This window comes from Hyposmocoma kahamanoa, unplaced genomic scaffold (assembly GCF_003589595.1).
Source record: "Hyposmocoma kahamanoa isolate Upper Pololo Valley unplaced genomic scaffold, ASM358959v1 63, whole genome shotgun sequence".
Lineage (NCBI taxonomy): Eukaryota > Metazoa > Arthropoda > Insecta > Lepidoptera > Cosmopterigidae > Hyposmocoma > Hyposmocoma kahamanoa.
The window spans coordinates 11,295,197-11,367,285 of NW_020653851.1; the positions used below are offsets into that span (position 1 = coordinate 11,295,197).

Sequence of the window (72,089 nt, forward strand, 5' to 3'; positions counted from 1 at the left end):
GGTAAGGTAATTGCACGAACTACTACACCAGGAAGGGCTGGTGTAATTACCGTAACTGAATACGGATGCCTTAAAATTTTATAGATCGTAAAAAACAAGGTCGCCTGATTCACGGGTTTGCGGTTTGCTTATAAGGTGTCCATTACGATTGACGTATTGTATTATAAAGTTAATAACAGCCCATATATGTAGTAAAGACAGTAGCAGGTAATAATGCATTTTGTATGAGTACTTCTTTGCCCGTAAGTAGATTTTAGTGAACATTACGAGTATGTCAACAGAAATAAGTATCTATAGTGACTTATTTCAGAACATTTTCTTTTTTATGCTTACTCAACCCATAGCCAATGACGAGTTACTTTTATTAGGTGCTACTCCCAACGGCCCATTGCTTCGCCAGTCCACGTGCTTGTGGCCACTTTGCGAACTCCATTGCACTTTCACACAGTTTGTTTACTTAAGTATACACATACCATTACGAATATTACTATAATGAAAAGCTAGCAAGTTAGCTGTTCAGAAATGCGCGATGCTGACTGTACTTGAATGACTATTCTATAACAAGGTAATTCAGTTTGTGATTAATTTTAATAAAATATACTGTTCAGTTTTGTTTACAAAACAAAATACATCAACGAGATATACTTTGCTCATGCTTAATTATGGGATAAGTGATATGGGATAAGTATTGTTTTACTATAAAAAAGATATAAATGAGGTACGCGCGTATATTCGTGCGTATATATTCATTATATGTGGACGATGTGAGTAATTTAATTAATGTTTTGGACCACTGTAAAAAATATGGAAAACAAGAGTTTTAAATTATATTTTCGATAGGTATGCAACCAAATGCTCAGTAGTTATTTATATTTTAAAAAATCGCTTTACGTGGTTATTGCAACTTAAGATCTTATAAATAATTATAGTGTTGATTCCACTTATTTTTACTTAGGTACAGGGGTCAGTAGCACGCACTTATATTTTGGGACTTAAACACAACTCTAAGCCGATTATAATAAGAATGATGCAAAGATCGAAGTGTAAAAGCCTGATGTGCTCTGACTGTACTAATTGCATATTTAGAATCTTATAAAACATAATATTGAAGATAGAGATATAGGTATAAAAAAGATTGGTACATTAAAATGCACATTAATGCAAAATATTAAAAAGTATTAAAAGATGCGCACATAGTACCTATGGCACAACGGATATTTTCTTGCAATTTTGGAGTGGTCCCTTTAAAAATGTAATACCCCCTTCAGTTAAGTGCAAAACGGTATTAAGTTAACAAAATGCTTTTTTACTTACATACAATATACATATTTACAATATAGTTATTATATGCTAAATGTGAGTACTTTAGTTTAACAGATTATGATTTCTGAGCCACAGACAACGAAACGGAAGGATATATGTGTAATTATTCAATTAAAACGCAATAGTAAATGCCATAATGCATGTATCATTTGCAAAGAATAACGTGGAAAATTACCTCCTAACCAATTTTTCACGCAATATTTACCTAACGTATAGTAATTTGTAGGTGGCACGCGTGACGAGGTCTCGTATGGAGGAACGCGTGCACCGTTTGTCTAAAGAGCAAACTGTAACAGCCTTATATCACTTCGCCCACGCAATTTGACGTAATTGCAAATTACATGAGCGGTCGCACCGGCGGCGGCGGCGGCGCGCGGCGCGTGCGCATTGGGTAATAGTGATGTCTATAGTTAATTTTATTTCAGGTTTTAAATCGATTTGTGTAAAGTTAACATGTAATGTAAAGCGTTTTGAGTTGAAATAATATTTTTAGGTGTATTTAGAGCATTCACTATACACTTATTACATACATTTCTTTAACAAATAACGTTTTGGTGTTGATGTAAATGGCAGTTTTAGCTTTTAAGTTAGATCTTTTCCATCCTCGGTTTGAAGAGAGTATAAAAATTGACTAACAGAATGTCATTTGTCGTGACAGTACTATTTTCCAGAACCCTGGCTTTGGAGCTTTTCGAGTTTTACAGAAATTGACGATTGCATTTGCAATCTATTATAAATAACTAGCTGGTGCCCGCGACTTCATCTGCGTAGAATACTACTTACTTGAGAAATCAATGGTTTTCTATACAAACTTTCATCCTCTATTTCACCCCCTTTAAGACTTATTTCTGTAACAGAAAGTAGCCTATGTCCTTTTCCTAGGTCCCATCTATCTCTATACCAAAATTCATCAAATTTGGTTCAGAGGTTTAGGTGTGAAAACGTAACAGACAGAGTTACTTTCGAATTTATAACATCGACGGTGGAAATTTCAAATGTCGTAAGGCACATTTGTCGTAATATAAAATGTCCCTTTTCACAAAATGTGCCTTAGAACATTTCAAAATTATATACATCAGCAACATCATTACCCTTATATCGACGGTGGAAATTTGAATAGTCCTGAGAGATATTTTGTCATAAGGGACATTTCCCCTTACGACAAAATGTCCCTTGCGATATTACAGCTATGCTCGCTATTACAGCTATGTAACATTATATTGGAGTTATATGACAGATTTCTTAAAAATATGTATGTCGGTATTAGAAGATCAGAACTGCGCTTGACTTTCAGTTAGTTAAATAAATAAGTAGTAATATTTGTTTAACATTTTACTGGACTGAAGAGTTTATCTATGACAATAAATATACCTATTTCTTTAATAGAGTTAGTAAATTATCATTTTATACGAGTAATATCAAGATCTTCGCATTCGCATGTGCTACATTGTATATTTTTTAGTGTACGAAACTTCGACGCGAGCAGGAAGCGGGCACTAGAGCGTTACTATTCATGATAACCAATGAGCCGCAATTATTGTGTAATCATTTTTTTTCAATTAGTTGTACATTACAAAGTTTATAATATACTTTTAGTGTGTTCTGCTAAATAGCAATATATTTGTACCGAAATCAATTGAAAATATGATTAAAAAAGTTAGATTTGATTAAACAAGCGTGATTAGGTGAGATCATTTGGTTGTAACTAATTTGTATTAGCATTGAAATCATGATATGAATAAGTTGGTGTAAATAATTCGAATCTGCATCATGTTTAACCTTTAAGAAACTTAATTACGTATTTAACGATGTTTTGTGCCATCCTATACTCAAGATGTATACAAAAATTTTAAGCATGAGTAAAATAAATCCTGTTAAGTATTTTAGAAAAAAAAAGTATTATATTTTTTCTGATTTACTCGTGATATATAAAACTGCTGTCAATAGGTTAGTTTGAGTTTATTTGTTTTTAATTATATGACGTAACAATGTATTTGAGTTTGTATGTATTATGGGTATATTAAATCATACTACTTTTGCCACGAGGAGCTTATATGTAGAAATAGACAAAATGAATCCGTCCATAGAACAAGTGTATACGTTTTTTTTCAATAATGCGCATCAGGCGCATTATTGTAAAAATGGTAAGCGACACACCTGTCCAAATCGCAAAGATCTAAGGGGCACTGTCACTGCGCCCGACACCCGGAGACGTAAGTTGCCAAGTCCCATGTGCCTGTAATTTCACCAGGACCCTTACCCTTCGAAACTGGAACACAGTAATGCTCACACTACGGCTTGGCGGTGGAAATAGGTAAGGTGGCATTGCTTCACTGGACGAACTCTTTCACAAGGAGCTCTACTGCTACTGAAATACCCATTTACGCCAAATTTACTAGTACTTTTGGTGTCTCATATATTATATGTAATTTAAATTAATTATTTATCTATAAATGGAGGACAAGATTTTAGATTAGACCTTTTTATTTAATGCGCTTAATATTCGCGCTTATGATACTGTAGGCATAAGCTCATAGTGCACAATCGAAAGGTGTTTATTTATTTCACATTTATATATTATAGTAAATGTACTCAACTCAGTTTTGGTTTCATACAGCCCTTAAAAGGAGGTCAGGTAATAAATTAGGGCCTTATCACAGAGCATATAAACTTATATATCGCCAAGTCGACGACAATATTCGGCCCCTTAAATATTTATGTCAATAAGTATTTAGCCCACAAATAATGTTACCCATGTTTTCCTATTTCATCACGTTCTTAGAAGCCGGTAATGGTCGGCCTTCTATTATTTGTTCAACCTACGTTGATTCTAATTTAGAGATAGTTTCGCAATTTGAAGGATACGCGACTAGAATGAATCACAAAATACTTGTACTAACTTTTTCACTAAGGTCCTAATTCCACGCCTAAAGGAAGTAATCAAAGTAACCGCGTCCAAATCGGACGTCGTGAATCGTCGCCATCGGTTACTACAATGGCCGGACTGCCACGCAGAGGTCCCAGGTTCGATTCCCGGACCGTGAGAAATATTTGTATGGCGCTTAGTTCTCTCGTGAGTTTGGGTGTAATTTGTGGTTGTCTATGTGTGGAGTTTAGTAGAATAATGGCCAATTCGCAAAATGGGTTTCCGCGACACAGGGTTTCCCTAGAGCGGGGGTTTATTTGAGTGTGTGCGTTATTATTATTATTAACCAATTCACAGGCGATCTACGTAATGTCTATGTTAAATTACGTAACGAAGCAAATAATAGAACTTAATCTAGAGTTGTAGAACTTAATTTTATTGTAAATTAATTATTTGATAGAGTTCCATTGTTATTTGTTACGTATATCATAACAAACGTGTGTCAACAAATTGTTCAGAAAAGAAAAAAGAGAAACAAAGCAGAACGAATGAATTATAAGCACAAATCGTGCAAATTTCACATGATTTATACTTTAGCGACCGGGTAACTGGGTTAGTCGTTATAAATTCATTTATTCCATTTAAGCTTTTTGCCAAACACTTATGAAAGAACGCCAATATATGCATGTTTAAAAAAGTGTTTATGACAGACCAAGATTTTGTTTACCAAGAAACAAAACTGTGAAAATTATATTTCGGCTGAGATTGTTCCAAAATTTTAATTTGTATTTGGATATTTCAATTTCAATCTATTTCATTACGACAATTATAATAACAAAGAATACATTTTTAATAAATAATTGAATATTAGATATTTATTTCAAAAATATTTCGGTGTTAAAATGTGCTAATGACAACGTCAATCGAGATGGAAGCCGGTATGAACAACACTGTATTAAGAATTTTCAAGGAGACGTCGAAAAGACTATGTAATTATCGATCAACGGTGAATGAACACATAAAGATGACTATTGGCTACTGGTTGCCATTGTTCAAAATTTCCTTGAACCCTGTAACACGACGAGTATCGTGTCCATCGGCCATATCCACACGCTGGCTACACTACTCACCCTACCCCGAATGTTTGCAGTCTATAAAAGAATACTTCACCTGCTCTTTGTCATCTGTGAATCAGTGACTGCTGCAGTGTTGTGTTGTGTGCAAGTACTAACAAGGTACTTTATAGTTATTGCGTTTTCACATAAATAGTAATAAGTTAAACACCACGATTAATTTCGCGGACGAATGAATAGTAGGTAATTGCAGTTATGACCTGTGAATGAGCATTTACATAATTTAATTCAAGATTCCTAGTCATAACGTTTCTGTGTCAACATATTAGTGAACTTTACTATGGATAATGCACGTTGCCAGAATAAAGATTGGTATTATAATAATTATTGCAATAGAACTCCTTGTCGGAGATAGGTTTACCGGTTGTGAATTAGTTATCATAAGACACTATACTCACCTTGTTGGTATCGTGGTTCCTTTATTTTACGGTCTATATATAGTATTGCGATGAATTTTCTATTTAAAAGAAATAAGTACAAGTCAAGAGGTAAGGAAGTAAATGTTTTCCTCGCGCCAACCGCAACCGGATTGCAAGGAGATGGCTAGGAAATGTTGAACGAAAACCAAATAGAAATGTCTCAATTTCCGTTTCAACGTTCCCCTGCAATGCTGCAACACTTTATTGAAAATTTAGTGAAATTTTCCCTCCAAATATTTTTATCGTGTCTTGTTTATTGGTTTTAAATTGAAAGAAAAAATCGTTTGATGTCATAGCTTTCGTTTCCAATGGTTCTTATTTTACAGACCGTTGATTTTATTGTTTATTTTGCGATCCACTGACCCGGCTTTAAAGTTCTAGTTGATTTTGAAACAATATTCGTTATTATTGCAAAATCAATAGAGCGTCCAAAGCGTCCGCATTTTAGTAGACCAAAGTCAATTAAAAGGTTTAATGTGAGCTCAGTCGATTTAGGTAGGTTTGTTGTTTTCGCCCGATCACTAATTGTTTCGCTTATTGGATTTTATCGAATTGTTGCGTAAAGTTTATTAAAGGAGTATTTAGCTACGTTTACAGATTCACAACGTTCTACTTCTTTGTAATTTGTAGGCGTAATACGACCTTCAAGTAATTTACGTAATTGTTACTTTTGTAACAGAACAGAACAATGCAAACCTCTACATTGGTCGTCCTCGCCTGCCTGATCGCTACCGTAGCTGCATACACGCACTACGAGAAGTACCCTGCATTGGAGGCGGTAAACATTCCAAATGACGCAGCGTACGAATCCATTTACGACACACCTGCGCATGAGAGATCACCTAGGATGAAGAGAGGGCTACTGCTGTTAAAAAAGAAACTTCTTCTTGGTAAGATGTCATTTATATTTAAAAAAACTGTACCAAGAAAAAGGCAAAGCCTGGTAGTCGTATTATCCCATAATACAAAAGGTTACACTGAAGAAAAAAGTGTAATAAGAGGATTCTTGTAAGCAGCTTTGGTACTAAATATGTCAAGCAATGTATCTATCGCCGGGTTTCCCAATAGCTAATGGTATCTAGAAAAGAAAACAAATACACGAAATAATAAGGGTATATTTTATTGCGTTTTTACTCGAAGTTCCAAGGTCATTTATACCAAATATTTCACATGTTACCAAGGCGAGTTACTGTAGAGTTTCGTAAAGGCAATGACTTGCCATTTTTGTAAAGATGTGATATTTTGTATGTGAAGAATTGGTTCAATTTAGAATGGCATTCACACTTTTGGAAACACATATAATCTCACTCACCAAGTGTAAATGCAAGTCATGGTTATGAATAATGTTTAAAACATGGTTTTTGTCCGTGTGGCGTTGGGACAACGCAACACATGTGTTCAATTCAATACATGGACATTATGCTATGCTGTTTCTGGTGTTATTAACTATGTAATATACGAAAAACCGGAGATTCAACCAAATTCAATCTTTTTTTTTATTAATAATTTTGGCTTGGATACAAGCCCTTTGAGCCATGTCTCAGTTTAATTATGTTTCTGTAAATATGGCCGCCACAAAGAGGATAGGCAATTTGAGGCGGCATGCTTGGATTGACTCGGGATTCCTTAGAACGGGCCGGTTCGGGTATTTTAGTTCGAGATTCGTATAATTTCGCGTTATAATGTTCGATTAAGGCACAATAGCACTATCCTATTCCACTTTAAACTAGATTTCACAAAATAATTGAAAGTCAAAATAAAAACGACACTTTTCCCTCCAAAAGGCCCAGAGGGAATCTCCCAAATTCAATCTAAATGCCAAATCCGTTCAGCAATTGTCTTGATTAAATACTTATGAAATAAATGATCACATCTATTTTGAAAACAATTTTAACCGACTTTAAAAAAGGAGGAGGTTTTAATACGACGTTCTTTTTGTGTGTATGTTACGTGATTAGTCTGTCATTTCTGAATTGATTTCATTATTTCTTGTTTGTTAAAACAATGGGGTACATCGACATCATTATCATATCATTATCATTACTTCGATGGTGGTCCCATTCAAAATAGGAACTGAAACCGGTCTATAGGAATTCACCCATTTTTCGTTAACCGATTTTAATAAAACTTAAAAATAGGTGTAATTTCACAAATTTTACAGTTGGTTCTTTTTTATAAAAAAATTATAATGATGTAATTTTAGTACACAAAGCTCGTTAAAGCTTTGAAACTTTGAGGTATATGTAACATTGATTATTTCAAATATTGTAAAAACGGCTGCTTCTTATGTAGACATAAAAACGCGGAAAAGCGCCTTGTTTAACGTTTAACAACACTTTGTCTTCACTATTAAAAATAATTTAAAAAAAATGTGTGGGAAGCATTCATACAATTAAGGTCGCTCGAACGCTTCCTATACATTATTAGGAATAAGTATTGTTTGAAAAACTTTTTTTCGTACCGATGTACATATATATAATCAGTTAAAGCTCGTTCACGAAATCATTAAAGAATTGTTAGAATATTAGAACATTTCGAATTTTCTCTTCGAATTTAAAATATTGTCGAATTACTGTCTAGCTCTTAATAATAAATATACTAGTGCATTTGCTAAATAAGATGTTGAGGTAGTTTATTTATTGTTTTAAATTTACGTATACATGTTAATGTTACCACTACATTATAAGTATATGCGCATTTGACTTAAAATTTGTATGTTTTAGTAAATATGATTTCTTCAACAGGTGCCTTAGGACTGAAGGCTGCCAAGGTGGGCGCAGCTGGAGCAGGGGTAGCTGCCGCACTTGCCCTTAAGAAAAAACCACAGTCAGTCCATACAGTCCACATCCAGCCAGCTAAACATTACGGGTACAACAGGTGACTTGTTCTAACCGCGGGGTTTGCTAATCCTTTCATACCCTTATCAGCTAACGAAAAAAAAATTTTTAAACGTGCCTTTACGTTGTGGAATTAAACGGCTCGGGGCTTTCAACTTTTCCTTTTTAATTCTGTTCAAATAAAAAGAAACAGTTACCTTGAAGGTGTGAGTTAGAGGCGTTAGGTACAATTACCTAATCTAGAACAGTTAGAAATACGTTTTTGAACTTTAGTAAAATATTGTAGAAAATTCTGAATGCTACTACTGTGTTAATATAAGTTTTGTTTTGCAAAAAAGAAAATTTTGTGAATTCAAACATAGCGGCGCCGCTTAACAAAAACCGGGACGGGAGCTCGTTGTAAAGCTGGCAAACTCGTTCAAAATATCCACTCATTGCTTTGTTATTAGAGACTATTTGCTAGATTCCAAGTGTTTATGTATTACTAGAGTACGTATAGCTTACGGAATGTTTGAAAATGTTTGTAAAGGTTTGCGTAAGTTTTTGTATTACTAGCTACTATGGCGTTTCATAACCGAAACGCGTTTTATAAGGTTCATTTCTGCTTGTCCATTTTCAGCCATGGTCCATCATGGAACGTAGAAGTTCATCGGTGAGTTCATGGTGGTAATCATGTCACGCATTTCGACTTTTGTGTCATACACATTTTCGAGGGTGTGGGGTAACGTCTAAATCAAAATATTTTATCAGACATTACTTATTTTTGTAAAGTCATGGTGACAGTTACATTTACACAGTTATTCATTTCACCGGCTTATTTTGTATGCTCAATATTACCCATTCAAATAAATGTCAATAGTCGAAGGTCTTAAGTAGAATCAATCGATCGATGTAAATATTATTATAGCCTAACATAATTACGTAGTAATAATGTCGTAGTAATTAACATATGCTACTTGTGAGTAAAAATACACGGGTCCTACCTACTTTACGAGCTTATATCTTTTTATAAATCATGTACAGATTATTTATCATTATAACTGGGAAGTAAAACACGGTGAGCAAAACCAAGATCTTGGAGAAGGTTGGAGACCCTAAACGCTTAGATTATAAGCTCTTAACGCAAAAAAAAGTTCCGAGTCCTGATTTTAATTCAAATCGGAAGCGATCCGATCGACTATTGTCGAAATCGGATTGGTTTCTGAGCGAGAAAATGAACCTGATTCCTACTATATCTTTCTAATTAATTATTGTTCCGATTAGAAATGTCAAATGTTTCAGATCGGTCAGTTGTGAATCGCAATTATGCGCCTCGACTCGGAAAAGACGCTGTTTCCGATCGGGAGAGCCAATCAAAATCAAGCTGCTGAAGTGAGGCAGAAATAAAACTGTACTGCACTGATCATTGTAATGAACCGTGGGTCGATAGTTGTTAGGTTTTTTAATTTTGGTTGGTTTACTTGATTATTTAATGTCGGTAATTTTCTACGTCACTTCATGCATGTTGTATAATATTTCGTGCACGCATATTTCGTTAAACAATGACTCCTACCAATATAATGAATTTTGCAAATATCACTCTTATTTTTGATCCAATATATTGCTATTGTCTACGGGCTTTGAAGTAAAATTTAGTAGATAATATAGACCGGTTTTCTATTATCGAATTACATAAAACTGTACGTTACATAACAGCGAGATGATATATGAATAAATTAGACCTGTCCTTCAGAATATTCATAAATACCCGATTTTTTATCGGTCCTAACAAATCCGGATTCCTACGACGGTAACATTTATAAATAGTTAAACAGTGAAAAGGATTACATTACACCTGTTTCGTTAATTCTTGTTTTTATATTCATAACAGCGTATTTTTAATTTTTCCAGGTGGCACTAAAACATCTGCTTCGTGAGCTGTCTGATACTGGCTATGTGCTCAAGACGCTTGGATGAAGCAGTGTTTAGAGATTTACAGTAGACTGTAAGATGGGGTATGTTTAAGTATTACGAGACACTCCAAAGTAATTAAGTCATAGAGCCTTATGAATTTTAATTGAAGACTCGAGCGGTAATGAAAATTGAAATATACCACCATCGAATTGTTTTTGATTAATACATAATTAAGTATTTGCATATCATTACAGACACTGCCATATACTTTTGTATAATAATAAAGCTTTGATGTTTCATCATTATCAGTCATTGTATTTACAATATATATTTCGGGGTATTGTGCAGTAAGCTTTCGGTGTAAGTGTTGACATTTGTTATAATATTTATAACAAATCGGGTGCCACTAGATGTGGAGTGGAGTTTGTTAAATAAATAGTTGAATTATCTGACTCATTTTTATTGTATATATGTTATCTTATGAAATTCCATTCATATTCGTCTATTATGAAAGTAGAAAACACCTTTAACATAAATGTTTTAAAAAGCAGTTATCTTTTTATGAAATGATTTTTTTAATGATATCAAGTGACGGGACGAACAAGTCGTGAGTCTTGGAATTAAGCGATACGTCTGTCCATAACAGTTGCCGTTCCACTCAGAGCTTTAAATTACAGATCTGTGTGGCACTGCCACTGCGCCCGTCACTCTGAGACATAAGTTGACCAGTCCTATGTGCCTGTACTTTCACCAGTACTCTTATCCTTCAAAACCGGAAGGCAGTAGTGCTCACATTACTGCATGACGGCAGAAATAGGTAAAGTTGTAGTACTTCCCTGGATGAACTCTTTCACAAGGAGCTCTACTGCTACTCATGACCAATGTAAAGCAGCAGACGAAAACTATACGATACAAGATAGGTTTTGAACAATTTTACAAATGAAACATATAATGAAATATTAACAAAAGTTTGTAGTTGCATTAATTTACCTAAATAATAACTATGAACACCATGGCTGAGTTTTATAAAACGAAATTTGACTTGGTCTGAGCAAAAATGGCGAACTAAGCAAGTTATTTGTATGTAGAAAACGAACTTTGTCTAAATTTAAGCAAGACATTATGTAGTAAGCTCTAAGGTTTTCAGTTTCTTGCTTAAACTTAGGAAAAGTTGGTTTTATAAATTTCAGCCTAAATAATTGTTAGAACAACAGTTTGAACACCTTTTAGGTGACTTCAAATTATTGCTTGCTATGCAAACCATCAATGTACTCTGGCGACCTCGCCAACTCGGTTTGCACTATGAGCGCTGGATGAAGAGGTCCCTGGTTCGATTCCCGGTAGAACTAATATGGGAAATTTATTTTGTAAAGTCTGAATGTTCTAGGTGGCAAAATTTGGATGATTGTTTTGCATGAAATACTTGATTTTTTATTCGCGTCTAAGGGGACTAAAGTTGTGAGTATACCTAAGTATTAATATTTTTGAATATGTATATAAGTCATGATATAATTACATTTTATAATGCACGCACGGTATTGTTATTGATTGCTTCTTCATATTTTTTTATTAAATAATATTGGAAACTTTAATTGCAATTTCGATTGGCATAAGAGAAATCCCATTACGCTTGTTATCAAGTCATCTAACAGACAGGAATCAAAAGGTCAAGTTAGAAAGTTGCACCGGTGATAGTTCTAGGGTGACATATGGGGTGCCTCAAGGTAGTGTTCTTGGGCCAACACTATTCCTCATATATATTAATGATTTATGTAGTATGTTGGTCATGAATGCTAAAATTTTTTCCTATGCGGATGACACTGCTGTCGTCTTTGCTGGGAACACATGGGACTCGATCAGGATTAGTGTTGAATTAGGGCTTAAACAAATAAGCAAATGGTTACGTAATAATGTACTCTCGTTGAATACTGTAAAGACCAATTTTCTGTGTTTTACTAACTATAAAAACACACAACCTAATAAGGACTTCAGTATACAAATCCACAACTGTGACAAAGAACTTACAAATTATTACGTACCTTGTACATGCCCGCGCATACAAAGGGTTGAAAAAACAAAATATCTAGGTATCATCTTGGACCAGCGTCTCTCTTGGTACCCACATCTCGAGCGTGTATTAATGAGAATCAGGAAACTAACCTGGATCTTCAAAACACTGAGATACGTCGTACCTAATAGAGGCGCTGATATGGCAGTTAACGTGGTCTCTACTAGGGATCTTCTTAAACGGATTTATGTTTCTCTTGTAGAGTCTATTATTATATACTGTATTCCGGTCTGGGGTGGTGCAGCTAAGTCAAAATTTATTGAAATAGAACGAGCTCAACGTGGTTTGATCAAAATGATGTATTTTAAAAAAAGAATTTACTCCACAGAAAAATTGTATAAGCTGACAAAGCTGACTTCTGTTAGAAAACTCTATATACTCTACACAGTAATAAAACAACATAAAAATTTACTATATAAACCTAGGGTTACAGGTAGAAGAACATATTATAAAATTGCATTAGTACCAAAAATAAAAACTACTGCGGCTAGTAGACAGTACAAATACAGGGCCTCATATCTGTATAACACTCTTAACAAAGAACTTGATATATAAGTACAATAAAATAGTTTATGATTGCAAATTAGCCATTACAAAATGGCTCGAAACTAAGTCGTATAAGGAGATTGAGCAATTACTACTAGTTTGAAATAAATATATAAATAAATAAGTAAACATAAAAGCGAGGTATTAGTTGATATAATATTGTAATTAAATGAAATCAAAATTGAACAGAAATATGTGCGCTCACACACACACACACAAACACACACACACACACACACACACACACACACAAACACAAACACTCATTTACACACACACACACGCACACACACACACACATACACAAACACTCATTCACACACACTTCATGCATATATACACGGACATGCACTCACACAAAGTAACACATAGGTTAATTTAGTCTTAGTTTATTAAGGTTAATGTAAGAGCAATGTTTAATTATTAATTGTAAAGAAGAGCGATGTTTTCTAACACAGGCCCTATCAAGCTTAAAAGGAAACATCAGCCCCTGAATTATGCCATGTACAGTGAAGAAATAAAATATTTTGAAAATATTTTGAATTTGAATTTGAAACGATTTTGAAAACACTGAAATGCGTGAAAGCGGGAAAGGCGGCAGTTTGTGATAGAATATCGGTAGAAATGTTGGAGGAGGCTTAATAGTGAGTATGCTGCACCGCCTTTTTAATATGAGCTGGAGGCAGGGCATGGTACAAAAGATTGGTGCAAGTCCATAATAATTGTGAAAAAGAAATAATTTTCATGGTAAAGAGCCGTAAATAAAATACTGTGGAGTAAAGCAGGGAAAGGATGTGAAGATCTTCTATGCACGTGACCGAGTAGCCATTAACCTAAGTTGTCATGAGACATGATCATTTACGAAATCTGAAGTTTACCTTCTTTCTTTACACACATCATATATTGCCGCATATCGAATTTATTGAGCACGGTGACTATAAAATCCGGTAGCATACATCTGCATAGTCTAGTGTCAGTCAGATTTTGAACGCTCTGAGCCAGCCCAACTAGCACACAAGCTCTAATCACAAGCCGTAAAATAGCCAGTTATAAGTTGTTAATAACGGCATAGGCTGCATTAAGAAGTTCTATAGAAGATGTATAAGCGGCTACAGCGCCGTTGACTCCCAAATAGGGCACCGATTTATACGCTATAGGTTCTACAATGGTCGTAAATGTGTGTTAGTACGAAGATACAAAGGTGCTATGCGTGAGGTTAAGGCTTGAACAGTCAAATCAAATAAAGATAAGTTGTAAATTAGAATACAGAGGAGTCTTAAGTGTTTTTTTACAGTCTATACCTACGTTGTTGTTCCCTCAGAGACATTCGAGAATAAACCATCGTAAAAATAAACATTACATAATATTTTAGGGTCAAAATCGTAATAGCATAAATAGTGAAAGTATCCATTAACAAATAATACTACTATTTTCAACTATAAAGGAGAAGTAGAAAAGAATAGTAAAATTAAAACAAATACTTTTATTCGCTATATTTTAAATAATTTACTAATTAATTATGCGTGTGATTAATTAGTAAAAGTGACGTTTGTTAAATGCATTTAATTTATTTAATATGCATTTAATATATTTTAATGCATAATTAATTTACTAACTAATTATGCGTCTTGAAAGTATTACTTCTATGTATTATTTATTCAATTTGTTTTATACAATACGTAAATAAACACTTAGATTAATAATAATAAAAAAATAAAAGTGATTACGACCAATACGACTAATTTGGTTTTAACTGATGAAAACGCCAACAATAAGAAGTACAGTATAAAGATATGTACTTCGCGAGGTTAAATAAGTATACATTAAAATAGGTAGTTTATTAACTAAATCGTTAACATTAAAAAGCGTCAAAATTTAAATAGCGAGAACAAGTGGTTCGTCGCCGTCGTCACGAGAGCAAATATTTGCGATGTTTTCTGGACCAGTGGTTGTTTTATTTTCTTTGTTTTCTATTTTCTTGAAAACAATACTGCTGCAAGCGGCTGTGGGCGGAATATGCAATACAGTATAGTTTCATTTCTACTAAATAAAGTGGGTATGTCTTTGTGTCCCGCGGTGCAGCGCGGCGTAGCCTGACGTCAACAGTTTGTGCCACCACGGGCACTACAAAATGTGGCTAGGCTTCTCAACAATAAGGTATATTTCTTTGAAAGGCAAACATTGGCTGAGCGACATCGGACTGCTTAGGGCGAACTTGCAAATAACAATACAATATAGAACTTCGTATGTGCTAAGTAAAGTCAATATTTTTTATAATTATTAATACAAAGATCGAACACTCAGAAAAAACACTCAGAAAAAATTCCTTCGATCCGGTCGGATTCGAACCGACGTCTTCTTGCATACCGTGCCAGACGCTATACCAACTAATATTTCAATATTTCTTCTCATGGGAATCTGCTTTACGAATGGGTGGTCGTCATAGATATAGAAAAAAAGGGGTGGTCGTGTTATAAGCGGTTTGTAGATTTTACATATAAATAATATATAAGTACATATAATAGTCCAAATAAGATGATCTTGGTGGCCCAACAGTTTGCACTGTTGGCACTGCATTAGAAGGTTTCAGGTTCGATTCCCGGCAGAACCAATCAGGGAAATGAACTTTTCTAAAATGGTTTTAGCCTGGTGTTTTGGATAGTGTCGCTCAGGGAATCCGTAGCTCTTGGTTCCGGGTTCATTTCCCGGTACAATCAATTTTGTAAATGAACTTTTTTAAAGTGGTTTTGGCCTAGATGTTCTGGGCCTCGGAGTGAATTCCGTAGCTTTTGGTTCCGGGTTCGATTTCCGGTACAATCAATTTGGGAAATGTACTTTTGGCTGTTCTGTTGCCAACTACCTGGTCTCTAACTAGGGAACTCCCTGTACTCCTTATGAGTACCAGAGCAACTGAATTCAAACATGGGCACTACCGGAACACCCAGACCAGACCCAAGTTCAGAAAGTTCATTTCCCAAATTTGTTTTACCGGGAATCGAACCCGAGACCAAGGACAACGGAATTCACTCCGCGGCACTACCCATAACACCAAGGCCAAAACCATTTTAGAAAAGTTAATTTCCTAATTTGGTCCCATTGGGAATCGTACCTGGAACCATCTCATGCAGTGCCATATTATTTGCATGATAATGTACAAATTCCACGCATCACCTTAGATTTATTTTTATACCGATATATTATATCTACATATATTGTCTAGTCTTTGGTAGTTATTAAAAAAGATTTAATGTAAATATAACAATATAAGTAATTTATAAAATATAAAAACAAAGTCAAATGTATCAAAACAAACTAAATTTAACACAAATAAAAGTGAAATTAATTAAAAACAAGAACTGCATAAACCCGCTCAAGACACACGCGCAGTCTACCCGTCGCAAAGCCTGAAAGGCGACTGAGTGTAGTAGTACTGCGCAGAGCTTTGCGGGTGGAAAGGATTTTTTTTTTTCAAATAGTAACACTTAACTACTAACTGGTTTTGACTTTAACTACTAATAGGTTAACTTATGAACTATATAAGTTAAAAGAAAGTGAACAATACAAAGGGCCTAATTTATCAATTTGGCACCTGTTCCAGCCTTAATGCGTCTAAGTTTCACAAAGGTGCTATGCGAGCTGTTAATGTGCGCCAAGCTAATACAAATGTGCTATTCGAGCGGTTAATGTGCGCCTAAGTAATACAAGATGCTATGCGAGCAGTAATGTGCGCCTAAGCATCTAAAATTGGTTCTTGTAGCGCGACTATACAGCTTGAATCCTATTTAGACGAGACTGTATTTCTGAATTAGAGTTCACGGCGCTGTACTAGATATACAGCTATAGCAGCGATATTTTGGGGTATTAACAAAACATATTTTATTGTTCATAAAGACCGTGACCTTGCAACTGGAACGTGATGGAGGAGCGATTGCAAATAAAAAATGACAACAGTTTGAGAAAATAAGTTTACACGCAAAATAAAAATGCGACTATCAGTTTATTGTAAATATGTACAATATAGTTTGACTAAAATTTTTACGTACCTTCTATATATGCAGTTGTTTGTATAAAAAGTACATTTAATTAGAGTGTATGAAGATTGAATTTAGTTTAAATAAGGTATTTTAGCTTTGTTTGTTATTTCTTTAGGGTTTATATACATATTTAACATATTAAAAAAAATATATAAATAACATAAAAAATTGGTTTGATTAAAAACTGTAATAGGGTTTCGGTTACGACAGCCTTCAGACTTCAGAGTTTACTAACATCGTTCTACCGATTTAAGCCGCTAATATTCACCCGTGTAGACCTTTACATCAGCAGTTAGTATCTTCTTTTAAGAGTCCAAGGTTGTAAAGCAGAGTATTTATATTCTATTATATGGCTAATATAATAGAATATAATATTAGAATATAAAAATAGAAAATAAACCTTTCCATATAACGGATTTTCTACGCTTTTGGTTCAATAAGGCGTGTTTGTCTCACTTTATCAAGCTAGGTACCGTAAAGTCGCTGTAGAATCCTCAAATATAACGGCCTAAGCGCTAATTTAGAAATATACTATATCTCTGCTGTAGATATAGCGTTCCAAAGGCTATAGTAAAATCTATTTAACAGTTCAAGGCTTTAGAAATATACGATATGCCATCTAAAGCGTTTCAAACGAAGCTAATAACTCCATTAAAACACTTCTAACCTCAAAAGCCCTCTACAAGACCTCAAGGTGTTATGAAAGGTATTTATACCTCTGCTTTATGTCAAATGCCCATACAATAGCTATATGCTTAGTCTTTCTATCTCTGTCAGGATTACATTTAACGTTGTACGGCTATTGTACGACTTGCTTCTGTGTATAATAACTTTTGAAAACGCTACTGAAGAACTTATGTAGTAAATCCCTTAAACAGCTAATATACAACGTTCAGGTTCTATAGAAGTCATATAAGCAGCATGTCGGGAGAGTACTTTTGATCTTAATCGGTAAAAAGGTTTCACTCTTCTTATTGAGGAATGCGTACCAAACACTTCACGCTTCAAGCAACCTCAACAATGTCCAGCTGCCACGTATGAGACCAATAAAAATAACCTCCAGGTTCTAGACTGTATCTAAATAAGGAATTCACTCATAACGAGATGCAAGGTGGTTATAGTACCAGTGACAATACATTGTGTTATGGACGGGTTAACCTTTACATTAAAAGAGTCACGTCAATAAATAATGGTTTTAAGGTCCACATTGGTATTAAGGTGATTGGAAGAGAGGGAGAGATTAAAAAAATCTAAGAAATAAGTGAGGACAAAGAACGTTACCTTGAAGGACCTCGGTTAGTATACCGCACCTCGAAGAGGAAAGAATGTTCATTACGAATGCGCTGCCGACGTCCACAAAGATAGGCTGGTGTTTTTGTTAACCTATCTTTTACCCCAGCCCATCGGAATGTCGTCGTCAGTGGAGGTAGTTGTACTATGACCGCTGCGTACTCTAGACAGAAGATTGAAAAGTTTGTTCCAGTTTAAGAAATTAGTGCAGGTTCGCAAGTTTTTTGGAAAGAAGAACTGAAATAGGAGAGTAGTCCAGTAGATAGCAGGGTGTTTTGGATTTTTTTTATAATATCAAAGGGGACAATAGTTGGAGGCAGATCACGGGGAGGAACGATTGAAAAATGAATCACTATTCACTTTTAATTGATTACGTTATGTTCCTTTGAGTTCTGTTAATGATACGTCCCTGTTATACTAATGTAGTAATAGTGTAGGAATATTTATTGTATTTGTATTGAGGAGAGGGTTATTTCCATTTTAGGATGTCACTACACGCTGTCATTATAAATGTGACCTTTGGGTGATACACAGAGCGAGATTTGGCCGCGTATATCGAAAAAATCCTTGATAAAATGTTTCTTTAAACGATCCAAAATACCCACTTGATAGGTTTTAACTGCATTGGGTATTTATTACCTAAAGTTGAATAGATGTTGATTAGCTATCTTCTGGTAAGTTGGGCAGGAAAGTAGATTATAGAATACCAAAGACGCGCTACGTTCTACAGTAAAAAATCATTCAAATTTTATATTGATGAAATTATCTTTGTAGCAGTAGAGCTCCTTGTGGAAGAGTTCGTCTAGGGTAATACTGCCACCTTACCTATTTCTGCCGCCAAGCAGTAATGTGAGCATTACTGCGTTCCGGTTCAGACGGGTGGGTAAAGGTGCTGGTGAAGTTACAGGCACATGGGAGTTGTCAACTTATGTCGCTGGGTGACGGGCGCAGTGGGAGTGCCCCTCAGATCTTTGCGATGTAAAGCTCTGAATGGCTCTGCAATTAATAAGCGACACGCCTATCCATAAAGATATCAATCGCACGACTTGTTCGTTCCGTCACTTGGTATTATAAAAAAAAAACTATCATATAAAAATGAATGTATTATGTTTGCTTTACGGTTTCTGAAATATTAGAACCTATTCCTGAGCGCGAGTTTCCTCACAGGAGAGAGACAAGGTATAATCATTCAAATAAAATTGGAACGCAGTAATGCTCACATTGCTGTTTGGCGGCAGAAATAGGCAAGGTGACAGTAATTCCCTGGATGAACTCTTTCACAAGGAGCTCTACTGCTACTAGAGAGCGTTTTGGTGCGTAACAGCTTTGTAAAGCCAGCTTAAGACTATAACGAGGGAGCTTCACGTAATTGCATGTTTTTATATGAAACTATATAAAATTTTAATGATGGACGTCGAACACGTCCAACTGTGAAATATTATTATAAATATGCACGTTTTATTATCTCGTTAATAACCTCAGTAAATAGTCAAATAATAAAGGTCATGATCACGTGGAGAACTGAAGGTGAAATTACTCAGAAGGCAGGGTAAGGCAAGGCAAAGACCCCGATAAATAACTAGTTACCTCCAAGCAAGTACAGTGCGAAATTATTCATCTGCGCATTGGTGACACCTTATTATACAATTACCAGATTAGGAAAGTATTCCCTCCCTTACTTTTAAAAGATCGATCTTCTTATTAGCTCTCTCTCTCTCTTTCTTTCTCTCTCTCTCTCTCTTATTATTTTCTTTTCTCTGTTTTTAAGTATTCAATCCATAAGATGGAAAAAAGTCAGTCATATTTCTGAAAGTAGGTACAAGTTGTAATATTTAATAGTGACAGATATAAAATTTATATTAAAAGTAGCTTGTGCCAGCTAAGTTAGTTTTTATCTAGTCCAGCGGTTTAGGCGTCAAAGCTTTATCAGACAGTATTACTTTCGCATTATAAATTAGTTTGGATTAATATGAAGTATGTTTTTAGATATTGTTTCCTGGTATGATATGTTAACATTTATTAATTAGTTTTAACTTTGTATAAATGTCTGTGGACTATTGTCTTAACTACTCATGTCAATTTACATTCCGTGTAACTTACGTGTTTAGTCTGCAATATATTCGTGTACAATAAAATGAAATAAAATTTAATTAATAATATATAATAATTTAACATACGTAGATGTAGATAGGTGTTAATCAAAAAGTTAAAAGTTTAGCCTAGTTAATATAGAACAATTACAGATTAAAAATGTTGTGGTTTATGATAGTTTTACAAAATGCCAAATTCATGGCGTGTATGAACACAATATGTCACCACATATTTAAAATGACGTCATTTGAAAAAAATTATAAGCTGGTATTTTACGTCTAAATTAGTACACTTTTTTTTTATCACTATGATCGTCATTAAAAATACATTTTCCAATTTTTGAATAAACGTCAAAGATGTCCTTTTTAGTAAACGTAATTCCGAAAAGTTATTTATTTTTAAAGAGCGTGATGTATCTTACAAATTTATGAGAATTACGTTTTATTTATTCGAGTGAAAAGCAATTCAAGGCTCTCGTCAAGAAACACGGAAGACGTCCGTTTTGGGGAAATGTCTATGGAGTATTTGACCATGACCTACGACCGCATATTCTGTTTGCATGTCATGATGTCGGTTGTAAGATGTAGTTATATGTATGCTGGATTTAGAGTTTATTTTGATAAAGATGAAAACCAGAAAAAAAATGTTCTCGTATGAAGGCCAAGTGTTAAGAAAAGTGAAGCGTAGTAAAGACAATAGAGAACCGAAGATGAAAGATGTTTGGGGATCTGATACCTCACATCAGAAGACGACTGAGGCAAAGTCATTTAGTCATTAGATAAGGGAAAAGTTAGTGTCGTGTCGTATCAGGATCTCAAAGTTAGGGCATTAAACAGAGAGGGTTGGCCATTACTCCACCGACAAGAGGCTAGCTCTTAAAAAAGAAGAATAAGAAGAGAATGAATGTCAAACTCAAGGAATACCTATTAATGTCGCCTTGGAGTTGCCTGGTCTTTGTATTAATAATTATAACAAACTAGTGGAGTTATTTCACAGAGAATAAATTAATGTCATAATCAGTAAAACATCATAACATCCATTACAATCAACATTACCTACTACTTGTTCCGAAGTCAAACAGTGTTTTAACTGAATTAAAATCGTCAATTTTTCGTTGTTTTGCCATTGTAACTGTTGGAAATTCCTTTAATATCTTCGACATACTACACAGAAAAAAGATTTGCTCCAATGCTTATTAAAAGACTCCAAGATACGAATTTATTGGTCGTTATGTGAGTAATAATATATACACGGAATAAGTCTCCGGAGCCTTGTTGCAGAGAGAGGGCATTCACCTTTCAGTTCAAGAATGTGTTGAAGCGCTGTGTGATTGATGTGCGAAACATCTACATCCGTAAATATCAATCTTATAAAAACGATCCCGTTGACTGACTCAGTTTAAAAGAACATATACTTGTATTTAACAAATGTAGTATGAACCCTGATTATTGAACTAATTTTAATATAAGTGGGTAATAAATAATTATATTTTACTGTGATTGCTATACTTTTTTAATGGTATCAAGTGACGAGGTGAACAAGTTGTGCGCCTGGACACACCAATTCCTAACAGCTACAGTGTCACTCCCAGCCTTAAATCGCAAAGATCTGAGGGGCACCGCCACTGCGCACGTTAGTCTGAGACATAAGTCCCATGTGCCTGGAATTTCACCGGCATCTATGGATGCCTATATCTGCCGCCAAGGTTTTAATGGCATGGCCCTTTAAAACCTTGGCGGCAGAAATAGGTATAGTGGCTGTACTTTCTTGTACGAACTCTATCACAAGGAGCTTTACTGCTACTAAATATATATATATTGAAGTTTGTCACAAGACAAGAGTAACGTTTCGTTTTATAACACACGCAACAAAAATTCCGGTTTTTCCTTTCCATCGTCGGGGGACTAGACGTAGACTAGGGTTCCACCCCTTTGTTGTGGATATTCCAAGGACTTGCTCAAAGCGTCTCGCTTCCACATTTATGGCCATGGAGTGGAATCCTTGTCTGAAGATTTGTTTCCTGAACGGTATAACGATGTATTCCAAATAGGCATTAGTGCTTGCTCCATCGTCGACCTCATCGTCGCTTTCCATGTGAGATGGAGGTGAAATGGGCGCTTATTTTTTAATGAAAAAATACGTATATATATTGTTTGCCAAAATTATATGTACGATAGTTTTAACCACAGTTTACGAATTCTCGAGAACATACAATAAGAGATACAAAACAATAATTAAAAAATCGGTACGAATTTTACATAAGGCTATTTATTAATGCGTGTGGTTAATTATTGGATATTATTTCGGAGGAAATCACTAGTACATTTTGATTATTAAGAGGTATTTTTACGTTTTATAATATTGGGTTGTTTGTGATAATGGGGCATATCCTCCAATAATAGTATAAATACCCGTAATGATCAGGTAGTAAATATTTCATCTTTGGCATCGTAAGGAAATCAATACAACAAGTAGTAGGTAAGTACTCCGATAGTTCTGTTTGTCTAGTAAGAACAACTTAAAGGCACATTTAAATCAGACGAATTTGATCGTCCGCGTGTGTCAATTTACCTATGTCTCAGGGTAACAGGCGCAGTGGCAGTACTCCTTACATCTTTGAGATTGAAAGCCCAGAGAGGCACTGCAATTGTTATGGACAGGCGTGTAACTTACCATCAGGCGCACAACATGTTCAATGCGTCACTATCTATCTATTTAATATCAAGTGATATTATATGAAAAACATTGCCTTGTAAATATAATTTAGATTCGGCATTCTTCTTTGGCATACAGTGCGGCAGCCGCACGAAAATTTTCGATAAAATTCGTCGCGTATTTCATGCTTACCTTTTCATGGATAGGACTTAAATTGTACCGCGCACAAAAATGACAGTACTATTCTTGCCATAGTGCTTATATTGATTTAATATACCTATTCTTTAATTGCCTCTGTGGCCGAACAGTTACCGTCCCGGATTGCCACGCAGAGGTCCTCGGTTCGATTCTCGGGTCGGGAGAAATATGTGTGTGGCCTACATTTATTTCTCTTGTGAGTTTGGGTGTAATTTGTGGTTGTCTATGTGTGTGTCCATAGTACCGGCGACACAGGGTTACCCTAGTGCAGGGCTTAACAAAAAAATATATATAAAACTTTCCATGTATGTAAATCATTGACGCCAGCACATTGTTAATACTTCTCTATGGAAAAGCAACTATAGAGAAAATACTTGGAAATCTCACAGTAAAGCCCGTAGTTGGTTTTTTGATATCCATATAGCGAAATGTATCCCGTACTATCATATTCTGTTATTTAATTTTACGGTAAACTTCGTTGCTGGCAATGAACAGGTTAATAGATACGTTTCCGTAACAATAAATCGTAGGTAATTTGTCATTCGAATGGTAATTTAAATAATTTGCACTTTCTGGAATCCGAATCTGAATTTAAGACGATTTTATCAAGAAGAAAGACGCTTAGCGACTTAAACAAATCAAAATCTAAAATTTTATTACAGATATTGTCCATATCGTGTTATTTACAGAAAACCTATAGCCTAATTTAGATTAAATTTCAAGTCTCGAGAATTAATATGTGTAAAGTTCCAGTAATGTATCATAGGCAGGGTAGTCCCAGATCAACCGCATGACTTAAATATAAGTAACTATTCTCAAGCACACCGAAAACAATTTGGTATAGTCTTTTTTATACCTGCAAAGGTAGTGATGACTATGACATAGCAGACTAGTTCAATTACACTTGCAAGTATTGCCACGAGTTCGTAATTAGAGTCAAAGGTTTTTGTAAGTGTTGTTACAGGAAAGAAAAGAAGTGTCGTGATGACTTTTAACTTATAATGTTTTAGCTTAGACTTTACCTTTTACTTTGAATTAGATAACTATTGCGAACTTTGCGGGACTTTTTACTCGTAAATAACAGAGAATTAATTAAAAAAGAAATCGTAAAGTAGGAACCGTTTCAAGATTGCGTGAATTCAATTTGCAGTTCAGGAGTTTATTGACTGATGTGATTTATGTGTTTTTATGTTAAGCGTGAATTCCAGGTTCGTAGTGAAAACAGTCTAAAGAAACATTTCAGACTTAGATTATAGCCGAGTATTGAGAGACCAAAGAATTCTTGTCATCTTGCTCCGTGTGAATTTATTGATGTGTTAATTTATACACTCGATATATTATACTTATTTGTTTTCTTCTGAGACGAGCAAATTGTATAATTATGAGGAAGAAAAAGCTGCAATTGCAAATTGGATGCCACACGAAGTAATTTATATGAAGCACGGGCGTACTTTTAAATCACTTAATTTGTTTTTGACGAATACGAATATGTGATAAGTTACGGGCATAAACAAAACATTTCCTATAAAGAAATAAATGTTTTATTGGTAAGGACCAGGAATCGAAGAAGGTAGCCCTGCTAGCTGTTTGAATGGTGTTTGTCCAAATTCAATATGATACAATTTACAGCGTTTTCTTCCGGTTACGGGTATCGAAACTCTTATCTGGTATATTGCAAGTTTTATATACATTCATTTATTGCTTTTTAACCACACACTCGTAGCCCCGCACCAATGACAACCACAAATTACACCCAAACTCACGAGAGAAATGAATATAGGTTGGGATGAGAATCGAATCCGGGACCGACCAACTGCGTGGCAGACCAACGTGGTAACGGCTGATTAAAATTATGTTTTAGTTATTGTTTTATCTTTTACTGTATATTAAGTAAAGTGCCTCGGTGGCCTAAAGATTACCATATTGGTCTGCCACGCAGAGGTCCCGGGTTCGATTCCCGGGCCGGGAGAAATATTTGTATGGCCTACATTTATTTCACTCGTAAGTTTGGGTGTAATTTATGGTTATCTATGTGTACGTCCATGCCACGGTTAAAAGGTTCCTTAGTGCGAGGCTATGAGTGTGTGCATTTATTTATTACTATGGTTTTGTTCGATTTCATAGTCGTATATATTATGTGTATAGTTATGAGTAAGTATGTCATTATATTTAAAAAATAATTTTCTTTTCCTTTTTTCCAATTATATGCATTATCTGTCTCTTTTAACTTTAAATATTAAATGTGGAACATACAAATCACTTAACAGCGTCAACAAGATATTTGTTACGTCTTCAGATGTTAAACAGGAAATCAGTTTAAAATAAAGTTAGTTGTTATTACAAAATTAGCATTTAAAGTATTAACATACCAACTAGTTATGACACTATAAATAAATAGTAATCATATGGCTCGGTGACAATAATACCAAAAAATAAGACCGTAACATAAACAGGTTTCAGGGATAGTGAAATGATTTGTTTTTTATTTTATACTATAAATAATAACTAAAAGTTTTTTATTGTTGGTGTTGTAATACGTAAATAATATTAACTTATTTTAGTAACAGGTTTATAATTAGTAGGTAAAATCAATAAAATTCAATACGATAATCGAGTTTGATTTATTTTAGATTTGATTCTTAGGTTTTCGAATGTTACACATACGAAATGAAAACATTTTTTCATATCTCAATCGCTTATTTCAAACAAGCAAACGTTTCAGGCTCTTTACAGGTCCTATGGTCACGGTTGACTGAGATGGAAAAAATGGTGTCATTTCCGATGTGTAACAATCGCAAAAATCTAAGAGCTTGTTATTTCGAAATATTTTGCAAACCTGGAACTTAATTTATCAACTAAACGAAATATATTATTATATGTTATTAAGTTACCGAGCTTAATTTTGTTATATTTCTATGAATAATGATCTTTTTGATAATAATTCATTGCAATCAGTAATGAAAGGTATGTATATGGTACACACGATGTATATGGTACATGTATTACAGGGAATGTTTAACTTTGCAACATTTGCATTGTACCTTCTTTATCGATTTACATTCTTCAGATCTATCGGAGAAGGCTTCACTACTATTAAAATATTAGGAATGCCACGTAATTTACGTAACTTTCCAGGATTAGAAATTCAATTAAATTTTACAGTGGTTGATTTAACACAAATTAAACTTACATTACAGTTATGCAATCATGTTAAGCTTACGACAAAGCAATAAAGTTTAGAGCACACGAACTATATCCTTAACTATTTCATATCCATCTCTAATGAATATTGAACACCTGATCTAGTTGGCCTACTGTTGTGAGCTACCTTATTGATGTATCACTGAGGTGGGGCACTGAGATCCACGTAAGGGACTATAGGTATTTTATACATACGACATAACGTCGTACGTGTGAGTCTGAATACACAACCTATAAAAGACATCGACAGGATGTAATCCGGACAGTATTTTACCGCTTGTGTGAGTGGTCGTAGTTATTATTTTAATCAGGTTGGTTTCAATTTTCTTTAAAAGACCTCCTTGAGAGATAAAGATAATAACATTTTAATTTCTTACTTTTAATTTGCACTTTTTTAAACGTTGCTTTCATAGAGTTGAACTTCTTTTAAAACTCTAATGAGAATTTATTGAAATGGAAAACATTTGATGCTTAATAACTTTAGAGTAATTTATGACAGGAAGATTGATCGAAAGTCCCAAGAATTGTCCTTTGAGTTAGTCACTCAAGATGGTTATCCGATTACGTCTTTTGTGGGTTAAGTTTATCAATTGTAAATACTGATATCATCTCTTCAGATTCTAAAATGAAGTTGTCGGTAATAATTTTTGGCGTGATGGCGGCGTGCGCGGTATCGTACGCTGTCGAGCATGGACCCTTAATTACCGTACTGCAGCCACAATCAGAGCCAGAGTACGAACAGGTCGCCTTGGTTGACACCTACCCACACGATAGACAGAAGAGAGGATTGCTTCTTGGTAAGTCAAGAACCTATCATACATTTATCCTAATGTTCTAGTTACTAAGCTACCAACTACCAGCATTAAATAAAACTAATCTCTTTACGAATCCTGACTACAGGAATCTATTCTTAATGTGTTTGAAAAAGAAAAGATTAATACAGACAAAATTGAGTATAATGGCCGAAAAACTATACATGTAAGGACAAAAGTAACATATGTGACGTTAGACGATTGTGAAACGACGATACAACGAAATAGATTAATGCCTAACACTGTGTTTTAATCGACTTCAAAAAGAACGAGATTCTCAATACGATTGTTTTTCAGTGTGTATGTTACGCGATTACTCCGACATTTGTGAACCGATTTCAATTATTCTTTTTTGTTGGAAAGGGGGTACTTCAGCCGTGGTTCTAGTCAATTTTGAAGAAAATATTCTACTTCTAAGGGTGGTAAATTAGGGATGAATCCGGTTTATTGGACTTCACTCGCTTTCTGTTAATCGATTTCAATAAAAATTGGCAAATAGATGTAATTCCACAAAATTTTGAGGTCCGTTCTTTTTTTTAAAGTTATGTTTAGTTTCATCCTTTACTAACGATTACGAAGATATTAATTATATAAAATGTATTACGGATGTTGCGTAATACTTTGTTGTATTGATACACCATCTACAGTGGAATACAAGGCGCGATCGTTACGCACTTCCCTCGGGACCAAAGTGCGAAACTTTCTAATTAGAGATTGATGCCAACTATATAAGTATATAGGCATTGCATTGCGTTGAACACTACAAATAGCACACAAACAATTGAGTACCTACTCAATTAAGCATGTCGCTATCGTCTGGAATTAAACTTATTTTAATTATAGAATAAAAATAAATGTATTCGAAGAAATACGAAATCATCCTACTAATATTTGTATACAGGTTTATTAGTAAAATACAGACAACTTCTCAGGACTATATTAGTGACGTCATAAACATCTATTGATCCATGACTTTTGATAATTCATCACATTTTACTTTCATACAAAAATAAACAAATATTAATAGGGCGCTCTAGCTGGTGATAACTCTGCGCGATGGCAAAAGAAAGCACCTACCTTCAAAATTATTCTTATAAAGCAGGCAGTACGCGAGAGGCATTGATAAACAACTTACTACCAAATGCAGATCATACAACAAAAAATTTAAAGTTTATTTTTGATATATTTATTATGTTTTGTAGAATGTCATCATCAAGACAAGTCGTCATCAAGACACAAAAGTTGATGTTATGTAATATAATCCTGCGAGGTTATTGGTATTTTACAAATAACTCTATCTATATATTAGGTACTTCAACGGTTTCCACTATACCCGTTGGATGATGAGGATTTGGGTCCGTTTCCTGGTAGGAAAAATTTGGGGACCAAAACTTTTCGAAATTCGTTCCGGGTCGTGCAACAGAGCGAATTCCGTTGCTCTGATGCTCATAACATAGGGAATTGGTGTTTTTGTCTTGCAGATTATAAATATTATATTAATGTAAAGTTATACATATATACCTAATTTATTTCTTCTATTTATCTCCTACAGTTAGTTTTGTTTATTTTGTTTGGTTTATGATTAGTTCAAAAAAGGAGGAGGTGCTCAATTGGATTGTATTTTTTGTTTAAAGACACGTTGCATCTTTGACCGGGCGGCGGGCGTTGGGACAACGCATAACACATGCTCTCAATTTAACACATAGACATTATGCGATGCTATTTCATTTGCATTTTATTAGTGGTAAAATTACGGGCCCATGGGACTTGTCAACTCAAGTCTCAGATTGACAGGCGCCGTGTGTCTCTCAGATCATTGCGATTTAAGGCTCTGAGTGGCACTGCAACTGTTATGGACAGGCGCGTAGCTTACCACTAGGCACACGACTTGTTCGTCCCGTCACTTGATATTATAAAAAAATTACTATGTTAACATACGAATAATCGCAAATTCAATCAAATTTAACCTAAATTCCAAATCCGTTCAATCATTGTCTTGATTAATACTTATGAAATAAATGCTTATCTCTACTTTTATAAATAATTTTTGACCGACTTTGAAAAAAGGAGGAGGTTCTGAATTCGACGTATTTTTCCTCTTTTACTTCGTTATTTTTGAACCGATTTAGAATGGTTCCTGTCTGTTGGAAGAGGGTTACGTCATTAGTTCTGTCCGTTCGTTCGTTTCGTTAGTTCTCCTGTTCAAATTTGAAGAAAATATTACACCTGTAAAGGTGAAAAATTAGGGGATGAAACCAGTTTATTGGATTTCGCTCACTTTCCATTAGGTACTTAAGATTTGGCAAATATATGCTTATTCCACAATTTTTTTTAAAATTATAACTTAAAACATTTTTAATCATTTGTTTTATGTTCCTTAGAAGTACGCAAGTTCATTGGCGTTTATTGGCTATAGATTGTTATGAAAATGTCGAGACATGACCGCCGTGACAAAATGTCGCTTACTATAAATCGGCAACAAATGTCGCTTACTCTAAAAACTTGAACAGCGTTTTTATTGTAAATGATATTTAAACTTTATCGGACAAGGACGCGTCGATATTTCCCACAAAAATTACATCAAATAAGTAGAAAACTGTTGTTTTAGATTTATAGTGTCCAGACTATTCGAATCAAACAAACAATATTTGGTATTTCTTATTCCATTTGTTTTTTTTACTACTGGCAACTATTGGGACATTTTAAATTCCATTTGTCGCCAGTGGCAACAACAGATCTTTTTATCCCATTTGTCACCATCGGTAACATATGGGATTTTTTTCCCATTTGTCGCCACTAGAAATCACCACTGGTAACAACGGAGACTTTTTTATTTCGTTTGTCACCACCTGGTAACATATATATTTTTTCCCCACTTGTCGTCAGTGGGAACAAAGCCAGTGGAGACAACTGGGAATAAGCGATGTCATATTAAATGCATAGGTGCGTTTAATGTTAAAATTTTGGATATTTCTAGTTTTACTTTTAAAATGTTATTGATGTCGATTTATTCATTAGGTAACGTACTTTCGATATCAGTTAAAGCTTTCTGATAGCTCTTATATTTATGGAATAATCGCCTGGGCACACTTAACGCTTTCAAAAAAATACAGTCGAATTCAGAATCTCGTCCTTTTTGAACTATTTTAAAGTCGGTTAAAAATGTTATCTTTAGGGTAAAGTCTGATAAGTTGCTTCTTGACTCAGAGTCAGATGCCGAAAAGGAGTTTTGATAGAGGATGAAACGTCAACCGTTTCGTATTAATATGAGTACGATGGTCACAATAGTAACTTTTCCCCTATATGAACCTTCGTCCAATTATTCAGAATAAAAAGAAAATATTAAAAGAAAATATTAAAAGAAAATATTTTCCGTGTAGGTGCCGCGGCTCTCGGTGCAGCAGCACTCGGAGCTGGAGCCATCGGTGCTGGTGTCCTCGGCGCAGGCGCAATCGGCGCGGGCGCAATCGGCGCAGGTGTGCTCGGTGCTAAAGCTGGTCTGATCGGAGGAGCGCTGGCAGCCAAGGCCTTCCACGGCAAGAGCTACGGCGGTTACTACGGTAGTGGCTACAGCAGCTATGGTGGCTATGGCAGCGGTTACGGCTACTACGGCGGTGGTGGTTACCCTATTTACAGGTATAGTGTCTTGTTTTAAGTTTTTGAAAATCAAAGTAGTATGAGTATATCACAATATTGAAAATACACAAAAATAGAACACAGGTTGGTTAATTCGGATGTGTCATTATGAGTTCATTTATTGGCTTAACAAATTACGCACGCATAAGTATTAAAAACATTAGTCAACAAAAAGATCCCAATGCTTAAAGAAATAACTTCTTTTCACTACAACTATCTCCTATTCAATTCTAGATCATAGAAAAATAGCAAATAAAATTACAACAAAATGGACGAAAAATTATTTTTTATCCTTTTTTTTGGACGTGTATATTGTTATGACCTTACATAGAGTGAATTAAAAAACCTTTGCGGTGTATCTAATATATAGTACAAGGATTTTGTAATAATAGTCCTCGTGTCCTCTGACCCGAAAGAACGAATTCAAAAAGAAATTTTCGTTATAATAGTCACGTCGCGGTCCGAATGGGACGCGGTTCAAAACGGCAAGTACAACATCAAATTATTGTTAGTTGCACAAAATAGGTATAGAATGTATTGTATTATTTGAAATTAGTTAATGTTCAAAATTAGATAATACAATTGCTTTCCTTATGTAGAGTAAGGCAGGTGTTCTAATGTGTATATATGAAATGGTATGGTGTGACTGGCTGGCCCCCGCAATTCGTCGTCTAGGGCATATTTTGCTTATGGTGGGTCCAGCGTCCTACTCGTGCCACCCAAGGTACTCCAGGAATCTCGGCATCTCCCTGGGTCTACTGTAGAGTTAGGTGAGCGACCTCGACACTCCAAAGCACCGTTTCGTAGTAGGATATGCGTGGCCGTTTCCTCCTCCTCCATGCACGCTCTGCATAGAGGGCTGTCGATGATACCTAAATTGAAAAAGTATTTATTACATGAACCACGAGCCGTTATGGCGGCAGAAATTGTCGAGATAGATTGGCGTCGAGCACTGAGAGCGCTTCTCTGGCCTGTTTACAAACCGTAAAGGTTGTCCAGGAGTTATTATGAGAAGTTTTTGTACTTTTGTATAAGGTTGTTCTTCACTTATTTGTGTGTGTAGGTTCTGGTCCTACAGTGTTCGTCTCCAACCCTTTTTGGCCAATTCATTTGTTGCGTCATTGCCACGTGCGCCGCTATGTCCTTTAACCCACTGTAGATTCGAGTCTCGTGATTGTGTATATGTTACTGGAAATGTATGTAATCCGTCATTGTATACAATTCCTGGGAAATGTATGTAATTCCTAAAATCGCACGGAAATGTGTAAAATAAATTATATTAGACACATTTCCTAGGAAATCTATACATTTCCTAAATAGCAATCGGAAATGTAAAACATTTGAGATTTCAATGGGTACGCGGGGATAGCGGGGCGAGGGGAGGGTATTGCTTCGTCTGATCAGGCGATCGCGCTAGTGCCGCGTAAACTGTCAGTGCGTACGCGGGTCGCAGTCCCTCTGGGCAGAAACGAATTGGACTATTTAGGTTAAGTTAGGTTTTTTTTTATACAAACGCGGAAGTCCCTCTGGGCAGAAACGAATCGGATTATTTAGGTTAAGTTAGGTTTTTTTATACAAACGCGGAAGTCCCTCTGGGCAATGAGTGCTTTAATAAAAAATATTATTCTCATTTTAACAACGTGTTTTATTACAGAAAGCATTATTTTTATATATTTCCTAATACGATATTGGAATTGTATACAATTCCTAGGAATTGTACACATTTTCTAGGACATTTATGTAACAAATAGTTTTTGAAACAATATTTTATGCATTTCCTAGATAGCTTCGGAATTGTATACATTTCCTAGGATTTGTATACAATTCCTAGATTTCATATATTTCCGGTAACATATACATACCTCCGTGAAAGTTTGATGGCATTCATAAATAAGAAATGAGTTCATGTCATAGTTGCTTGAAGTACTGAAATGCTGTCGGAGAGTATTCGAATTGAGTGATTCTTTGCCAACTTGGTACCCATACATTCACCTGGAGTGCTGTGTTGTGGTCACTAAGCGGTGTTGATATCCTGATATTAGACTACCCCAATACCTGTTCCAGAATTTGTTTTATGAGTCGTCAGTGAAGATGTGGATCTTTCTGGGGTTCAGTTTTCAATTTCGTTGGGTTCTTCAAACAATTGTATCTTGTGTTTTTTGTCAAAAATTTATTCTTTTTAGGTCCTACTCTAAGCTGCCTCCAGTAGCGGTTCCACATAGACTTGATGTGCATACATACTATATACTATAAGAGAGTCATGTTCGTTTTTAATTTTCCCTGACTACAAAGTACTTTAATTAATTTGCTTTTTAACACTGAACTTTCTTTTCTTTTCTTAATTTCAGGAGTTACCCTACCGTGTACGTTGAGGACGAATGGTATTGAATACAGAAGCTTTAATTATTGTTACTTAATTATAAGAAATTTCCACGTTAAAAGTGAACGTTACGAACTGATTGAGGAAAACGTGTATAACAAATAAAAAGTTGTTACCAAAGGAATCTCTATGATTTTGTTTTTTTTGTTCGAAATATGGGTAATACCATTTTAACAGTATTCAGGAATAGTATATTTTACAAATTGATATTATGTATTAAAATATGATGAATTCGAAAAGATTACTAAATCACAAAAAAAATATAAATTTTTCGCTATTTCTTTTAGTTCCCTATTTATCTATATATATTTATCATCTTATGATGATAAATAAGATTACCAAATAAACAATTGGTTATTTGCTAAGCAATATTTATACCAGTATGATACTACCTTTGGATTATCATGTTAACTTTGATCTGTGTGCCTGTACTAATATTTGATAAAGCATTTAGTATCCTTACTATCCAAAGGTCACCAATGCGTTTAGATTTTAAGATATGCATATATCTTTATGCAGACTATACTTTACTAACTCGCACTATACGAACCACATACGAACGAAGTTCGATGACAGTATAGCCTTGATTAAATTTTTTATACTATATTTTTAATTAAAAAATAATTGTGCATTTGACCTCCATCTCACCTAATGGAAAGTGACGATGAAGTGGAGCATGCACACGCAAATAATGCCTTGTCACTCTCGCTTTGACAAGGCCCAAGTTATACCATCCAGGGAAAAATAAAAAACTTTCATAAAATTTTTAAATTTAGTTACAATGTACGACTTTGAATATGATAATAAGTGTTCCTACAAGGCTCTTGTTACAATACAACGCTGCTCAGAATGCAATGCGCCACTGCCCGGGGTGTTTATTCCTAGCGGATAAAACCGACTCGCGTCGAAACAGCATTAACGGAGATGGATGGCAGCGGTCCACGCCATCGCCTCTTTAATCCGCCTTACAAAGGAGATATACTGAGCTACCACTCGATATGAACAGGGCATGTAGCTTGCAGAACAGGAAATTTAACGGATACTCTAGATTAGAAAGAGCAATAACCATGAGTAAAGAAATAATCGAGGATCCGAGCACCAATAACTGAAAGTATAACATAGTTTTGATCCGATCATAAGGGGTAAAATATTTATCAAACAAAAACGCACTCTATGTAACCTGTGCTCTGTGCCTTATATTTACATTACAAAATTTTCTGTTAGCGAACAAAACGATAAGCGAAATTCTAATTAGGAGTAATTACATCGTCCCAAAATATTCACCATCATCAACGCTGATATTTTATGAAGACTTTCCGAGATAATAAATAAAGTTGTGAGGGGTTAACAAAGGGATGTCTAGGGGTCTGCGAATTACGGCAACAACGACAAAGATTAATTGCCGAACTGATAATGATGGAGCAATCTTCTTGGACGTCATCGATCGAGATTAAAGAAAATCGGTTGGTTGCCAGTTTGAATACCTTCAATAAAAAAATATACATTTTCGCGAAGATCCTGAGTCACTGGGACGTTTACGTAGAGGGTAACTGCAAATAACGTTAGGCAATACATATAAGACTAATACGCCTAATAAGAATCTCTATAGTAGTATCGAAATATGGTTGCTTCATTCAGTGATGACTTAGTACAAGCGTGCGTGATATACAAATAAAAAAAACCGTTTTGTTATGGAGCCTATGTTTTGTACTTCTCTGATAAAGCTGGACATCTAACTAGGGAGTATTACCTATACGTCGCATTGATTAAAGACTACGAAATGTTTTTTAAAGTAATAATTTATCAAGCATTTTCCAATATATTTTAATAATACTGCGCTATCTATACTAGCACTGACACTTAATTCATCCATCTTTACGGAGAGTAGGTACAAATAAATACTATCGGATTTTCTATATCAATTTCAGAAGAATGCAGGTACGTATTTTAAGAAATACGTTGAAAATGTATCCAGATTTGTTTCTTAATTTTATTCTACGAAAGAGGTCAACGCTATCACCTCTATCACTAAAAGTTTTCAAATAAAACCAATGAGCCCCTTGTTTGCGTACTTTGTTGCTTCGTCCTTTTTCTTTGTCAGAATCAAAGTTTGTACCGTTTCTTTAAGTAATTTGCGGTCATTTGCTGGAACTATTTCTTTTATTGGATTCACAAACTTTATTAAGAGTATTTGGGGACATTACAGGAACACGCGAAAATGTAATTTTCGGGGATTAAATACGAAAAACGGAGAAGTTTTATTCGTGAATTATACAATATTGATTACCTGTAATCTCATGAAATATGTTACTTTGTATTGATCCAATATAAAAGGATTTTCTTTCGAAAAAAGATTTTAGCTTAGTAGGTTCATGAATCATGAGAACATATGCATAGTTCATATTTTATTTTATTGTAAAATACGAAATATTATAATAATGCGTTTACAAAACTTGCCTTAATAATATCATGTAATATGGAGATTAATATCGCAGTTTTGTAGCAGATGATTTTTCTACCTTGTGAATAAATAGGTACCTTATAATAATATAACGAAGTCATGTTAAAAGTAACTATTTACACATACACATTATTTTAGATAGATACCCGTACCTCTCAAATATCATAAATAATTTCATGTATACATACGTCCTATACATACGTACGCAAATTACGTATAGTGTAACGACGCTCACCTGCCATATAATGTATAACCAAATCTGACATTCATATAGGAAAGTTTATTAATAATGGAGTGCTTGCAGAAATTAAAGCATTTATCGCACAGACAAACCCTTTGAAGCCTCATCTGGTAATATGAGCCTCTGAATATTCATGTAGTGTGGGCAAGTCATTACGTCGCTCCTGATATATTAGTCTGAGCAAATTTACAAGCGCTATAATTTGCTAAGTCTTAGAGCTAAGTTATAGGTGGTTACGAAGTTTATCCCAGAAATTCGAGAATTTGTCATGTTAATTAATACCTCCCAGCCTAAATAGGTAAAGTATGATCTGCTTCCTGAAAACTTTTTAGATACCACTTGGTCAACACTATTAGTATAGACATAAGTAAGATGGGTGCTTATAAACTGAATTAAAAAATTTATAATCTAACAAAAGAGAATGGCAAAAAATAAAAAGTTAAATGTATAAGTATGATGCATGTTTTATATTTTTATTACAGATTTTTATAAGTTCATTGAATAAAATTCACGTAACCAACAGTTTAGTGTAAGGAAATCTGCATATTACAGCAGAAAGCGAGATCTGAACAGTGATGCATCATATCGAAGTTTGGAAGTTTTGAATAGTGATCGCCGTTTACCAAGAACTTTGTCTGGAATGTGGAATCACATAGACGCAAGGGATAACCTCCTTATTATAACCTCGAGTTCGAACTATTGAGCCGGCAAGCGTAATGGACTGTGGAACATCACGATGATGGAGTATAACTTCGTTTTGGAAAATTTACTTTACGTAGATATCTAGAAATTTCATTTTATACGTTTACTTATAGATAAAGTATCTGTATTAGGTTAAAATATCTTTTTGTATAAGATAAACCTATACAATAATTTTTACTTTATTATAGTTTATTAAAGTGAATTTTTCGAGTTGAATAATAAATTAGTTTCATGAATGTTATGTTTACCATAGATATACTTTTGCTCTGGTGTGGGTGTTCTGGGTAGTGTTTCAGAGTGAATTCCTTTGACACGCGAGTAGTACCTACAAGGTAAATGGAAATGCCAGTAAGGTATTAGAAAACTTATTTTTATACTTGACAGGCAGATAACTCCACTCCACCTGATGTAAAACAGAAAGTGAAATCCAAACGTGAAGGAACCTAGTGAAATATTGATATAATCACTGCCCTATAGCCTCCACCCTGCACGCCTACAAGATGCTTCTTCACGACTCGTAAGACGGAGGCGAGTTCTAATTTTCGACTGAGGCAGTGCAACGGAAGAAGGTACCACCAAACCTTTTAGTTCGCGATGGAATACGGCAAGTAGTAAAATGGTGACTACGGCACGTGTGCTTCAGAGCAGGAAAGGGGAAGGGGGACAAGGTTGAGTAATTCTTCAGAGCACTCGCCATGGTACATCCGATAAACGCTAAGCGAAGCAACATCTCTACGCAATTGTAGAGGTTCAAGGTGTAATGAGATCCCTTCATCGCTGATGACTCGTGAGGCACGACGCTGCAAACTGTCCAAGGCATCGAGAAGGTACTTGGCGGAGTTATCCCAGTGGGGTGAACAATACTCAACGCAATACTTTACTCGTGTTTTGTACAACTGGTATAAACTGGTGATGCGTGAAGAAACGATGCACCTTGTTCAGGACACCGAGTTTTCCTTGGGTTTAGATCCCAGCAGATCTCCATACCATGAAAGGTAGCTTTGTCAGGGTGTGTGGCTTCATGAGCGAGTTATTTCTGCTAAGTTATTGTTAATAAATTGCTAGTAAATTGTTTGCATATTACAATCTTTTTCCTCGTATTTTTCGATTTTGTCGATGGCATACACGTCAGCTTAGTCAGTCGTAAGCTTATCGTCGTGGTTCTCGCTGATTGTTGACCAGGGTGTACGTATGTCTTGCGGTAAAGCTCCTTGCGTGCATCCCATATTATATCTAGTACATGTAGAATACACTTTACTAAACCTAGCAGTGGCGAGGCTTCCATGTAACTCGATTCCTACCGGCTTGCCAAAAATTTTCCACGTATTGTCAAAAGACTACGCTAGACGACGCGCATGCCCCACCACTAAAACTTATGTCAAAATATTCAATATAAATAAGCGCAAGGCGCCTTTTTGACTGTAAAAGAATTTTTGTTAAGGTAAGTGTGTTTTGTTTTTTTTAGGTATAATATGTAGCAGTTGTGGACCGGCTTTACTAACGATTATTTTGACGCCTTGCCACTGAAACCTAAAAAGTTATGGTATCCACTTTATTAATTCAATCGTTCAATATTTATAGATAGTCCAATATATCGATCGGAGAAGCGCAACAAATCTTCCGAATAAACTTTTCATGAATCTACTTTTTCATTTTCATTCAAATGGATTTTTCATTTTTTATTCATGAACAAGCGAATGGCAAGTTTTCTACTAGTAAGTTTTTTCTGGCTTTCAGGAGCGATCTTGAATTTTAGTGCGTATAAAATACTTTGAAGAATGACAAAGTAGGGAATTCCGTGTCTGCACGTATATGCCCCGTTGAGAGTATTTATGAGCCGTCTATAGCAGCTGACGCACTGTCGAGGCCAACGAAAATACGAATCTCATTCAAAAGAGCTTTTATTGAATGTCAATTGTAGAGCGGGGACATTTTCTGCAATTTTTGACAATCTCATTTTTGGGATTTTATAAAAAAAGCTCAATTACTATGTCCATGTTTTGTTTTATTTTTTAAAGTTTCGATTAACTGACTATGTTCATAAAGGTCAAAACAGTGTACGTACAAAGTAAATAAAATAATTTACTTCAATTTTTCACCAAAAGAAAAATGATTTAAAGTATATATATGTCTTTTAGAATATCGTAAATCAAACAATTGTGTATTCTTTCTATTACACTTGTCCTACACAGAGGTGGCATATCATTGCGTAATGTAATGTGGCATTGCTCGCGTCGCGGCTCCATGCGCTGGATAAGTTCAAGACGTATTTTATGGGAATTTGAGATCTCTACGTCGCGTATATTTAGATCCTCTAACAGGGCTTCTTTTTTATAGTGGCAATGAGTTTATGGAAAGCGGTGTTAACCCGTACCGCCACGCATCGTGAATGTATACGCTTTTGTGGGATTCAGGGTTTGATTAGTATGGTCACTTTTATCATCAGTTAATTTGCGTTGCGTCCCAGCGTTGGGCACGGGTCTCCTTTCAGGCGAGGGTTTAGGCTATAGCCCGCCACGCTGGCCTAATGCGGGTTAAGGAATTTACACGTTTTCCGAGAGTTGTGAACCTTTTTTTCAGATTTCGTCACGATGTTTTCCTTCACCGAAAAGCTCATGATAAATTTCAAATTAAATCAAATATCGCAAATAAATTCTCAAAAACTCAGACCCTTATTCGAACCCACGGCCTCTGCTTGAGATACAGTAGATCAAACCATGAGGATACCACGTTTTTTATAAGTAAAGCAAGATAAGGTAAGCTTATGAACAAAAAAGATAGCCTACAAATTCGAAATTATGTAAATATTCAGTTGAACAAAGTTTCCTAATTCTATCTTGTTATTTAGTCTGCGATAAAGCCAGTCAAATATAAAGAAGCTTTCAGCTATACGGGGTTCTTTAAACTATTTCCGGGAGCCCATAAGAGTCGTTCAGAAAACGGACTTTCGTGTCTAGTAAAACGGTTTTTGAATTATATACTGGTTAAAATAAGTTGGTGACCCAAAGGCCACCAACTTATATCTTCCTGTTTATAGCCGCGGCAGCAATAAGAGTAACTAATTACTCTTATTGCTGCCGCGGCCGTAAACAGGAAGATATCCTTTTCCTGTTGTACTCCTATCAGACGTTGCCAGAAATAATACTGTAACCCGGGTAGTGAAAAGGGCCCCCATTATCAGTTGAAGAGACGACACTTATATACTTAGTTCTCTGTGTGCTGTGAATATGTAGAAATGAAACTGTGTAGCAAATAAGCCATTATAGAGAGAGCAATCCATCATAATGGATGCATTAGTAAGAAGATATTTTATGGAGCAATAGATCAATGCTATCCAGACAAAAGACACGTCACTCATTCATTAAACGAGAGCTTGCGAGTATCACAATCGATGAATGGACAATGCCTATCGCACGGGGTTGAATCGGTGAAAAAGTATGTTATAGAATTAATATGGAATTTGCGCGCTTTTCGTTGTGTTGTAAAAGACGCAGCTGCTATTTCACAAGATAAGGATGGATGGAGTAATGTGATTAGAGATTATATTTTAGATAGGCGTTTAATGGTTTGTATAGCCGACATCTGACTAACATTTACGCTGCTACACTAGAAATAATTATTTCTAACATCTTGAATACGTTAAATAGTTATTTATAATTTTTTGATGTACAAAGTATGTGCTCTACAGTATAAGAACAAGGTAGGGTAGTCCTCTAGGGTGCGATAGCAGGCGCCATATAAACGAGTTGAGTAGGGGAAACTTTCCCGTTTTTGCTGTTTCTTAACTAGAAATATAACTAACTTCGAGCCAAGAGTTTACTACTCTAGGTGATTTCTAATAAAATTCCCTGATAGTCAAAAGTAATTCTGTACTTCATTCAATTTACTTATAAATATTAGATTTATTATCCATGCTATCGGGCAAACTACACCGATTTTGTTGCAGTGACTTACGTAATACATATTAAACTTTCTATACTTGTACTGTTAGTTTTTAGAGTGATGAAAATATCTCTTTGGATAAGTTTATTTTGAAGGAAAGTCCAATCATTTTGATGAACTCGCCACAGGCAAGAGTCAAAGGAAAATTTATAAGAAATATTAAAGAAAACGGATGAGTGGCATGAAAGTAAATTCTTTTGATATTTTAATTGCTGGTACGCGTCAGCGAATCTTTTAAAAAAAGTTGAAATGTTTCTTTGTTCTTAGAATTTCCATCCTCTTGATGAAGTTGAAAGGAAACTAAGAGATTCCGTTTTCACAAAATGGGTTCTTCCACAAATTATTTTTTTTTGTAAGTGCAGTTTCTCGTTATTTTCCTGAATAGCACACGTTGGTAAATAATTTCTTTGTTTATTTTACGCTTCTTCTTTATTTTATTTGTTTACAAAAGCGGACACAAAGTCAAGTTATGTGTTCCTAAATAGATTAAAGTTATTATATAGCTATAAGATAAATTGGTTTTTGTGATAGATTAGACAATATCTTGCCCCCTATGTGGTAGTATTGTTATAATATTTGTGAGATTGCGAGGTATTCGTGACTATTCTTCGCTTACTGAGCGAAGAAGTAGAAGCCCCATCTATCAAATCGAAGTTGATCTTTGTTCAATTTATGAAAGCGGATAGTTTGCTTTATGTGCTCCACCACGCTTGCCCGCCGCCATAATAATCTCTGTCATATTGAAAAACTTTATGAAGAATGTGCATTTTATCGATATCCTAATAAATGATTTGTGTTTACTTTGCACATTTTTATTTTATTTATCATATAGGATTTAAACGCCAAGTTGTCAGGATTCAACTTTTCTTCCTTCCGAAGTTTATACTGTAAGTAATAAAGTAAATACTTTCAACCACAGAACAATAAGTACAACAGAAATGCTTAGTTTGCGTTTGAGTTTCGCGGAGTTCCGCAAACTTGACCTCAGTCCACCACTTTCGATTTGTACGTTATGGTCGTGTCAATTATCACGCGTAAAACCTCGAAAATCGTAGAAATATGCCTTATTTCGCTAACAAGGAATACAAAAATGTTAGTCGCACTCGTAAAATTATGACGGTGTTTCGTATTATCATTCAGTCTTATTTATTTATTTTAGTAAATTTGTAGTTATATGTTTAACGTAATAATTTTTGTTACAAGAAACGAAAGTAAACCTTACACCGCTGAAATTTTAAAATAAAATCAAAACATCGTAAGTTGCATTAATAGGTATTCATTGTTATTGAACTTTCATCGATATGCCAACAGGGTAAGTTTAAATTATGTAAACTGTCCAGAATTTGTTACTTCTTTTTAAAATTTGAAACTACGACCAATCATTATCAAGATTTCATAGTGTTTCAAATTATGAATGAGTGAGTTCTGGCGCTAACGGTTCTGATAGTAATCGAGGCTCAAGTAAGGTACTTCCATTGTTTTTTCTTCCGTGCTTTCGACGATTATAATTTTCAGTTATAGACGAAAATTCGATGTCTACACAGGTGAAGTGAAGTTATCGATAGAATTGATACATATGATTATTGTTTTTGTTCCAAGTAAATAATTTTCGTCTCCAATATGATTACCACCTTGCTACCACTTAGAAATGTCAGTTTTGACATCAATCGTTTTAGTTTTGAGCTGTCATAGGTACCAACTTTAGTCAAATTATTTGATTTTTTCGTTAATTGTATAAGAAAGACAAAAATAAAAAAAATATTTAGCAACATTTTACAATAAATAATACAAAACAAACACAATCATACATTATATGTTACCAAAACGGTCACCACTCAGCTTTTTGTAATGAGATGTTGAAGAACGCCTCATTACGCTGGTTTTCAGTGGCGCCATATATGGACAAAAAGAAATCGTATCAATCGCAAATATACGAATTACCGTAATTAAGGAGTGGGCGGTACGATAATTGTATTATTTGTGATCATTTTGTGATGGAAAAGCGCTTACGACAAATAAATAAAATAAAATGACTTAGAATTCGCCGGTCAAATAATTATTGTTTTAACCTTGATGTTATCAGCAAAATTCACTCTTCCTTCTCGGTAAGCACTTATAAACTTGCACGCTTAAAATTATCCAATACCTAAATTTCATCCGCATACCAGAGCATAGCAGGCTTTTATTTTTCAAAGGAATGGGCTTGTGTCATTTGAACTGAAGATACCTCATTAACCTCCCACGATCAGTGCATAGGCCACGGTTTGGCAGGTCTCTCGTTTAAGTTTGCCCGATGAGTAGAGTCGGCGGGTAAAAGTTGGCACATCAATATGCAGGGGAGGCTGGCTCGTGGCCAACGTAGGATACGCCAATTGAATATTTTGGCCGTTCTCAGGTCCCCTCTACGACAGCAAAACAAAGTTATCACCAGTTTAATGGAGTATATGGTGCCCAAAATAACACGCCCTTTTAGTTTTCAACTCTCATAACCTTTCCATTTATGATAAGGTGTTTTTCGTATTTGAAATGTCCTGAACCCAAATAGGACTTGTACTCGTATATTAAATTGTCAATGTGACACGAGCAAGTAGCCGTGAAAGTTAGGATAAGTTTGCGAACGGCATAATTTGTTTTTGTAACCTGAAATGGGACCAGAAAACAGTGCAAACAAATTTCGATTTGAAAATTCTAATTGTAGTCGCGCGTGCAGAAACCGCATCGAAAACCTTACAGTAGCAACGAGCCGGTTGTTTCAACATTCGCAAATGGAACTAGTTTGTATGCAAGTGAAGTTTTTCATAAACTGTTTCCAGCTTAAACCGCGCCAGACCTTACAGGCAAAAACTCTAATTATAGGAATGGAAATGAAATCGTTTCTTTTGTACCGCGGTAACGACTAATTTACGCAATATTAAATTCTTGACAGCCACCATTTTTCACCGTTTTCCAGTGTAACGTGCGCTTTAGGTTTGAAAATTTTAATTTTTCTTTATTTTGTTGCAGTGACTTGTAGTAGTTTTTGTTGTATTCACATGATTGACACCGATTGACATAATACTTAGAATTACGTTGGATTGAAAGTTTAGTAGATCGATAACCTTTGCTTTACGAAGAAAACATTCTTACGTTCGTTTAAGCTGAAATGTGTCTGTTACGGTACTCGAGTGATAAATTAATTAGTCTGTCTGGGTGTCAGGATTGCTGGGTGACACGAGACTGCACTAGCTGTCTGTAATCGGATTACATTGCACTGGGCAGCTGTGCGCGAAACCTGTACGCTATTTGTCGCTATCCACCTTCACTTCGTTCATTAATGCTCACAGTCGTGAGATTGTCATTTTCGTGGAATACCTATAAATAGATTCTTCATAATAATTAATTTACTAATTGCGGATGCTGTAAAATACAACTGAGTAACGTCTATAAACCTATTAACAAGAAATTCCGCTATTTTACTGAACAGTTTGCAGGAAATCCAATTAGCTAGCAGTTTGTCGTGTCTAGCCGACGTTAGAGATGACAGTAGTAGAATCTCACATGATATCTGGGTAATTATGGAGTTTGCAACATTGTATAATTTGTATATGAAGGTAGATAACAACAATTATTTACTGCAGTGTTATGCATAGCAGTGCATTCAAAGTATATAACGAGGTTTAACTTATGAAGGACAAACAAATTATTACAAATAAAAAAAAAACTATAGCAATTCAAACAAAAATAAAGAAGAAGAACATGGCCCTAAAATCAAAGACCACAATAGGGTGCGAAATGTAGAATTTTTCCACATAATACCGTTAATAGTTGATTTTAAGGTTGAAGTTTTGTTTACATGTGGTTGGATCAGTTGCAGTTGCAGCATTTTATGAATTACTTTTTACCCGAATTAAAAGAAGGAGGAGTTTCTCAATTCGACTGCATTTCTCTGTGTGCATGTTACGCGATTACTCCGATATTTGTAAACCGATTTCAATGATTCTTTTATTGTTGGAAAGGGGGCACTTCTGGTGCCATTAAAATTTGAAGACAATATTCCTTCTCTTCCGTTTCTTTTTTATTTTATTTTTTTTAATTAGATTTTTCCCACTTTCCTTTAATTGATTTCAATAAAAGTTGGCAAATAGATGTAATTCCAATAAAAATAATATGTCATGGTGAGCTCTAGCTGATCTGATGATGGAAATGGCAGACAGATGAGAGGAACTCTTCAACAGTGCACAACAGCGACTTTGTATTTGGGCTCAAATGATTCGTTTTGACGAGGACTTTCGTATGCGTTTCAAAAAAAGCGTTAAAAGTTTTTTAATAAAAAAGTTATAATTATATTTTATACGTACCTTTACTGTGTGTTTAATTTTAAATATTGCGGCCGCAACAACAATTTGATATCTTCATCATTTCAAAGGTCGAACAACACGAAGGGAAATTTCTTCGATCTGACAGGACTCAAACCCGAGTCTATTGCCACACCGGAGTCACCGTTCTTACCATCTGAGCTACAACAGACCGAATCTCGATTCCATTGTATCAATAATAATAACGAACGAATGAACGAACTAGTGCAGTATTGTCGCAAAAATATGTGAATATCATAGTACTAAAACTTTACATTTAAATTATGTATATCAATAAATATAGTTAGTTATCGTACTTACCATAATGAATTTTTCCTGCCTTCATGTATTCTATGTAATTTTTAGAGTTCGTACGAATCTTCATCTCGATACCTCCAATGAATACTACGCCAATTTAATTTTTTGACCTGTTCTGTTTTTTTGGTAATTTTTTCGAATTTTGTTTTTTGTTTCTTTATTTTTTTTCACAAAATTCGGAGAGCATAATATTAGTAATAAGTATGGCAGTTTACAAAAATAACAGAAAATCACCAAAAAATAAAGTTAGCATAGTGTCCATTGGAGGTATCGATTTTTACTTCGTAGGATCTAACATGCATATATATCCACTCACAATACAAATCGAAAGGAGGGTAAAGAGTTTCACGTGTATCTCAACACACGTGAAACTCTTTACCCTCCTTTCGATTTGACCGTAGTCGTGCAAAAGTTTTGGTTGTATAGAGAGTAAAAAAGCATTCAGCGTCACAGGGTTCATATAAACTCTTACATTACAAAAATTCCCTCCCTCGGAACGCTTCCGCGGCCGCCTCCGCGTGGCCAGAGCATAAGGTTGAACTCGCATGAAGCGTCGCGACGCGTTATGATTTTCGCCTATAGCATATTCATCTCTATTTTCCCATTATTAAGGTACAGATTTGTGTTATACAAATATGGAGTCGACGTTTGGTTGCAGTCGAGCGGCTTCGCGCGTCGCCGCGCGTTACTTGAGTGCAGTGAGGCGTTAGACGCCGACCACACTGTGATCCGGGCGCATTAATGCGAGCGTCGTAGCCAGGCGTTCTAGTTGAAAAATAGGACGCGACGCGACGCTTCGACTCTGCGCCAGTGTGAGTTGAGCCTTAGTGTTGATAGAACTGTTGACATAATTGAAGATCGATATTTTACTGGTGACGTAAGACTTTGTTTCTGAAACTTGTCCTTTGTTTTGGGAAACTGCTACTTTTGTAGCAGTTGAGCTAAGAGAGAGTTCCTTCTGAAAGAGTTCGTCTAGGGAAGTAGTGCCAGCTCGCTTATTTTTGCCGCCAAGCAGTAATATGAGCATTATTGCGTTCCAGTTTGGAAAGGTTAAGGGTGCTAGTGAAATTACAGGGACATGGGACTTGTCAACTTATATCTCACGGTGACGGGCATAGTGGTAGTGCCTCTAAGATTTATGTGATTTAAAGCTCTTAGTGGCACTGCAATTGTTACAGATAGGCGTATCGCTTACCACCAGGCACACAACTTGTTCGTCCCGTCACTTGGTATTAAAAAAGAATTTGGAATTATGGCTCTCCCTAGTGTTATGTGACATAGTATAAAGTACATGTATGGGTTATCTATTTGTAAAAGTGTAAGTATTATAAAGTTTTCTTAGTAGACATAGAAATTAAACTCCAGTGACTGTTACAAATTATATTATAAGATCTTTTCGCTATAACCAAACAAAACAAAACCACGTTCATTCGCTTCAAATATGTTTTTCACAATGACGGCCGCCTGTCAGTCTACCATTTATACGATGATGATGATATCGATTTATTTCTTATTTCTATAGACCTAATTCTTAATGACTCAAAGTAAGTTTTCACCTCACTAGCTCGGAAAGGTTTTCTTTCTCCTTAGAAATCTGCGCGCAAAAGCGTTTTTTGCACGCTAGCGTGGAAAAGGAATCCGAACTTGACGATGGACTGTGGTGCACCCTTAGACTTTTATTTTTATCCATCCTGTAAGGGTGCACCTAACTTTTTCCTTCGATCTATGTGATTTGTCGTACATTATTTATGTAATTTAGATTCGTTGGTATATTTTATTCTTATTAATGGTTGATATTAAATTGACCACGATAACACTAATTTTGTTTTATTGGATTATTTTAATTTGTCGAAGAACTAAAATAATTTCGTTAACCACATAAAATTATAATACAAAGACGTATGTACATAAACGCATGTAAACGAAAACTAAACTTATTTTTTTTCAAATTTTCCTTTTACAGACTTCAATTTCAAACTTCAATTTCAAACTTCAATTTCAAACTTTGGATTGAATTGTACTATAATAAATTGAAAAGAAAAAAAAACATGAGCGAGTCTGAGTCTAGCGGTGATTAAAAACCGATCTGTTATAGTTCAACTGTTTATTTCATCTACCATTTTCCTCGCTATAGTGAGGTAAAAAGTTGTGTGTTTCGCTCGGGTGCAAAATTGTTTTACTACTCGTGTCTTGAAACCCTCGCTACGTACAGGGTTCAATTTTCGAACCACGAGCGAAGCGAGTGGTTCAATCTTAGAATCCTTCGCTTGCTCATGTTTCAATACAAGCACTCGCGCCAACCAACAACTTTCCAGCCTTGCATAATAAATAACTATTTCTAACAAAATAAAATAAATTAGTGTCACGATTCGCTAACAGTATAATGGTGTAATATGGATAAAATGAGAGACATAACTTTATAATTTTTTGACATATTTTTGCATCTAAGTACTCTTGTTTACCTATATGTATACAGCATGTCAGAAATGGCTAAATGTGTAAAACAGCATTCTGTGTACAGTACCATCAAGTATTGTACTTACCGCATTTAAAGCAATAAATGAATTGAATTGGTATTTTTATTTAATGTTTTATCGAATTGATATTCAATTATTTTTTGTAAAATTAGTCCACTAGTTTGTTATAATTATTAGCACAAAGATCGGGCACTTGGAAAAACAATTCCTTCGATCCGGCCGGATTCGAACCGACGTCATGTAGCAAACCGTGACAGACGCTATGCCAACTAAGCCACGGAACGAATTTTTTATTAGTATGGTATTTTTATTAAAAAATAAATATTAGACAACATCACATACGTTGCTCTGATCCCAAAGAAAGTAATAAGAGGACTTGGGTTATGGAAATCGAAAACAATGACGTTAGATACCACAAACACCCTCACCGGAAACAATGCAGGAAACTTAGTTTTCTACATTGACTCGGCTGGAGATTGATCCCAAGATCTCAGAGATGGCGACACCATGAAATCCGGTGTGCAAGCAAAAAACCACGGAGGTCGTCGAAGTGTTATAATTTCACTATAGGCAATTTAAAAAAAAAACAACTATGAACTGAATTAAAACTATTCAACAAAATGTTACGTTGTTATGTTGTTGTTCAATTTCGACAATGCTGCATTAGCCAGCTAGCCAGTCCTCTGCAGGAAATTCAAGTAGTTAGCAGAAGCCGCACTTATGTTGACATTTGATTTCACTTTAGTACAATACTGTTGCATTTAACGAATATAGCTTAGAACACTATTCAGATATTTAAAGAAAGCATATAAATCCTTTATTGTACCAAATAAATACAACAGAAATATTAGTTTAACAGAGTATGACCAAAGGTGGACTGATCTCCAAAAGAGATCTCGTCCAGTCGACTCGGGCAGTGAGAGTTAAGATTATAAGCGTGCAACAGCGTGCAAGAGAAAATGAGAAAGAAATATAATAAACTACGTAAATTTAAAAAAAAGTAAACCGTTACTTACATAAGCATTATGACGAATCATAATAAATAGCATTAATATATACACATTAACATATTTATACACATAGGTACACAGACATAAATAAATACGTAAAAAAAAACAACAAAAAATAACAACATGATTATACCAAGAGAGTTCAGCAAGAAGGTGCGCCGTGAACCTTTTCTTGAAAGAAGCGATAGACGGGCTAGACTGGATATGGGAAGGGAGTCTGTTCCACAACTGCGCTACACGAGAAGAGAAGGAGTTAAGCATTAACGTGACTATAATACATGTCTACTTGGATTTATATATAGACAATCGATTTTTGTGACGGTATGGGAATGAGGTCAACCGGGCTGTGCGTGCTTTAAGATTATTGAAATGATTACAGCTACAACATGATTTATTATATAAAGTGGGTTTAAAGCTTATTATAAACAGATTTAACTTATGAATAATCTTTTCAAAGCTTTCGTAGTACTTCACTAAATGATTATCACTAATGGTATGTGTTTGTTTTTTTTTATAAAATATAAGTACGCATTAATGCCTATTGACTCTCGCCTTGAAAAGGTCCAAGGTACAGCGTTTGGGGAATAAGTCCGCAGGTAGGGAATTCCACTTTCTAGCCGCTCGCCGTATAAATGTGGAAGCGAAACGTTTCGAGCTAATCCTGGGAATATCTACAACATACGGATTGAATCCCAGTCCACGTCTAGTCCCCCGATGATGGAAAGGGGAAGGCGGAATTAAATCGTGTAATTCCATCGCACACTCTCCGTGATATATTCTGTAGAATACTGATAAGCTGATATCTTCACGGCGGTGTTCGTCTCTACTAATTCCGAGTCACCTATAAGGCTCTGGGCACGCTTGTTGATTGAATTCAAGGTGGTATGTTACCACAGTATGAGTTCTTTTTATTTTTGAGTTATTATTATTGTGAGAGTTATTATTTTCCTGAGCTTTCAGAACGGTTACACTCTCCATGGTCACGGGTTGACTGGCCAGTGGTAGATGACAGCTTTAAAAACAATATCAGATACTAAGGATCGTATTCCAGAACTCTACTCATCACTCAAGTCACGACTTGAGTATTGCAGTGAGCACTAAAATCATACTCAAGTCCTTTCCGTTAGGGTCGTATTTCCAGTGCTTGAAATCATACTCAAGTCTGCTCAAATCCTGACTTGAGCATTGAGTAGAGTTCTGGAACACGACCCGTAGGGACTTGAGTATGATTTCGAGTGCTTTAAACCATACTCAAATCCTAACTTGTCAGGCCTTGAGTATGATTTCAAGCACTGGAAATACGACCCTATCAACTGGCCACTTTGGATTCAATTGAAAACCGTGTCAAGAGGCTTATAGGTGACTCGGAATTAGTGGAGGCGAAGCTGCAGAGCCTTGAACACCGCCGTAAAGTTGCCTGCTTATCGGTATTTTACAGGATATATCACGGAGAGTGTGCGATGGAATTACACAATTTATTTCCGCCTTCCCCTTTCCATCACTTGGGCGACTTGGCGAAGGATTGAGTTCCACCCCTATGTTGTGGATATTCCAAAAGATTCGCACGAAGCGTTACGCTTCCACATTTATATGGCGAACGTTTATGGAATAGAATTCCCTGTCTGCAGATTTGTTCCCTGAACATTATAACTCGGGTATTTTCAAGGCGTGAGTGAATAGGCATTATTTAGGTATGCATGCTCCATCGTCGACCTCATCATCACTTTCCATCAGGTGAGATAGAGGTCAAATGTGCACTTATTTTATAATAAAAAAAATAAAAAAGCCCTAATGGCAAGGACTCGAGAATGATTTCTATTGCTTTAAATCATACTCAAGTCCTGACTTGAGCATTGAGTAGAGTTCTGGAATACGACTCTTAATCTTTGGTCTGCCCAAGAGAGCGAAAGATCGCTGTCGATTACCTTCATCTCTATCTTACGCCACAAGCAATCGAGAATCAACAAATTATAATAAAATTATAAACATTTTACGTGTAAAATTCTAATAAAATTATAATAAATAAAAAACACTACTACAAATCAAACAACAATGACGGAAACAAGGCTCTAAAATCAAGTATCAAAGACTACACTTACTTTGAATGAACATTATTAAAGGGATAATCGTATTTGATCCTCAAGAAATAATTGATCTATTATAAACGTGCACTTAAAAAAAACCAATTTTTTTATGTTTGACATATGTATAATGTATATATTAATTGTTCCATCTATATTAGTCGATTTACGAATAAATATGTGATCAAACGAACTTCTTGAAGTTAAGTTCGATCACTATCATGTGAGTCGCTTCATTCGAAGATATAATATTTAACCAGGTAGTTTCCTTAACTTGCTAGGCAATATCGCACGATTTTTAGAGAAAAAAAAAATGTTTTGACGTTGACATTCCCTACCAGGCATGAACCACCATTTTCTATCCTCATTCCTTTTAGAGTGGGAAGCAAAATCTTTACTTCTGATATGACGATGTCAAGGGAGTGAGGGTGTTGATTATATCTTCGAATGAAGCGACTCAAATAATAGTGATCGAACTTCACTTCAAGAAGTTCGTTTGATCATCTATTATATTTCGTCGCTTCATTCTCGATATAATATTTAACCAGGTAGAGTTTTAGAGTATTCAGTTTTGCTTCCAGTTGATTTTATGTAAATTAAAGAGGCTTAATCGATAACTATAATATATTTTTATTAAAAATATATATAGATATGAACATGTGACGGTTTTTCTACAATAACATAACAATTTTTAAACCGTACAAATGATTGTACGGCAATAATTTTATAAATAAAGTTTATTATTATTATTGATTTAGAATAGTATAATTTGTCGTTTTATTATGTTTTAGCAAATGGTTCTTGTGAACGTGTGTTCGTCTTCAGTAAGTATTAGTCTATTATAAAATCGAGTAAAGGATGTGAGATGTCGGAGTCCAACTCGCGGCCTTGCGTATGAGCTCTATCGGCACCTCAGCCGCGCGCGCGGCCGGCGTGGAGGCGTACCGCATGCTATGCGCTCCGAAAACTACTGTGTCCACACCCGCCGCGGCGCATCCAACACCTGCTATACACATCGGCTCACGGACTGACTCGTGGCTCCTCTGTGGGGAGCTTTGTGTCAGTAAGAGCATTCCCTAACGTCCAGTTGTCTTATTTTCTGTTACCAAAATATAATGTTTGAAAACTGCGATAAGACAAATACTTATGTCCTCTCTAAAATATGGAAAATTTAATGTGGGCTGTACGCGACCAGGTGCAGACGTTTTAATTAAATCAGACAATATTGCAATTTAAATCGGAATATCTGATATTTGTATGTTTTTCAGTTTAATCAATGCCAGTTTGTACGCGGTGTGCAGTACAAAGTGCAAGTAAAACAACACGTTTTTTCGTAAGTTTTTCAAGAGGAAGTTCTGTGTTGGGAAATCATGTTGAAACTAATGCGAGAACGACTTGGGGATTCCAAGTATTGCTATACTTTGGTGCACTGGGTTTCAATCTAAATCCGCGGGAAGCGAAGGGCGCGCTGATAACGGCAGAAAGGGTAAGGCTGGCGTGCAGTCGATGACGCCGCCTGCAATAAGATTTAATAATGATTCGCTTGAGTTAAAATATATCACGTCGGAAACCGACAGGCTTTGCAGCAGGAGGAACCATGTCTGGGAAGGCCAATATGGAAAACTAAGAGTACCATTTGCTTGGTCATCAATAATTTTGCGTATGCATTTCAATAATTAAAAGAAGGGTATGCTTAAAAAAAATAGAATTTCGATTAAGTGCAAAGGCATCTACGGCAAATGCATCTAGTTCCTGAAACCGAGAGACAAAAATAGCGGATTTGGCATTGGTGCGGGATGCAAAAAGATCAATCTCGGGTTGTCCGAAAAGTCTGACAATGGTCTGGAAGGCGCAAGAGGACAACTCCCGCTCGGTGTCGGGATTAGTCTTCCTAGATTCTATATCGGCGCGATTATCTTTTGTATTTACATAATATGCACTTATGCATACAAAATTATGTTGCGCTTTTTGCACCATTGCCAAATGGTTTACTTAAATCGTTAAGGTATTGGATCCCACCATTGCGATTTATGTAACTGATCGCCGTAGTATTGCGTACTCGCAACGTTATAACACAATCAGATTATACTAATATAATATAAGAATACTGCAATTCTTAGTAATTTATATGGTGCTTTTTCTCAACAGCCTTCCGTTGGCCTACTGTGCTACTCGCGCCACATACGGATTCCCAACCAGTGCGCGGTGCATCTGTATAAATTCTAATTTAAAACTTGAGGTTCTCATATACGATGAAGTCGGCAAAATATTGTCTGTCCACCAACTCAAATCACTTAGAATTATATCAGGAAGATAAATTGTTGTTTCATAGTTACCGTCATGTTTTTGAAGACAGAAAATTAGATTATAAATTTAAATTAGAAATTTCTGAATTTCCAGTAATTTTGTATATAACCAACCGTATTTAGTGGCTGGGCAAGCTGAGATGAGGACACCAATCAATTGAGCGTACTCCCGTATTGCACATCGGGGTAACCTCATTATTTTTTAAAGTAAGAGGTAAATTTTTTGATGTTTTTCTAAAGGTAAACTTATACTTAAATTTCATGAATTAAAATTGAATCTTAGAAATTTGCAAAGTTGACATGGTTGTAACACAGACTTACCGTAATTAACGATGAAGCCTAAACATTGCAATAATTAATGGTTGCATTAACATTATTGATGCATCGTCATAATCAGCTGCTATACAACAAATATCATCTAAATATACCACGAACTTAAATCCTTGTTGTCTCAAATGTGTTACAAGTATTTTCATGATCATCAGTAAATTCATAGGTTTCAATTTCATTCGAACCACAAGGTACTGAAATCTGTGGTACTTTCGGTCTGCTTCGCAGATAGATGTCAGTGAATACACCCCTTTCAATGCGAGGTATTAATTTTGAGGCAATTCGATAGTTCTCCAGTATATACTTTACTAATTAGCATGTAAATACTAATACTATTTAAATCAAAATCGGGTCGCAGTCGCTTTCGTTATCGTAGTCAACTCGCAGTTAAGGCGATAAGGTGCCCAATGTCGCTTAAATATGGTGTTTTTGTGTAAGTTTTTAGGCGATAACATAGCACGTGGAACTTTGAAAATAGTACACCCTGTGACAGGTATCTTGAAGTGTAACTTGAAAATCCTAGAATATTGCTTATTGTCATAGATAATACAAAAACTGGATTACAGTGAGACTCTGGTGGTTATTTTTTGACATATTTTTCTCGGGCTTCCTACCAAATTTGGTGTGGTTATTTAAATGGTACTTATCTTGATCCTGACACTTTATTTGTATTAAATAAAAGACAAATAACAAATTTAGGAGTAAAAAATAACTTTCGCCTACTAAAGTACGAGCTAAATATTTGCTTGCAAATTATGGACAGACACTTAACAGTGTGGAAAAATATCATACACAAAAAAATACGCAAATAAGTGAATACATATAATGCACCAATTCGTTGAAATCAAAACAAAATATTTAAAAAGTCAAATTTAGCCATTAGGTGAGAATAAAGAAAATATTTTTTTGGTTGGATTAGAGCCTAAAACACAAAGTATTCAAAACAAAAATGAAATTATTGATTGCATCCTTGATTATTTAGTAAAATTGCAACGTTGAAAACTTCTGCTGCGTAGCTTGCGTTCGTGGGATACGTTGCCAGACCTCTGTTTTGACATGGTTTTGACAAATTAATTTATATTGTATTGTAATCGGCTGTCTACCGTCGAGCACGATTCTTACGAGATATGTAGTTGGACATAGTTATGCAAACTATAACCAACCCACAAAATGTCACTTTCGAGATAATTAGATTTTTGTAAAAACAGTGTGAAAAAATAAATAGGTAAGTTATTTGAGACTAGAGATGCGCCGAGTACTCGTTTGCTACTCGGTATTCGGTGTATTCGGCCGAATAACTCGGTTCATGAGAAGAGTACTCGGTTAAAATAAAGCATCACAGCTATAGACATGATAAAGTAAAATAATTTTTATTATAGTTTATTACTAGAAATTGTAGACAATTGTAACAATTTCTAGCAATTTAGTAATTTAAAAAGGAAGTTTACATTATTAATATTTAAAATTTAACAAAGGCAAGTTATGATGTAGAAATATTTGCAAGGCTTTCTGCGCGTTCAGGTAATAAGTCTGTTCCTTTTTTCTTCATACATATTACCCGCTTCGGCAAGTAACTGCTCGCTATACACAGTGCTTGCAGGTGCACATAATAACATTCGTGCTAACTGTGCCAGTTTTGGATATTTTGTTTTATGGTCTGCCCACCATTGGAAAGGACTCTGCTCTCGCGACAATAAACTTTCATTGATATATCGGCCTATTCTAGAGCAACGGGGGCTTTTAGGATCATCGCGTTCCGGTTGTAATGAACCGAGTAACTCGGCCGAGTACTCGGCTCGGCAAATGTTAAACCGAGTAATATTCGGTACTCGGTTACTCGGTAAAACTTGTACTCGGCGCATCTCTATTTGAGACAAACGATGTACTGTAGCAGTGAGAACGATATAAGGAAACTATTATATTATATATAGCAATAAATAGAAAACATTATGTATCTTTTTATTTAGTTAACGAGAACCATGTTCTAGTTTTCGTAATGAAGACGCCAAAGATTTACATCACTTCAGTACATGTGACATGGATCCGTTTAGCATATTTAAAAAAAATACATTATATGAAGTTAAGCAGCAAGGTTCTTATTAGCTATTAAAAAGTTACTTATTTAGGGTTGGTACCCTGAAGGACTTTTATTTTCTTAGCTTGGTATGTTGCCAGGATCTTTTGTGAGCGGGTAAAGGATACGTCTGGTGTTCTACCTAAATACATAACTCAATTTCACTCGAGGAGCGGGTTGTTTCTTGTTTGCATAACATGTCCAGTTCTTATATGCTTTGATATTTTTTGGTTTGACAGCAGTAACAAACGGCGTTGTACTTAAAATACACACATATTTTAAGTACAACGCCGTTTGTTAGCGGCAATCAATATTATGTTAAATCAAGCGGAAGGTCCAACTACCACACTCTTACCGTATCGGGGCATATGGCGCCACCTTATTGGAGAAATTATAGTAGGCACGTTATCGCTCAAGGTCATCGACGCAAGGTCATCGACGGTTGTCAGCCTCTTAACCCCGACGTAATTTTATTTAAAAAAAATTCTTACTTATTGTATAACATTAGCACGTAGGAGCTAATATTGTTCAAATTAAAATCGATTCACAGTCGATTTCGTTATCGTGGTTAACTCGCAGTTAATCCCGACGTAATTTTATTTAAAAATTCTTTACTTATTAGCATGTAAGAACTAATATTGTTTAAATTAAAATCGACTCGCAGTCTATTTCAGTATCGTGGTTAACTCGCAGTTAACCCCGACGTTATTTTATTTAAAAAATTATTTGCTTATTAGCATGTAAGAATTAATATTGTCCAAATTAAAATCGACTCGCAGTCGATTTTATTACCGTGGTAACTCGCAGTTAAAGCGATGAGGTGCCCAATGTCGCTTAAATATGGTGTTTTTGTGTTCTCCGAGGCTGTTTTATTATAAATCATGTAAAATGTAGATTAATATATCTGTTCGGATTTTCACCCACCCATGTGCGATTTGGTTGTCGAGGATAACTCGCAGTTAAATGTAGGTTAGATTCACATTTGCAATGTATGAAAGCGAAGATTTATTATAATTACGGAAGTAGCAAGTAGTGCTATAAGATAAAAATGAATATTTTCATTTTTTATTTTCATTATTTATGAGCGTAAGAAAAAATCTTACCTTGATCAATGTTCGACTCGTCCGATGATATTATAATAGGGGTTAAAGTATGAAATTGCCGATTTGTACTGAAAATCTAAATTGTTTGTTTTTTAAATTTTTAACAAATTTATTTAATCAAAATAGTTGCCATTATTATCTATACATTGCTGCCATCTAATGGGAAGGTTATTAATGCCTTTGCGATAGAACTCCGACGATCTAGACTGCACAAACTGTGTGAAAGCATTTTGTACTGCCTCCTGGGAAGAAAACTTCTTGTCACGTAGATAATTGTCCAAATCACGAAAAAAATGGTAGTCCGTTGGAGCAAGGTCTGGTGAATACGGAGGATGACGAATGGTTTCTAACTGCAGTTCCTGAAGGGTCAAAATGGTTTCTCGTGCTGTGTGAGGTCTCGCGTTGTCATGGAGCAATAATAGTGAAGATCGATTCATGAGTCGGGGCTGTTTTACTGCTAGTTTTGTCAACATGATTCGGAGTTCGGCATAATAGACATCTGCCGTTATTGCTTGACCAGATCGGAGAAAACTATAGTGAATAACACCATGCTGAGACCACCAAACAGTCACCATTACCTTTTTATTGGTAAGTTTTGCTTTAGGACACTGTTGTGGCATTTGACCTGGGGTCAGCCATTGCATTTTTCTTTTCCGGTTATCATAAAGAATCCACTTTTCATCACATGTTACAATTCGATCCAATATTCCTTCATTTCTGTACCGGTTCAACAAGGCAACACAAGTTTCAACACGCGTTTCTTTCTGCAGATCAGTCAAATCATGAGGCACCCATTTTTCGTATTTTTTTATTTTATTGATTTGACGCAAGTGAGTCAATATTGTGGGTAAGGTAACGTTAAACCATGCCGCTAATTCCTGGGTAGTTTGACTAGGATCGGCTTCCACTATCTCTCTTAATTCATCGTTATTCACCTGTGTGGGGCGGTCTTCCTCGTGACTCGTTCTTTAAGTCGAAATTTCCATCACGAAAGCGTTTAAACCAAAATCGCACGGTGCGTTCATTAGTAGACCCCTCTCCAAACGCAGCATTGATATTGCGGGCTGTTTCTGCCGCGTTAGTTCCGCCATGTAGCTGAATAGTTACTCTATTATTATAAATAAGATTCAAATCTCTAACCATTCGTATGGCACAGTTGAAATCATTTGAAGATAAGGAATAAAACAAATACAAAAACAACTTTGTAACTTTTATTTCTTTGATATGATTTTCTAGTATGAAAACAATAGAAATCATATAAGTTTTACCTCATTTTAGAAAGCTTGGATTGTGTACTTTACTTTCAGATATAAAAAATGTGTAATTTAGCACAACATTATTTAAACAAAAATATATAAACATCATATGTAATATTTTCTTTTTCTAATCTTTGACTTTGAGATATGACAGTTGCCGAAGCTTGCCGAAGTTCTATTTTTTGTGTTATTTTGTAAGAAATATGATATACTTAGATGGCAAACAAAAATTTCTTGCGGTTTCAGTGCGGAACATGTTTTAATTTCGTAAAATATGCAGTAAACTTTTTATTAATTTTAATTTCGTACATTAAGAGTTTCTATTTTTCGGAATTTTCTGCCCGTACCGTCAAAAAACGCATATGACACTATTGTTAGATTATATTTTATATTTTGCGGTATTTTCGTACCTATTTCTCACAGAATTTGATTCCAATTGACAAACAGTACCATTAAAAACCGTATAACCGCATTATGATAAATTAGTTTTTATCAAGTAATTTTGCACTCGTCTTCTGTCATTATTTAGTATAAAACGGTGACTTTTTCATTAAACATTACAGTTCTTCATTAGTTTTTGTTATTAGCAAAAGCTTGTTACGCAGTAACTTTCCGCAATGAGTGAATTCTCGTGCACCAGACGCGACTTAAGTCTCGTGTTGATTGAAAGTGATTCGAATTATGTTGTTTCTATTACACATTATATACGAAGCAATTTCACAGAATCTTCAGATGAAAACATAGCAAAAATTATAGCAAATATTCAAAAATCCTTCATAAACCAGTTTCGTCAACGCTTTTCTAAAGCGGGTCGAAAGAAAGATCTGTTTTTAAGTAAAAACAGCAATTGGTTGGATGGCATATTCACGGCGAAACTAGAAGAACCTACATGCCAACCTGAACCTTCTACATCAGAAGAAAAAAGAGGAAGACCTTCTAAAACGTACGAAGATAGTTCAGTGAGCACAAAAAAACGTAAAAACAAGGAATTGCTTGATTCATGTGGACTTGATTTCATATTGAACTCGTACATACAGGGCTTAAGGTCTCGTGGCGAAGTAGAAGAAGCCTTAATTGTTGAAGTTTTACGAACATTGCCGTCAGAAAAAAAAAGTGAAATACGCAATAGTCTTCTTAATGAACCAGCACATATAACAGCATATTTAAAAGACGAAGCACTCAGCATTTTTATAGAATTAAATCTGAACAAGGCACAGTATGACAATATGAGAAATTGTTTAATTACAAAAAATTGCTTATTGTTTCCTTCTTACAAGTCGATTCGTGAAGCTAAGCGAATGTGCTATCCACCAGAATCTAGCGTTGAAATTACTAACATAAAAGCACAAATAAAACTACAAGATCTTTTAGATCACACTACAGCCAGACTTCTAAAAATTAATGATGTTTATAAAGTGGGTTCAACCCACTTAATGCTATATTCCAAATGGGACTGTGATGGATCAAGTGGACAAAGCGGATACAAACAACCCCTGTCTGAAGATCGTCTTGATGAATATCATCTTTAGTGCCATTGCGACTTATTGATACCAATACTAATGAAGTATTGTGGACTAATCCTGTTCCTTCGTCAGTGAGATTTTGCCGACCAATTTTGATAGAATTTTCAAAAGAAACAGCTGAGAAAACAACACTGGTAGTCAGCGAAATTAATGCTCACATTTTAGCCCTGAATCCTTCCCTAATTAATCACAATGGAGAAGGTATTGAAATAAAACACACGTTGTTTTTAACTATGATTGATGGGAAAGTGGCTCAAGTTTTGTCAGAAACTTCCTCAAGTGCTGTGTGCACTATTTGCAGTGCAAGACCTACAGAAATGAATAATTTAGAAAGAGTGCGAAACACTTCGAGTGTGGATGAAGCTTCTTATCAATATGGGCTGCAAAGTAGAATGCATTGTTGGATCAGATTTATGGAACTTATTTTACATTTATCTTACAATCTAGGTTTTGAAAAATGGTCTGCCACAACAGCAGAGAATAAAGATTTAAAAAAGCAAAAGAAAGCTTACGTACAAAGAAGGTTCAGAGAAGAACTTGGATTGAATATAGATAAACCTAAGCAAGTAAGTGGCAACACTAATGACGGTAATACAGCCAGAAGATTTTTCCAAAACTACCATTGTTCATCAGAACTCACTGGAATAAATGAGGAATTAATAAAACGGTTTTATGTTATACTTCAGGTCCTGTCAAGTGGTAGAGGTATTGATGCCACGAAATTTGGACAGTATGCATTCGATACAGCACAACTGTATGTTAATAAATATAAATGGTATTACATGCCGTCATCAGTGCACAAAGTGTTGATTCACGGTGAGAGTGTCATACTAGGTATATATATAGCTAGGGCCCATTGAAAACCAGCGTCACAACCTAGCCTTGGTTGTGACTTTAGCTAAATGGGATCCTTTTGTACACGCCACAGCCGCACACATGTCACTATAGTATTATGTAACTTGTTGTTGAAATGTTTTTATGCTGTTCGTTGTGTTATTTCTGTTCTAGTTATATTAGTCTTTGTTTTTGTGTTTTTTTTTATATTGTGGCGTTACAATAAATGGTTTCTATTCTATTCTATTCTATTCATACGTCATTTTTCTGTCTTGCCTCTTGGACAACTCTCTGAAGATGCTGAGTCACGAAACAAACACTACAAGCAGTTCAGACTTCATCATGCAAGAAAATGTTCGAGGGCAGTCACCAACTAAGACGTTATACACACACTTTTGTATACTTCTGATCCATACATTACAAGCTTGAGAAAACCTTACAACAATAAATATTTGGAACTTCTTGATGAAGCAAAAGAGCTCCTGAGTGACTACTAAGCTATGTTTTTATGTATTCTTGATATTTAAAGTAGGTACTTCATCTTATTAATCTATAAATTTATACGAACATGCATGGTTAAATCAAAGAAATTAATACTTTTTTTTTCCTTAATTTTTTATAACTATAATAAATAAAATTTTACTTATAAAGTGTATATTATTTAAGAGAATATCTATAGGTATTAGGTATACCCAGAAAAAAAATCAGGTAGATATCATCAAAAACACGGAAGTTATAGATTTATGATATGAAAAGGAGTCAAGGTTCCCGTAGTGCGACGTTTGGCATCCGTATATTCCAAACATTTCAGTTTTTATAATACATATTCGATTTTTTTCTAAGTTTGTTCGCTTTGACATTTTAGCGGAGCTGTGGAGGTGTGCTTGTTGCCACGCGCGAAAAAGGAATGAGGATAGAAAATGGCGGTTGATGCCTGACAGGGAGTGTCAACGTCAAAACATTTTTTTTCTCTAAAAACCGTGCGGTGTTGCCTAGCAAGTTAAGGAAACTATCTGGTTAAGTATTATATCGAGAATGAAGCGACGAAATATAATTATAAATGAACTGCATTCAAGGTTACATTATTATTATGTTTAAGCATACCAAATTAATATTTGATATAAAAAATAATATTTGATCTTCTTTTTTTAAAATTGATCTTTTCTTTTAACGATTGGTGACATTTGTAACTAGTATATATTTTGATATTGATCTAATAAATATTGGTTGCTTGGTTGCGCCATGGTTGCGCCCTCTATTCAGTAGGTTAGGTTAGGTTAGTATATGAACTTCACGACGAGTGGCGACGGAGACTAACGCAACCCTATGCTGGTCTACGAACGATCGAGGCAGTTCGTCCAGTCTTATCGGAATGGCTGGACAGGAAGTATGGTGTTCTGACGTTCCGCATGACACAGGTGCTCTCGGGGCATGGTTGCTTCGGGAAATACCTGTGTCGAATCGCCGGAAGGGAGCCTACTTCAGCGTGTCACCACTGTGACAGCTGCCTCGAAGAGACGGCCCAGCACACGCTGGAGGAGTGTCCTGCATGGGTTAAGCAACGCGGTGAACTTGTCGCCGCCGTGGGGAACGAACTTTCTCTCCCAACCATAGTTCGCTCAATGGTTGAGAGCAAAAGGTCGTGAGACGCAGTCCAGGAATTTTGCGAGGAGGTCATGGTGAAGAAAGAGGCGGCGGAAAGGGAAAGGGAAAGGGAAGATTCAGCCCCTGACCCGATACGCCGTCGGAGAGTGGATCGCAGAAGGAGAGGCGGCGTATGTGTTCCGCGTCTGCCACTTAAGATTGTTGACGGGGAGACAAGAACTCTCCCCGAAAAGCGAGATGGGGTTCGGCGCCCAGCCGGACCAATCATCGCCGGAGTCGCGGAAGAATGCGTAAGCGTATCCGTGCCTTCGGCACATGGTGAGAAGATTGAACACCGTCAGGTTTTAGTCGATAGGAGTCCGACATAACCCTTCGCCTTCCCCGGGCGGAGGGTATTCATGAGAATTTCCTGACGTAAAAAAAAGGTTAGTATATGAAAAAGCAGAAGCCAATTTGCGTGCGTTTCCGAACATGTTTTCAGGTCAAATTATATTATAATTAACATAATATTAATATACAAATATATTCAACATTTACTTATAGGAAATGAAACTATTTTTCCGGATTTAAATTGCGTATATTTGTTTTTTCAAACAAACCGACGTTTGTTGTTGACGACGTTGACGAAAATACAAATATACGCGATTTAAATCCGGAAAAATCACAGACCACATAAATACTAGTGAAAAAATAGTTTCATTTTCTATGTGTAACAATTGCGAAAACCTATTGAACTCGAAACATTTACTTAGTTTTAAAAATAAGTGTCTAATTTTATTTTTAAAGCTCATTTGTTTTTGTTTGAGCCTCAAATTAAAACTATCAAAGTTAATTTATATAAATCAAAATTTTTTTGCGTAGCGCAGAACAGATTAAAATACTGATAGATTTAATTTATTTTATGTCTCAGAGAAAGAGGATCATTCATTAAAAAATATGATCGTTTAGATTTTTTGCCTATTGCTTTCGCAAATTTAAAAAATCATTTAAATTCATGCCATTATTAAACAGTAAACATTTATTTACATAGCTACAAAGGGCTAACCAAGTAAGCGTTTCACTTTAATATGGCTATGCTAATACGTAGGGAAATGTAATTGCTAGCCCTTGGGTCCCGCCGTCGATCCATTAAGTAATTGGTATTTAATACAAGCCTAAATAATAGGAAAGTAATTTAATGCTGGCCTCTTCAGCAACAATGGAAAAGGTACTTGTCACATCGACAAGTACATTTTCCATTGTCCCGCTAAAGTAATTTCAGTAAAAGGAAATTCAATTAGTGAGCTTGAACCTTGGTTAAACCGCGTACATTGCGTCGTGTGACGCGATCTAGTGCGACGTTTTATTCCGCCCCATCTGCTTCAACTAGCCGATTTAAATCTACAATGAGCTTGGGTAAGAATATTTTTTTTGACTCTGTGTTTGTACAAAGTTTATTCACGTAATGTATAGAAACAAGTACCTATTCAGAATTCGTAACTCCAAAGTTTACGTAAAGCTCGTCAAGTTTTGCAACTTAAATTGCCTGTTAGGACCAAACCAAACTAAACCAAACTACATTCAAATTGTAGAAACTAAAGGAAGATATGAGTTTGTTTGTTTCTAAACGTCATTTTACAAAAAGATGTACCCACGATTAGTCAAATAGTCACCTTTTTTCCTGTCAGGCGTAATAGAAATAATTTCTATGATGGATCTAACGAAACCATAATTAATTGATTACTAATAAAAACGGATAGAGTCTCTTCTTTCAATAGCAATAATTAAACACTCTGTATGTGCTCGCAGTAATGAATTTCAATTCAATTCACCAATGTTTTGTAGAACAATATTGGCGTAGAGAATGCTTTGAAATGAGGATAGGATTTTCCGACGATCGAGTCTACCCGACATTCCATTTAACTGATAATTACTGTATGTTTATTTTAATGTAGTTAATTTGTACTAAAAAGCAGAACTTATTTAAGAACTACAACGCTCTTGTGCCATTTATCGCAACGTCACATTATAAGAAAGAAATACAACAAGTAATATAAATAAAAACAACAATAATACTAAAATAAAATAAATAACACGAAAACAGCATAGCTAATATTTAAAATAAACAACAAATTTTACTGTATAACTTAATACCATACTGACATGTGTTGCGGCTGTGGCGTGTGCAAAAGGATCTCATTCAGCAAAAGTCACAGCTGAGAATGGGCTGTGACGCTGGTTTTCAATGGACCCTAGTGAGTGAGTGACTGACATGTGCGTCGCGAAATGATATAAATATATATTAAAATATTAAATATAAAAATATATATATATATACTTTAGTTACTTTACTTTACTTTACATATATATGTATATATAGGTATATTATAAATATAAATTCGTAAAAAGAATTCTACTTGACTTCAACATTTAACAACTATTATTCTTGTGCACTTATCAATAATCCTATGTGAAACAACGTTTCCCACAACGATTAAATTAAATAAAAATATGTAATTTAATCAAAATTCCATCATCTCATTTTAATTAATTCAACTGATTCTAAAAAGAAAGTCCTATTATATTATGGTTAATTTACTGTAAACGAAATATAGAAGTATACAAGAAAAAGCTAATATTTTCATTTCCACGATTTTTTACTTTTCACTAGAGTTCGGATGTTCATATGACAGCGCACAGTGGTTCGATTCTATACGAGAATAGGATCCTTACAAATAAAATACGATGTTAATTTTTATTCTACTCTGTGTTATGTGTACGTAAACTGTTTTTAGCGTGGTTTTATGTTGTTGTATTCGTGCCAATAAAAGTGTATGTATGTCTATGTTTAAAAAATTTAAATTTTCCATTGTATCCCACTAGTGCAGAGCAATAAGAAGTGTTGTTATGTCATATCAACGAGCCAAATGTGTCAATAGTTAAATAATAATTATAAAAACCGCAAATTGAAATAAGCAGGGAATCATGAGAAAGAGATTTCTCTTACGTTAATCTCCATATTGACGGACTGTTTATTTAACTACTCCGAAACTATGACGTCAATCGACAAATTATTGCTAACGTAAGTTATGATCTGACCAGTTATAACAAACTTTTTTTTTAATGGAACAGTTTTTAAAAATTGAACCTCGTAGATACAGTTATATTTTTAGGTATAACCTTAGATGCTAAATTGCAATGGGGACCACAAATAAGTAAGTTATCGAAACGGCTCAAATGTGTAGTGTACGCGATTAAAAAAGTACGAACACTTTCCGACTGCGAAATCGCTAGATTGGTTTGCTTCAGCTACTTCACAGTTCAATGAGATATGACATTTTGTTTTGGGGCAATGCCGCCGATATTTATAGAATTTTGGCCCTGCATTAACGTGCGGTTAGGGCAAGTTACAATTTGGGCCCCAGAGTATCTTTATGTGATAAGTATAAAGAAATTAATATTCTTATATTAGCGTCACTGTACATTTATGAAAATGTAATTTATGGTAAGAAGAATATTTTTAATACTTTTTTATGAAGAATAGTGACAGATATTAATATTAATACGAAGAATACAAATCGACTAACTGTTCTTGATAATCATCTTCACAATGTCACAAATTCATCGAGGGGGCAATGTGTATGTTTCTATAATAAGATTCCGGTTAATGTTCAAAACTTGCCATTCACGAGGTTTAAAACTATAGTGAAACAAAAAGTGTATACTAAAGTTATTATGCAGCTTCTATGTACTTGAATTACAAAAATCTGTGATTTATTCTTGTTAAGCTCTTGCAGGTAGTCTCAAACATATTTATTTGAAATAAACATTATGAATAATACATGTGTAGAAATGTATATTTATAAAGAGCAATCCCTAGAGTTTCATGCTCATTGTTCTCAAGGGAATCTGCCTTACGAATGAGCAGTAGAGTGTAATCAAAATGGGTTCGAAATATCGTATTTTGATTTTAAAGCATCCTATGTCTAACCTCTTGTATTGGGTCGAACCACTGTGCGGTGATGGATCTGTGGGTGGAGTCGGTGAAAAATTGGACACCGAGTGTCGCCGACAAAAGTCGGCGACACTCGGCAATGTGTGCACCAGAGGTGTTGGTGACCTTAAAAAGTGGGTTTCTGCTTTCACCTTAATTTATGTTAAAGCAATTGATACATTATATTTTTATATATACGTAATATTTTATAAAATATCATGTATGCGTACCTTCTCAACTCCGTTAGTGTGAGAGGTCAAAACACTGACCCGTCGGACTCTCAGTTTGCGTAAATTTGAAATTCAATTAATGTTTAAGCCCTCGTCGATGTGGACTTTAAGTTTGGGGTAACAATGCATTTAGCCTGGAGCGTCCTTAACATGGAATAGTAATTAGATTAGACACGGGATAAGATACTTTCTCTGTTCCTATTTTACTACTTTATCCCACTGAATCAATTCTAGAGTCAATAGAAGACTAACGGTTTGTTAAACAAACTGTAAGAAGTCAAGCCAACTCAGTGTTGAATACAAAATACATTTTCTATAGATTCTCTGTCATATCGTAGCGCTCAAGCAAGCTTGGTATGTAAAAAAAAATCGTGTTGCCAGGCCAAGGGTTCAGGACCGAAACTACAAGTCACTAGGGATCACTGGCTCAAGTGTAGTTACGGGATTTACATAGAAACAAGTAGAACAATGTTTTATTGCCATGCGTATTTGAGTTTATATTTCCCCAAGGAGCAAGGAATGTGTTTGGTTTTACAAGTTTAGGGGCGGAATCTATCAGACCCGTCGTCGGCTCGTCATAACTAAAGAGTGTATTTGGAATCTATTGTTATTCACAGCATTACTCTTTGTAAGGAATCCAAAAATATATAGTAAACAAGTAGGATAAAAATCTTGGCGTTTTATGTGGTTTATTATTTGACGTGAATTTATTTTTCTTCTTGTTATTGAATATTCATCGCAATTTTGTTTGAGAATGTTTTTCTTGTGTGTACATTTGGTACGACGATATTATATATTTTACATAGAATTTTGTGATTTGGCAAGGTAACGAGTCTGCAGCACTCGCCGTCCCCGAGTGCGGTAGTAATATTGATCTAGTTTATTTGTGGATAGCTGCATTCTGCCACTGCTTGTCGTCTGCTTTCTCACGAGCATTTTATCTACTTGAAAATATACTTGTGTATATTCGAGAAGAGAATACAAAGAAGCTGTTTTTATTCCGCTACAACATAAGAATCAGACAAAAAGAAAAATAAAAAAGGAACAGCAAACAGGTACAATAAATAAACTGGTATGCGTCGTGAAAGTAAAATAAAATAATCTATTTCGTATGTACTTATGTCTAAGGGTATATCTTTTTCTTGCTGCTTGATGTTATAACATGAAAAAATACTATAAAGCAAACTTTCAGAGATTATGTATTTTCTGCGGTGGTGTTGGTGTGGTGTTGTTCTGGATAATTTGTGGGTTTGATTTATGCACCGGGTCGCTTTTTACTAGTTCCCGACAATAGGTGATGAACATTAAATATATCAAGTTGAGCTCGTTCGTTCAGTTCAAGACTTCGTCCAGGGAAATATTGCCCCCTTATCTATTTCTGCCGTCGTACTGCGTTCCCGTTTTGAAGGGTTGCAGGCACATGGGGCTAGTCAAATTAAGTCTTAGGTTGACAGGCGCTGTGCAGTGACCCTCAGGCCTTTGCGATTTAAAAAAATCTGAGGGGCACTGCATCTATTACGGAACAGCGTGTCGCTGTCTTAAAAAAAGCTATGAGAGAATGCTCTTAGGCACTGTCCTAATACTTTAGCGACAAGTTTTTCGTGTGACGTCTGTAAAGAATACGCTATGCGGCATACGCAAAACGCGTGATATTTATGTCTAATTGCGTTGTTGTCGGAGTATCATCTGTGCAGAGCGAGAGAGGTAATTTAGGTTCAGCGAGCGATGATGCTTACATTCCAAGACGAATAATTGCGAATCATTCTTCGTAATAACACCTCCTCGGTTGGTGTTAAGATTTACGATTTTATTCAATCCAACGTCCCGGTAAATTACGGGGAGCCGAGATCCATTAAGTGCTTAAGTGCCTCCCGAGCACGAAATTGAGGATGATAATGGAAATGGGTTCCTTACTATGTTAATATGGGACTTTACACCGAGCGGACCAATTCGCTCGTTGTTTCGAGCAATATGCTAGGGCTAAGGGCTGCGGTTGAGCAGGAGAACGTAATTTAAATGTGACCCTCATCTTTTGCCATCTCATGATGAGAAACGTAAAGGTTGATCGCGTTTTGTGTCTTAAACTTAAAATTAGTCGTATTTATGGAGTCGTATTTCCAAGACGACATCCATCGAATGTCGGCGTGTGATGTCTGCGTTCTAGTTTCACAATGGTTTGTCTGAGACCTATGCACTATAGCAACCGGTTTGGTCTTACTAACTTGATAGAAATGGAAATAGCTGCAGTCATGCGTAACTTCGGCACAATAAAGAAGTTCAATTCCTACAAATGGGATAACTTTAAGAAAGCAATCGTCCTTATATGGTCGTTATGGACCACTATGTAGGAGCGGGTGTGAAAACCATTCGAAACTTTCCTTTATTGCTTCATTTCCTGTAATTCTTTTACAATAGTTTCCAGAGGCGTTTTAAACACTCGCATCAAGAAAATTTCTTTAAAGTGGGATTTTCCTGTATTAACTATTTCAGGTCTCTAACAATGCTATATGGCCTCAAACAAAACTAAAGCTCAGTAGCGTGGAGAGCTTTTAATACATTACCAGAGTGCTTTCTATTAATTTTAAACATTAAACACACTAAATTAAAAAAAAGATGAAACTTAGTACAGCACTCAGAAGAAATTGTGTAGTAATAAACAGGTTGGGGTGACTATAGTAAAAGTGTCCAAAGTGACGAAACAAAATTAATTACGAAATAGTCGAGGAAACTTTTGGGTTGACTTCGCCGTCGGAGTAATTGTTGCTAATTGAGTTCTAGCTATCTGATTAAGTGGAGAATATACGAGAGATCGACGGGAGGACACACGGGTCTGCGCGACTAACGAGTCGCCATGATTCGAAATTGAATTAAAAAGTAGCCACCCAGAAAGTGGAGTCTCACCGATGCAGTTACAAATTATACATGTATGTACTTAATAATCCCTTTCCTAACTGTAATGAATATGAAAATTTTATTTTATTTAGCAATTTCATAGATTATGCATGTGCAGACATGGCGACGAGCGCTGTCCTAATTAACATGAAGCTAATGAATATGTAATACACGCCACCTAATTTAATTATGTACCTTCAAAGTACGTATATTGAACACGCTTTCGCTTTTATTTTAAATTATTTCACTATATTTGTAGCTTATATTTTATTTTTAAATTACTGGATTAAATTGTAGAGTAATGCATAAAAAAATGTTAATGTTTTATAAATAACTGCGATTAATTTAAACACGGACCATGTATTTCAGATTGAATATTCTGTGTGAATTTTAAAAACATGAAAGTGTTAACGACTTAAGTCAAAGTGTTTCGCTTTGTTATTCAACAGATTTAACGAAGTAGATATAAAAAATCTATCTCTATTTTCAAAAGTAGCCCCTAATCTATTACATTGCATAACAAATAAGCGTAGATTGATTTCACAAATAAATAAATAAACAAAGCCACTTGTGATTTGTATTAAAAGTGGCTTCACGATCGGACAGTCGAATTGGGGCGACGTAGGCTAAGTGCATTTTGGCGTAGACTGTCACAAACTTAAATATGCAGGTAAAAAAACTCCCAACTATACCTTTAATCCTAAATTATTATGGAACATACTATGATGGCGCCACACTCAACTGCATTTTATATGTTGGCAAATTATACGAGAATGCTTTTAGCACATCCAAAAATGCATTATGGCTATGAATTTTTCCTCAGCAATAATAGTGCCAAATGTTGCGAATAAAACGAATAAAAAATTCTAAAAAGTGGCCTATATTTTGCTTTATGTTCACGAACATTACAATACCAATAAGTCGCCAAAAGTACTATTTTTGTTGATGATGCTTTGGTTTTAAATCACTACGGTGTAATGTAGGATTAACATTTTGAAAATATATTAGAAACAGATTATACTTGTGTCAAATAATAAGTGTAGTAAAAGCAAAGAGTTAGATGTGATGAAATTGTTAACAGAATCTTAAAACGTTGTTTTAAAGCCATTTGGTAAGTGTGATTGTACTCAGTGCAGTAATACATTTGAACAATACGAGTATACAAGAGTGTGATTTGACGTTTATAAAAAAAAAATTGTAATAGGATTGCTTACATTTGATTAATTTTGAGAAGTTGAAAACTGATCTCTCAATTAAAGTGGAACGAGTTTATCTGAAGGATAAAATTCGTAATTAGGTTATCCAATAAAATACCAAAGTCATCGAAATAGCTTGTAGCATAAGCAAGCCGAATTGGCAGTGAATTGGCCGTATGCGTCGAATAACCGATAACCGATGGGGAAAACGAGTTCTTGAGTGGTGACCACGACGCGGCAAACGTAGTGTAGGACGTCCTTGAGTGAAATAGATGCGACAAGCTAAGGACCAGGCGAAATGGCGCACATTGGAAGAGGCATATTAATTTGTTCAGCGGTGGATTACAATAGTTGATGATACTAATAAAAATCCATAAGCAAAATTGTCAAAGAACGGATAGTACCAATCGACAATACTTATTCCCAATGAAATAGGAAGTCGACGAAATGGAAGTTTGCCGGTGATTACTGGGAAATAAGAAGTTTGATTGCAAAAGTTTTAATATCCTTTCCTTTCTGTAATATAAGCGTGGAATAAGTTGCCAGTTTAATCGGAAATAAGTCTTAACATTCTGTAATGTCAATATAGTACAAAAAATAAGCGGCGCTTTATAAATCAATGGCGCTTATTTATAATGTTTTCAATTTTCTTACGATATTTTCTCGAGATTTTCGAGGATTAATTTGACAGTTAGAAGAAGAGATAACTTTTGTCTTCGGGCTCATGCTAAGCCTGCAGGAAGTTAATCTATATTTTCAAAACCCTTATAAAGATGGCAGACTTTGACACTATTATAAAATATATTATGTATTATGCACTCTGTCAGTGCTTGTTTATATATTGTATAACTTCTTGGGGTGGTACTGCAAAATCGCACCTAATCAAAATTGAGCGAGCTCAACGCTGTATCTGCTGTAGCTACTTTTACGTCTACACTCCACCCTACAGTGGACTTGTACAAATGATGCCAGGTTTTATCTATACGCCAATTATTTATATTACACACCGTATTAAGAAAGCATTCTTTAGTAGCTTATGATGTAAACCTGACTAACAATAAGACACGACATGGTAAAGTGTGCCTGAAAGTCATTTCATAGTGCCTTTATAAATGCTGTTTTTTACCTTCCTAGAATCGTACAGTCATATGTACAAGATACCTGACCCCCCGACTTTGTCGACCTTTTGGTTCTGAACCATTGACTTACAAATAAATGGACGACGGGTCTAATACAAAAACCACGAAAAAATGTCCCAAGTCAACCTATTCGAAATTTAAATTGTAATGTCATCGCAGTATCGCGCTGTCAGTCGAACAAATGAAGACTAAAGCGGAGTTTGGCGCTCTGTATACGATTTTAGCGCCTTACAAGTGCGGACACTTTTTAGCGCGGACCCGACGTCCATATAATTGTAAGTCAATGTTCTGAACACAAAAAATAGTTCTGAAAATTGTTAAACAAACTTAATCTTTATAACTCGTGAGCAGTAAAATTTATTTTGGAATGACTCGCTGGTCGTCTCTTTAGTGAATGACATTGTAAGAAAGTTTTTAAGCCAATTTAATCTTTAACGTATAGTTCTTACTTAAATACAGAATAGAAATTTCAACCAGCTGTAGTAAAGCCGTCGTCGTAGCCTAGCGGTTTATGGATTGCTTTGCAAGTTGAGGCAAGCATGGTCTGAGTCACATTAAAAATAAAATATTATTTGACTATGACTATATAATATAGTTTTTTTTTTGTTTTTAACCTCTGGATAGGTGTAAGTCTTGTTCATATAAAACAATAATTTTTTAATTGTAATAATTTCGTTAAG

At 35.3% G+C, this 72,089-nt stretch overlaps 2 protein-coding genes across 7 annotated transcripts; both read left to right on the plus strand.

Annotated features, from left to right (window-relative positions):
- Window positions 1-5,304: 5,304 nt before the first annotated feature.
- Window positions 5,305-10,642, plus strand: LOC113230420. 5 transcript variants are annotated; one of them, XM_026464346.1, is made up of 5 exons: window positions 5,305-5,424; window positions 6,421-6,631; window positions 8,486-8,618; window positions 9,198-9,230; window positions 10,469-10,642. In XM_026464346.1, exons 2-5 carry the CDS (start codon window positions 6,430-6,432, stop codon window positions 10,476-10,478), a joined length of 378 nt encoding a protein of 125 aa, XP_026320131.1. In that variant the 5' UTR covers window positions 5,305-5,424; window positions 6,421-6,429; the 3' UTR covers window positions 10,479-10,642. The 5 variants fall into 5 exon arrangements, with proteins under 5 accessions (XP_026320131.1, XP_026320130.1, XP_026320132.1 ...); XM_026464345.1 differs by lacking the exon at window positions 5,305-5,424 and having other exon boundaries at window positions 6,097-6,631; XM_026464347.1 differs by lacking the exon at window positions 5,305-5,424 and having other exon boundaries at window positions 6,101-6,631; window positions 8,486-8,609.
- Window positions 10,643-26,841: 16,199 nt separating this feature from the next.
- On the plus strand, window positions 26,842-33,479 carry LOC113230544 (acanthoscurrin-2-like). Of its 2 annotated transcripts, XM_026464536.1 has the most exons (4): window positions 26,842-26,865; window positions 27,172-27,351; window positions 30,747-31,002; window positions 33,351-33,479. In XM_026464536.1, exons 2-4 carry the CDS (start codon window positions 27,180-27,182, stop codon window positions 33,388-33,390), a joined length of 468 nt encoding a protein of 155 aa, XP_026320321.1. In that variant the 5' UTR covers window positions 26,842-26,865; window positions 27,172-27,179; the 3' UTR covers window positions 33,391-33,479. The 2 variants fall into 2 exon arrangements, with proteins under 2 accessions (XP_026320321.1, XP_026320322.1); XM_026464537.1 differs by lacking the exon at window positions 26,842-26,865 and having other exon boundaries at window positions 27,034-27,351.
- The last annotated feature ends 38,610 nt before the right edge of the window (window positions 33,480-72,089 follow it).

What these genes read in the sequence shown, in the direction of transcription:
- LOC113230544 (XM_026464536.1), top strand. Translation starts at nt 27,180, where the DNA reads ATGAAGTTGTCGGTAATAATTTTTGGCGTGATGGCGGCGTGCGCGGTA. An exon ending in GAAGAGAGGATTGCTTCTTG is followed by an intron (nt 27,352 to 30,746) that starts GTAAGTCAAGAA and finishes TTTTCCGTGTAG; the next exon opens with GTGCCGCGGCTCTCGGTGCA. An exon ending in GGTGGTTACCCTATTTACAG is followed by an intron (nt 31,003 to 33,350) that starts GTATAGTGTCTT and finishes TCTTAATTTCAG; the next exon opens with GAGTTACCCTACCGTGTACG.
- LOC113230420 (XM_026464346.1), top strand. Translation starts at nt 6,430, where the DNA reads ATGCAAACCTCTACATTGGTCGTCCTCGCCTGCCTGATCGCTACCGTA. An exon ending in AAAAAAGAAACTTCTTCTTG is followed by an intron (nt 6,632 to 8,485) that starts GTAAGATGTCAT and finishes TTTCTTCAACAG; the next exon opens with GTGCCTTAGGACTGAAGGCT. An exon ending in AAACATTACGGGTACAACAG is followed by an intron (nt 8,619 to 9,197) that starts GTGACTTGTTCT and finishes GTCCATTTTCAG; the next exon opens with CCATGGTCCATCATGGAACG.